Source organism: Zea mays, chromosome 9, assembly GCF_902167145.1.
Source record: "Zea mays cultivar B73 chromosome 9, Zm-B73-REFERENCE-NAM-5.0, whole genome shotgun sequence".
Taxonomy (NCBI): Eukaryota; Viridiplantae; Streptophyta; class Magnoliopsida; order Poales; family Poaceae; genus Zea; species Zea mays.
The window spans coordinates 132,252,808-132,324,422 of record NC_050104.1 but is presented as its reverse complement, the minus strand read 5'-3'; the positions used below and the strand labels follow the sequence as shown (position 1 = coordinate 132,324,422).

General features: G+C 50.0%; 2 protein-coding genes, 1 long non-coding RNA gene and 1 other non-coding gene across 5 annotated transcripts in view; 3 read left to right on the top strand and 1 right to left on the bottom strand.

Moving 5' to 3' along the window:
• Positions 1 to 8,256, top strand: part of LOC100286194 (uncharacterized) — a 14,763-nt gene extending 6,507 nt beyond the window's left edge. The window contains exons 6-11 of one of the 2 annotated variants that reach the window (XM_008660521.4): positions 6,134 to 6,244; positions 6,356 to 6,489; positions 6,594 to 6,633; positions 7,011 to 7,073; positions 7,165 to 7,340; positions 7,468 to 8,256. In XM_008660521.4, coding sequence (XP_008658743.1) covers positions 6,134 to 6,244; positions 6,356 to 6,489; positions 6,594 to 6,633; positions 7,011 to 7,073; positions 7,165 to 7,340; positions 7,468 to 7,960 — 1,017 coding nt within the window. In that variant the 3' untranslated portion in view covers positions 7,961 to 8,256. 2 annotated transcript variants of the gene reach the window in all.
• Positions 8,257 to 32,888: 24,632 nt separating this feature from the next.
• On the bottom strand, positions 32,889 to 33,049 carry LOC111590227 (U1 spliceosomal RNA). Its single transcript, XR_004852936.1, has one exon. It is a non-coding gene; the product is annotated as a U1 spliceosomal RNA (small nuclear RNA).
• A 170-nt stretch (positions 33,050 to 33,219) lies between these two features.
• On the top strand, positions 33,220 to 39,551 carry LOC118473395 (E3 ubiquitin-protein ligase RFWD3-like). The gene is made up of 7 exons (XM_035962671.1): positions 33,220 to 33,660; positions 35,447 to 35,525; positions 35,610 to 35,699; positions 35,772 to 35,816; positions 35,943 to 35,978; positions 36,163 to 36,216; positions 36,301 to 39,551. The coding sequence occupies exons 1-7, from the start codon at positions 33,380 to 33,382 to the stop codon at positions 36,436 to 36,438; spliced, it is 723 nt and encodes a 240-aa protein (XP_035818564.1). The 5' UTR covers positions 33,220 to 33,379; the 3' UTR covers positions 36,439 to 39,551.
• A 3,536-nt stretch (positions 39,552 to 43,087) lies between these two features.
• On the top strand, positions 43,088 to 46,293 carry LOC118473396 (uncharacterized). The gene is made up of 3 exons (XR_004852789.1): positions 43,088 to 45,702; positions 45,780 to 45,907; positions 45,999 to 46,293. It is a non-coding gene; the product is annotated as an uncharacterized lncRNA (long non-coding RNA).
• Positions 46,294 to 71,615: the final 25,322 nt, after the last annotated feature.

Genomic DNA, 71,615 nt, shown 5'->3' with positions numbered 1-71,615 from the left:
CTTGGCCCAGTTACTCTCTCTATTTAATATCACTCCCAACCCCTGATTAGGGTATGGGTTCCTATTCTAACATGGTATCTTCAGTCTAGGTTAGCTCTCTGTTTCCTGCCAGCCGCCAGGGGCCTCCTATCCCCTGCGCAGCCGCCAGGGGGCCTCTTCCCCCTGCAGCCGCCGCCGGTACCCAGCCGCCGGTCTCCCCTCTCCCACTCCTCTCTCTCCCAGGCGCCGGCCTCCCACCGCGCCGCCCGTCCCCACGCTCGCCGTTCGTCGCGCCGCCAGGGGCTGCTGCCGAGCCGGCGCCGTTCTCTGCCCCTCGACCAGGCGCGCCTTGGACGGCCGCCACTGGTCGCGACCCCGGCCACACACTCGCGCCAGGGAGCCGCGCCGCCCAGGCGCCGTCCCCGCCGCCCCTCTGCGCCAGGCCGCCTCGCGCCCTGGTCCGCACCGCGCCCGGACGCCGGCCCACCGACCGCGCGCACTGCATTGTGCCGCGACACCCGCGCCCGACGCCCGTTCCCCTGCTGCGTACACGCCCGATGGACGCACCTACTGCCCCCTCGGCCGGATTCCACGTCGGGGACATCACCGTCCCTGGCACCCACCCCCCCATCGCCCCTGCTGCACCCAGCAGCGCGCTCACCCACGGGGGCCCCCCCCTACATCGCCGGCCTTGGGCCGATCCCCGCCGCCTCCCCGCTGCCCCTGCGTCGCAGCTCCCCTCCGGGCTTTCCCGCCTTCGCTCCACCAACCTGGAGTCACCGAGTCGCGCCCTCCACCGACTCCCCGCTCGTCGGCACCCTCGCCACGATCCAGGCCGCTGTGACGGCCTCGCGGGAGCGCGCGCACTGCTGCCTCCCTCGCCCTGGAGCGTGAGCGTGCCCTGGACGCCGCTCTGACCACCCAGATGGCCACCACGCAGCGCCTCCTCGGCCGTCCGACTCTCGCCGATGCGGAGCCCCCAGCGGACCCCCCCGCCTCCGACCTCGACGCCGACCTCATCGCTGCTCTCCACGCTCAAGCCGCTGGTCTTCACAACATCCGGGCCCTCGTGTCCGTGGTGTTGGATCCGGCGTCTTCCCACTACCCCCGCTGGCGAGGCCAGGTCCTCCTCACGCTGCGGCGGTTCGTCCTCGACGATCACGTCCTTGTCGACCACGACGCTCCACCGCCTCGCTCCTGGTGCCTCATGGACAGCGTTGTCCTCTCGTGGCTCCACGGCACCATCACCGTTGAGCTGCAGGACATCATCCGCGATCAGGCGGACACTGCTCGCCAGGCGTGGCTCGCTCTCGAGGACCAGATTCCTCGGGAATCGGGATGCGCGGGCGCTCCACCTCGACGCCCAGTTCCACCTGTTCTCTCAGGGGGACCTCTCCGTGGGAGAATACTGCCGCCAGATGAAGGGCCTGGCTGACTCTCTCCGCGATCTCGGCGAGCCAGTTGCCGATCGTACCCTGGTGCTGAACCTCCTGCGTGGCCTCAGCCCCCGCTACGGCCACCTGAAGGCTCTCATCAAGAGGAGCGTGCCCTTCCCCACCTTCCACGCCGTGCGGAACGAGCTTCTCCTCGAGGAGCTCACCATGGCGAATGAGGCACCCACTCCTGCCTCGGCCCTCTACAGCGCTCCTACCAGTGGTCAGCCGCCTTCAGGGGGCCAGGCCACCCGTCCTCCTTCGACTGGGGCTCCCACCCGCCCTCCACCTGCCGTTCCCGACGGCCCCTCGTCCGACTTCCACGACCGACGGGGGTCGTCGCTCCCGCAAGGGCGGACTCCTCTCGTGGTGGTCCCTCCTGGCCGGGGTGGTGGCCACGCGTGGCCGTCATTCTACAACCCCTGGACCGGGACCATCGCCATGTGGCCGGGCCAGGCACCGAGTACCCCCCGTCCTCCGACGCCAGCCCTCCGTGACTACTCCTCACTACGGCGCACCTCCCTATGGTGTTCCCGTCGTGCCCCAGGCTCCGCCCGCGCTCCTGCCCCCGGGGACCCACACCTCGCCGCCTTGGTCCCCGCCGGCCGGTGGTTGGGACAGCACCTCCCTCGCTGCTGCATTCAGCACCATGGCGATGACCCCGCCCCCCTCCGACTGGGTGATCGACTCCGGCGCCTCGTACCACACCACTCCCACGGCAGGCACGCTCTCTCGCTCTCATCCCCCCCTCCCCTCTCACCCTTCCTCGATCGTCGTTGGAAACGGTTCCACTCTGCCAGTCACCTCAGTAGGTGCCTCGGTTCTCCCTGGGCCGTTTTACCTCAACGATGTTCTCGTAGCTCCCCACATCACTCACAACCTTCTTTCTAGTTCGTCGATTCACCACTGACAACTCCTGTTCTATTGAGTTTGACCCCTCTGGTTTTTCTGCTGAAGGATCTGGCCACCAGGACCCTTCTTGCCCGCTGTGACAGCTCGGGGCCTCTCTACACGCTCTAGCCCTCCACCGCCGGCGTGTCTCCACCTCCTGCCCTGGTCTCCACCACCTCCTCCACCACATGGCATCGACGTCTCGGCCATCCTGGACCCGACGTCATGACCAAGATTACCAGCAGTCTAGATCTTTCATGTAGTAGGGGACATTTTGAGGGTCTCTGTCATGCTTGTCAGTTAGGCCGACATACTCGTCTCCCATTTACTACCTCTTCTTCTCGGGCTGAGCAGGCTTTTGACCTGGTTCATTGTGATCTTTGGACCTCCCCTGTACTCAGTCTTTCTGGCTATAAATATTATTTGGTGATTTTGGATGATTTTTCCCATTTTCTCTGGACCTTCCCGATTCGGTTGAAGTCGGACACCTTCACCACCCTCACACACTTCTTCACCTGGGTATCCACTCAATTTCGTCGCCCGGTCCGTGCTCTGCAGTGTGACAATGGCCGCGAGTTTGATAACCACGCCTCTCGCTCCTTCTTCCTTACTCATGGCGTCCAGCTGCGTCTCTCGTGCCCCTACACTTCTGCTCAGAACGGCAGAGCCGAACGCATGATCCGCACCACCACTAATATGCTCCGCTGCCTCCTCTTCCAGGCGTCTCTCCTTGCCAGCTACTGGGCAGAGGCCCTGCACACTGCCACCCACCTCCTCAACCGTCTTCCCTCGAAGGCGGTTCGCCACCCTACCCCCCACTTCGCCCTATACGGCACATCCCCTTCCTATGACCACCTTCGCGTGTTCGGCTGTGCCTGCTACCCTAACACTTCCGCTACCGCTCCACATAAGCTTTCTCCTCGCTCCACCCGCTGTCTATTCCTTGGCTACTCCCCTGACCACAAGGGATACCGATGTCTGGACCTCACCTCCCATCGCATCATCATCTCTCGTCATGTCATCTTTGACGAAGATGTGTTTCCCCTTGCTGGCTCCACCCACCCACCGATTTTGACTCCTTCCTCGAGTCCGATCCAATTCCTCCCCCACCTTCGGCTCCCCGTCTTGCGCCGTTACCTACTCCTCGTGCGGCCCCCACGACCTCTTCCGCGACACGCGCGGCCCCGTCGACCCCGCCTGCGCCACGCGTGGCCCCGTCGACCACGCCTGCGCCACGCGCGGCCCCGTCGGTCCTGTCTGCGCCACGCGCGGCCCCGTCGACCCCGCCTGCGCCACGCGCGGCCCCGCCGACCCCGCCTGCGCCACGCGCGGCCCCGTCGACTCCGGCTCGATTCGCCAACCCCGCCCTCGTCTACCATCGCCGCGGCCACGCCACTACCTCGGCGCCCCCCGACTCGGGCCCGTCGACGAGCGCGGCCCGATTCGCCGACCCCGCCGTCGTCTATCACCGCCGTGAGCCGGCCCCACCAGTCGCTCCCGACGTTCCGGCGGCTCACTCCGAGTCGTCCGTATACCACCCGGTCGCCATCCACCGCGACCCCGGGCACGTCCACCCGATGGTGACTCGGCGCGCCGCTGGCGTTCTCCGCCCCGTTGACCGGCTCATCCTGGCAGCCGCTACGACCAGCACTCCACCCGACGCTTCCCCGGTACCCTCCTCCGTTCGCACTGCCCTCGCCGACCCACATTGGCGTCGCGCTATGGAGGAGGAGTACGCGGCCATCTTGGCCAACCACATCTGGGACCTGGTGCCGCGTCCACCAGGCACCAACGTGGTCACCGGCAAGTGGCTATTTCGCCACAAGCTGACCTCGGACGGCTCCCTCGACCGCTACAAGGCCCGTTGGGTCCTTCGGGGCTTCACCCAGCGCCCCGGAGTGGACTACGACGAGACCTTCAGCCCTGTCGTCAAGTTCGCCACTGTTCGCGTCGTCCTCTCCCTCGCCCTCTCCCGCGACTGGGCGATCCATCAGCTCGATGTCAAAAATGCCTTCCTCCACGGCACTCTGACGGAGACTGTCTACTGCAGCCAGCCCACCGGCTTCGTCGACACTGACCATCCGGACCTGGTTTGCCGGCTGAACCGGTCCCTGTACGGCCTCAAGCAGGCGCCACGGGCTTGGTACAGTCGCTTCGCCTCCTACCTGGCCTCCGTCGGCTTCGTCGAGGCCAAGTCGGACACGTCCCTGTTCATCTACCGGCGCGGCGACGACACCGTCTACCTCCTGCTCTACGTCGACGACATTGTGCTCACGGCATCCACCGCCGACCTCCTTCACCGCACGATCGTCGCCCTTCAGCGGGAGTTCGCGATGAAGGACCTGGGGCCCCTCCACCACTTCCTCGGCATCACCGCCGAACGTCGGCCCCAGGGTCTCTTCCTCCACTAGCGCCAGTACGCCATCGACATTCTGGAGCGGGCTGGCATGTCTGACTGCAAGCCCTGCTCCACGCCTGTCGACACTCAGGCGAAGCTCTCTGAGGACGACGGGCCTCCGGTCGCCGACGCGACGTCCTACCGGAGCCTCACCGGCGCGCTCCAGTACCTCACGTTCTCCAGGCCCGACATCGCTTACGCCGTCCAGCAGGTGTGCCTGCATATGCACACTCCGCGGGAGCCCCATCTCACTGCGCTCAAGCGGATTCTACGCTACCTCCGCGGCTCCCTCGACTACGACCTCCTACTCCGCCCATCCCCGACGTCGGAGCTCGTGGTCTACACCGACGCTGACTGGGCTGGCTGTCCCGACACGCGCCGGTCCACCTCCGGCTACGCCGTCTTCCTGGGCGCCAACCTCGTCTCTTGGGCCGCCAAGAGGCAGCCCGTCGTCTCTCGCTCCAGCGCTGAGGCCGAGTACCGTGCCGTGGCCAACGGCGTGGCCGAGGCCTCCTGGCTGCGCCAGCTCCTCCACGAGCTCCACAGTCCCCTCCAGCGCGCCACCCTCGTCTACTGCGACAACGTCAGCGCGGTCTACCTCTCCACCAACCCCGTGCAGCATCAGCGCACGAAGCATGTGGAGATCGACCTGCACTTCGTCCGCGAGCGTGTCGCTGCCGGTGACGTCCGCGTTCTCAGCGTCCCCACCACGCTTCAGTTCGCCGACATTTTCACCAAGGGGTTACCGTCGAGTGTCTTTTTAGACTTCCGATCCAGTCTCAACATCTGTACAGGATAGAGTTGTGACTGCGGGGGGGTGTTAGACTACCCGTCTAGGGTTTGTGTTATTCCCCGTGTAATGACCGTTATACCCCTGTGTAATGGGCCTTGGCCCAGTTACTCTCTCTATTTAATATCACTCCCAACCCCTGATTAGGGTATGGGTTCCTATTCTAACAGCATATGAAAAGGAAACTAATCTTAACCAATCTCTCCTATGATTAAGGCATGCAAAAGGGAAACTAATCCTTATCTTTCTAAACTTAGCCACTGATTGTGGCGCCTGCCTTGGTTGCGCGATCTGCAGCCCTCCTGGCGTCACGACGGAGCCTGTAAGTGCGGCCGTACATGACAGCACCCTAATGTTACTATAGCTGTTCAGTCTTCAGTGTTTACTACTCTTTTCATTCCAAGTTCTAGGTTGTTTTGTTTTTTCTAGATACATAGCTTTTACTATGTATCTAGAAATAATGCATATCTAGGCATGTAGCAAAAGATGCGTACCGATTTTGAACAGATGGAGTACTACTTATGAAGCATGTGCCTCTTATCATGCCAACTTCAATCATACAGTTAGTGGAACAGCAGCATCACTATAGCAGTAGAGTTAACTTCATCATTCACCGACTCACAATTGCAGCATGTTTTGTAGAATGAGTTTTTGGTCGATGGAGCTCGGGTCATGGGTATAGATGCATCCAGTCAAATTATATTGACTTCGGGAAGGGCACATGGAGTTAGTGCTGAACACATACTTACAAAGGTACAAGTCTTAAGAGAAGGTTTTGCTTAATGACTTAAGGTGAGTAACAATTTTTACAGCAAACTTTTGTTGATTAATCACCTTTCGCAAATCAATTCTTAATTTCAACAGGTTAGCATGTTTCATGGACATGGAATGGAGAAAATCCACCTTCCTCCTGATACTAAAGCTATTAGGGATATCTGTGTACTGCCCGGGGGCCATGTTGTTTTTGCATCACTGGGCAGGAAGTTGTCTATTTTCAGGTCTGTAAAGAAAGTGTGCAAGTTTTATTCTTCACTGGTTTCTTGGCTACATTTACTCCGATATCTGACCTTTGTTCGTATGTTTTATATCCCATATATCCCAGCATGGCTACCAACAATGTTGTCCTTCAATATGATCTGCCGGTAATTCTTTGACCTTGCAATTTCACAAAACTTGCAACTGTTTTAACGCTCTTCATGCTACCAAAAGTAAACATTGCTTTTTCTAGAACTAGGTATGAATAGGCCTGTTCCATTTCTATTTGTTCTCATGTAGTAGTTCTAACTCTTGGATACTGAAAAACGATCACTATACACTCACTACATTATGTATTTTAATTTTAAGAAGACCAACAAGTGCTTGGTAATCAGGGCACTTGTTATTTACAGAGACATGCATACTTTTTCCTTAATTTGATTTTAAGGTGCTGAATAGCTAGCAGTTGCTTAAGTAGGAGCGAGTGAACCAGTCAGAGTGATTATGCTGTCCTGCTAATCTTCTGTATTGTGATGTCTTGCAGGCTCCTGGTTGGTCCTGTTCAGGGGATTATACTACTTCAAGTCATATTTATGCTGGGTTACAGGTGTACTTTTTGGAATGCCTTGTGATTCTTCTAAAGCTTTTGACGCTCTTTGAAGTGTTCAATAGAAGTTATTTTTGTCTGAAATTTTCAGAACGGCATGCTATTAGTCTTTGATATCCGTCAAACTTCTGCACCTTTGCATTCTAGCATGGGTCTATCAACACACCCAGTTCATACAATACACTGCGCTGTAGATGGCAGTGGTTCCAGGAAGGTTTTTTCTGCTTCTTCTATAGGACCCTGCGTTTGGGATGCCAGCGAAAACAGGTATGCTGTAGTCTGAAAAGTCTGTACCCAATTCAGCAGTTCCTATTGATGTGCTTCTCGTGGTCTTTAAGTTTAGGGTTTGGTTATTTGTAGTTCCCATTCCCATGAGTTTGGGCTCTTTTTTCAGGCCGAGTTTGGTAAGTGGGATGGAAAACCAAGGGGTCTGCATATCTCTTGCGTGCAGCTCTCCATCAAGTGATGTCCTGGTGGCTTCATATCGCCCGAGAGTTGAGCTGCCAGACGCTATCGCCACATCTCAAGCGTCTACACCACAATCACCGGCACCCACCGGTTCAGGAAAACTAGGATGCCACACACTCCTTAGGAGAACCACCGCCACATCCTTTGCCAGGGACCATATCTGCAGTGGTAGCGTAAGTGAGTTGCGAATGTCGAAGTCTGCAATAATACCCTGCAGAGACAATCAGCATCTATTTGCCTATGGAGATGAATCGTTGTACGGAGTCCGGACTTGGCGGCTGCCTTCGTTTCAGCGGTACACCGATCTCAAGCCCCACAGGCAACCGGTCCTTGATCTAAGGTATGCTGAAAGTTCAACTGGGGAGAGGTACCTTGGTTGCTTAAGTGCCGAAAAGCTACAGGTTTTCACAATTAGGTAGCTTGACAGAGGCATTAGCTTGGTTTCTGGAATTCTGGTAGTTGTGCTTGTGCATGCTAACATTTGTTTCTTCAGCAGCTTTGCTGTATAAGTAAAGGCCATTGTCCATCCGTACAGTCTTCACTTAAAACAGCGTGTAAAACCATGCTGTACATTTCAAACAATCTGTTGTAACTTGTAAGAGGCTCCAGCATACAATACACCAGCGGGTGAAGGATTGCATATGCTGTAGTGTTGTACTGATGCAGCATTGCATTTTGTCATGAATCAAGGAAACAAATGGGTAGCAATCTGTCACACCTTTGAAGCTTCCTGCTGTGCTCACTCGCTGATGTTTTCAGTTTGTAATCGTCATTGTACTTCACTACAAAACGTAACGTAACATCAGGCATGCACTTCTTCGTGTACCTTATATTCTTCTTTCTATGAAATTGTACTTTCATTTTTCATAACATAACTTGATAATGATAATTCTGCCAGATTGGACTGTTTTTCTTCTTCCAAGTTTATTATATTGAAATGCGCGTTTGGGTTGTGAGTTGCTTGCAATTTCATATAGCTGCGACCCTACGACTACGAAGATACATTGGGCCATTGGCACATCTGGCTTGCCTACGAAGATATTAAACACAAAAGGAAGAGATCATGCCCAAACAGAAAAACATTAAAAAAGATAAGGAAAAAGAAATAGAGAATACACCCGATTCAATCAATCATGTTGATACAACCGTGCAATCAAGTGATCTGGGTTTGATCAAAATCTAATGATGACCGCTATTTTACATTGATCCCTTTTCGTCTGAAATCTAGTAACTATTTTATATTTAACCTCTTTTACATAAAATATCAAATCATAATTGGATTTTTATAGCGTGTAATCAAGCGATCTAGTACATTTGATCAAAATCTTACGATAATTTCTATATCTACACTATACCTAAAGCACCAGTTTCAACGGTCATCGTGCGTCATTTTTTTGCAAAAAAAACACTTATACCTCTTTCAAATTAACCCGCCGAGCATCTCAACAGTCGCCGCACAAATCCGAGCCCGCGGCATCCGCGTCCGGCTGTTGCGGGCGGCGCCGTCCCCGCGCCATCCCGTCCCCGCCGATCTCGCGCAACAGCCGCCACACATGCCAGCCCCGGCCTCGCGCCCACGGCATCCGCGCCCAGCTGTTGCGGGCAGCGCCGTACTAGCCGACCCCTCAGATATAAAGGCCCCCTCTGAATCTCCCCCCATCTCCCTCAGATTGTTGAGTTGTTGACTGGTTTCGAATCTCAACAGCCGAGCATCTCAACAGGCATCGATTCATTCTGCTTATTTGGTTTTGGATTTTGGATGTTCATCGACGCAAACCAGTTCTCTGCTGTTCTTCAAGGATTGGGTTGCTCCGGTTCAGTTAGCCGAAAAGTTTGGATATAACTATGCTGTTCTTCAAGGATTTGTTGCGGGATTCAGTGCGATCTTTGATTTGGTCAGATGCTTCGCCAGGTACTGTTCAGACCCATCGCCAGGTAAGTAATGACTCTATTGATGAATTAGTTTGACATTTTATCCTTATCAGCATTCTCTCTCTCGTTAGACATTGATTAGTGTATTGCCCTAATTCTCCAATTAATTTGTTATTTATTATGTCATGATTCATTATAACCTTACTGAGTATATCGGTATCTACAATTTATAGATTCCACAAAACGCTTTATTCAGTTTTACTGAAGTTACCAGGAACAATATATTCAGTTCCTATTAGCAACCAAATACGGGTGCATGGGTGATTACATATTCTAGACAACATAGACAGGATATTGATACAAACAGAGCTCACGGTCATTGCTGGTGACCACGAGTCATACAGAATATCTACAAACAAGAGTAACAACAGGAATTTGTTAATCACAAACCATACAATAAACTGTATTCCACGGCCATCAAGGCTCCACAAAAATTGTTTACCTTCCATTTAGTATCTCAGAAAACTCATGATATAAGTGGACAATGGATTAATGGAAAACAGAAGAGAGTAAATTCTCTATATGCAAATGTAAAGGGTATAAATACTTTCATGTAGGCTTTAGCTATTATATAGTACCAACATGGGGATTGTAGACCATGGTTGACGGGGCTCCAAGGTCATTATTTTCATCTCATTGTCCATAGCTTTTAAGTATTCTTCTGATGTAATTCCAAAGCACCCTTTGCTGAGTTTGAATCCCCATTGGCCATACCATGAATGACCAGTAGTGATGGCATGTAAGATCCGGTAATCTATTCCATACTTCTTAGAGACATCCATCAAGGAGACCTTTCTGAAATTAAGCTTTTCATGTCAGTTCTGCACTTCCTAGAGACTGTTGCAGGTGAATTTGACTTCACAAATTACAATTTGTATTGTAAATAGCTTCGTGAGATATGCATAAAACAATTCATACTTCATCCAGAGTTCTATTCAGATGTACAACAAGTTGCAAACTACTTCTGTTCTGTTGTCATAGTTCATTGGAACTGCTAAAGTGGTCATCTGAGAATGTATTCAAGATTGTTTTCTAATGCCCACAACTCCATTATTTATATCTTAGGGAACTGCTAAAGTGGTCATCTCAAAATGTATTCAAGATTGTTTTCTAATGCCCACAACTCCATTATTTATATCTTAGAAACAACATTTTCCTGATGTTCTTATATATCAAACTACAATGTGCTGGGTTGTATTACTATTATACTTTTATGTTCAGTTCAGTTAAATACTACAGTTGGTTTAAGAAAACAGCCAAGAATGTACAAGTTTTGATGTCATAGTTTGTTTCGTGGTTATGTCAAGCACAAAGTCCAACCTATTATATTCCACAATATTTTTGTCATGGTCAAGAAGAGAGCACACTGGACAGTCTTCTATTTCTGCCAGTGTCCATCCATTTCATAGCTTGAATATAATTGGAAAAGCAAATTGATTTTTGATTCATGCACGCAGTGCATAATCATAAGTATGGCTCATGTGAACTCATAAACTGCTAACCCCGTTGTCACCTTGTGGTCAGAAATAAAGGAAATCGGTTTTACCTGACTCTAAGGTATCTGTAGAGCCAATCCCAGAAACCCATCAGTTGAATCATCTATTGGCTACATCAACATAAAACAAGGTCAAGTCCAACAGGGTAAATGTTCAAAATGTGAATGCAAATATCTATATGCTTCCTTTCACACTCAGTACAAATTTTCTAATATAGAATAGTAAGGTGATAATTGGTGTCGCTACGCTGCTTTTTGAACCAGTTTCAGCCACATAAATTTTAGATTCATTGGCTACATCAACATAAAACAATGTCAAGTCCAGCAGGGTAAATGATCAAAATGTGAATGCAAATATCTATATGCTTCCTTTCACACTTAGTACAGATTTTCTAATGTAAAATAGTAAGATGATAATTGGTGCCGCTACGTTGCTTTTTGAACCATTTTCAGCTACATAAATTTCAGATCCATTGGCTACATCAACATAAAACAAGGTCTGAATTTTCTGGTACAACCAGTATTCTGGAACACTGAATATTCTAGAACATTTCTGTGTATATTGATTAGTGATTAATCTGTTTCCATATAAATATGACCATTATATCACTATATCTTACTAACATGACAATAAACAGTCCATATCCAATTATGGTCAAGACTCTCGCCTTCCTGCAAAGCTAGATACCAATGTATTGGCTCACAACAATTCTGATTTACTGAATTTAATGTTGTCATATACCGAATGTACATACTTCAAGTGTAATATGTTGCTACTTAAAAACTCCCTCAAACTGTCATTTAGGACTTCTATCATTTAAGCTTGTTTAACTTTGATCATTCATATTCTACTTATCTATATTTTTTGACTTATCGTGCTGTAGGTTCTCCTCTTGCTTGATTTACTCTTGTATGATTTACTGAAGCATTTGGAGCTGCATTTTCTAGAACAACATTTTTTCTTCCGATCAGTGAGGTCAGTCATCCTCTATTGTTATATATTATTACATGTGGTTTATTAATCCGTCATAATTAAATATATTTGACTAGATTATTCTGCTAATAAAGATTTAACATGCCTTGTTATGTCATGAATTCATATCACATCACAATTTGACATATGCTTCGATTGTCATATACCGAATGTACATACTTCAAGTGTAATATGTTGCTACTTAAAAACTCCCTCAAACTGTCATTTAGGACTTCTATCATTTAAGCTTGTTTAACTTTGGTCATTCATATTCTACTTATCTATATTTTTTTGACTTATCGTGCTGTAGGTTCTCCTCTTGCTTGATTTACTCTTGTATGATTTACTGAAGCATTTGGAGCTACATTTTCTAGAACAACATTTTTTTCTTCCGATCAGTGAGGTCAGTCATCCTCTATTGTTATATATTATTACATGTGGTTTATTAATCCGTCATAATTAAATATATTTGACTAGATTGTTCTGCTAATAAAGATTTAACACGCCTTGTTATGTCATGAATTCATATCACATCACAATTTGACATATGCTTCGATTAGTGGATGTTTAGGGTTTATGATTAAATGGTTGATAAGTAAGCACATGAATTATATTGAATTACAATTAAAATTTATATATGCAACATATTAAGTAATATATAATAATGCCAAACTGATGTGTGGTGGGGGTTTGGATTGGGTATAAAGTTTATACGCATGCGGCCGGTATATAGAGGTCGATGCTTTTTTAGATAAAATGGTAGATGGAAGGCTGCTTTTTTGTACAGAGCACCTGCATCTGTCTAGAATCCTCTCTCACCCCCTTCTCTTCATTCTTCTATTCTGGATCTACCAATCATGATAAAGCTATTTATTCAAATGAGTACTAAACTAAACCTGAACACCTCTTTTACTAAACTGAATTGAAAATGCAAGTTTATCTAACATATTTTCCATAAAAAAGGTTTTGATGGAACCGACTGTATTGAACCGTGAAAGAAATGTAGCGGACCGCCGAAAAAGGATGCCTATGTAAGTTATATAAGAATAGTTACATAGAATAAAGCCTATCAAAGTTGTGACGATTATTCATTTGCGTGTTTAATATAGTTTTAGGTTGTTCGACGACTATCGCGATGAAGATTACTATGTGCTACCATGGAAGTTCAATATTGTCGCTCGAGTAGAAGTTAAATTCCCAATTGAACCACATTATCGTGACAAACAACATTTCATTTTGTCTGACATCAATGTAAGATAACATTCACATAAGTTCCATTTCAAAATTTAAAAAAATTATATAATCTACATAACATTCTGCTGGAATAATATTAGGGAGCCAAGATCGAGGCAATGACAAGTTCGTATGAGACAGTCAAGCACTTCAACAATTTGCTATATGAAAAGCATGTTTTCAAGATGCACAATGTAGATTTCAGTATTAGTATGAGTGAACATCAGTTTCGATATATAAGTGGTCCCATGGAATTGTATCTCACCAGACAAACTGTCGTGGAGCCATACACAGTTCCATTTCAAATGTCGCCATTCCTAAAACATATAATCTTGAGTCTTGAAGATATTGCCGAACTACCAAACAGGACTTTAGTTGGTAAGAACATGAAAATCTTCTAATATTTTTTAGATACCTTCTACACAAAAATTAGTATTAATCCATTTTTCGTCATGCTTTTGTAGACATTATGGCTATTGTAGTCCACTTAGATACAATTCATCGCACATTGTGGGGTCCATTCAGGAAGATTGTTGTCATGGATGCTAGGTATATCACGTTAATTATCGATAATATGTAAAACATGAAATATTCAAAATAGTACTAATTTATTCGTCTCAACATCGATATCCTAGGTGGTCTCTACATGTCATTAAAGTTTGGGGTGACTTGCTAAACAAAAATGCACTTCGCTGGGTGTTGGCTAAGGAGAATTGTATCATAATAATTGGGACTATGTTTCGACGATTTAGAAGGCAAGGTAATAAAAATATATGTACCTGTCGTCTTTCAAACACATCTATCATTATTTTCTTCTTAAAATGATTGGTAACGGATATTTAAATGTGCAATTCTAGAGTGCCTCGAGTCATCTGATTATACAACAATACACTTCAATCCTTTCCATCACAATAACCATCACTTTGAATGTAAGTATTTCAAAAATTACCTGCATTGAAATTGTTGTTCACATCATATAGTGGATTACATATATAGATGTAATCAAATGTAGCATTCATTGCAGCAATTCAGAAAGCTTTGATGGCGTGGAATGATCGTCAATTTGATGTTAGATTTCTTGAAGAACAAAGGCGTAGATAGATGGTGATGATTTCAATACATCTGTATTTATGAGAGAATACATATTTATGAGAGAATACATGTCCTGGTGCTATCGACCAAACCTTACATGTGCCAATATTTGTAAAAGCAATTTGTTCTATTCAGGATTGAATTAATAAGTAGATAATTAAACCTTGTATTATTTTATTTCTGAAAATAATCAATCCCTTGTGTTTTATTTCAAATGACTCAAATGTTTGGTCTGCCAAATGATTCGAACCGGGAATAGCGAGCAAAACAACCATATTCTTTTCAACATCAAATCATCGATCTTAATCAGCTCTCACGTATCAATCCTCCTCGCTTTCACTAGCACCCTAATGCTTCGGTCTTTATTTAATTCTTTTAGGGTCAAGTTCATCGATTTATCACCAAATGTCGGAGTGTCCAAATAACTCTATGGATAAAGGAAAATCAGGTTGACCCTTGATAATCTTATTTTTTGTAAACTAAGTGTAAAATATTAATTTTAAATACAACTATTTTTTACAAACTCATCTAATTCTTGGTTGTATCTTAGTTGCTACATCATCTCAAAATAGAAAGAGACGAACCTCTGACTATTGCACAAATGGTCCTTCTAAAATTATTATCAGAGAAATATCACGCCCACTCCTAGAAAGTTGTTACACATCTTCGTCTGATGATGATGAGCCCCATCATCGTGTGGAACCCTTTCCACTATCGACACAAAGTACCGTGACATGTTCAAATTTACTACAAGGACATACATCCAATGGTTAGTTTTACGATAAATATATTAAGGCAATAGTGTCAACCATAATAATTATTATTATTTATATGAAACTTATTTTTATAGTTGCTACTGATGGTACGAATAACACAAGTGCATCATCGACTGCCATATCAAATTTACTACAAGGACATACATCCAAATGTTAGTTTAACGATAAATATGTTAAAACATAGTGCCAAGCATAAATATTATTATTTATTACTAAATTACTAATTTGAAACTTATATTTTTTATAGTTGATGATGATGGTACGAACATTAACACATGTGCATCATCGACTACCATATCACCCATTCTCTTGCAAACATACTTTAATGAAGTACCAGATGATCGCGCGAAAGTGCGTCGACAGCGAGATCGAGCCAGACGTGCGAGCATGACTTCTGACCAAATTGAAAGTAGACGAGCCCGTGCTAGAGAACGGTATGCGAATATGACGCCAGAACAAAGGAGACGTAAAAGAGACCAACCGTTAGGCGATACACCACCTCATGGCGAACCAAACAATGGTAAATCTTATCAGATTACACTTGTATACAAGGTTCAAGCATAACTTACATTCAATTGATTTAATAATAATTTGACTTGGTATTATTACTAGATGTTAGTGCAACCAACAATAGTTGCTTACTTGAACCTTCACACTTTGCTCCAACATATCTCGTCCAAGCAAACATAACTGGTATGCCATATTATATGTTACTTACCATTCCTTTCTTAATGATTCCCATACCAATTAAAATGATTATTAATGCATCAGTAGACCGTGCAGAAGCATGTCGACAACAATATCGAGTAAGACGTGTGAGTATGACAGCTGAACAACTCAAGAATACACGTGCACGCGCTCGAGAGTGATATGCCAGAAGAAGAGATCAATGTAACCTTGATAATCTTGAGGGAGTAAACATTACCTATCAGAATTCGGTCGTGGCCTCAGATGATTTTGGTAGCATCGATGTTGTATATAGAAACCTACCTGGCGCCACACAAATGTTGCAATCTCAGTCAGATTGTCCACATTGTGGAGCAAAAAGGTTCCAGTACGAGTCTCCTGGTTTCTGTTGCAAACAGGGAAAGGTCAAACTTGTGATGCCACAGCCACCCGAAGAGCTTCACTTGTTGTACACAACTAGGGACGCTGATTCACAACATTTTTTGGATAACACTAGGTTTTTTAATGGTCACTTTTCATTCACCACATTCAACTGCGAGTATGACCAAAATCTTGCAAGTTCAAGAGATGGTGTTTATACATTCAAACCACATGGTCAGGTATATCACCAGATACACTCTTTTGGTCATCAAGAAAGTGGTCCAAAACACCTGGAGTTGTACTTCTACGATGATGATCCTCTTTTATCACATTGAATGCGTCTTGCGCGTGATGAAGTCTTCAAAGCTAAAGATCAGAATGTGATGACCAAATTAGCAAACTTGCTAAGGGAAAATCCTTATGCAGAGACATTCAGAAGTATTGGCCAATATGGAAATATTGATGAATACCGTATTGACCTTAACACAGACTACAAGCTTGACCAAAGAATGTTTAATACACCTACCTCATCGGAAGTGGCGGCTGTTTGGGTCGAGGGGACTGAGTTACACCGTCAATTCGAACGCGGAGTTACCCTATACGGAAATGACAATGAATTTTATTCGATAAAACCTCACCATGGGTGCTATGATCCATTGGCTTATCCTCTTTTCTTCCCAAGAGGGGAGCTCGGTTGGCATTCAGGCATACCCAAGGTCAGTGTCAACACTGCTAGAATTGATGGACGACAATCCACAGATTCCGACAACCTAGGTTAGTTGCCCATGTTCAATACCTTTTACTAAGGTGTTGCTTTGGCCATAATGTTCTTTAATGTCTTCTCTAAAATTATATTTTTATTGTATAATAGATTTGAATGGCCAACTCTATGTTATGATGCGTGAGTACTACTGCTACAAATTCCAGGTGCGTCATGAAATTTTCAACACAGTGTTGCATGGTCAGCGTCTGTTCCAGCAGTTCACAGTAGACACGTACATCAAGCTAGAGACTACACGACTGAACTACATACTGTTTAACCAATCAAGAATGAGGGCTGATCTTTATCAAGGCCTGATGGATAGCGTGTATGCTGGGGAGCATCGAGCAAGTGCATTGGGTAAATTGTGGGTTCTACCGGCTTCCTTCATCGGTGGACCGAGAGACATGAGACGACGATACATGGATGCCTTTGCTCTCATGCAAAAGTACGGTAAGCCGGACATATTTCTTACCATGACATGTAATCCAAATTGGGAGGAGATAATCAGCAAGCTAGAACCAGGTCAAAAATCACAAGACCGTTTTGATCTTGTGGTGCGAGTTTTTAAGCTAAACTAGACAATATGAAGCATCAACTCTTCAAAAAGCACATACTTGGTGTCGTGGCAGCACATGCCTATGTGATTGAGTTCCAAAAAAGAGGTCTACCACATGCACACTTCCTTCTTATCATGTAGACAGGCAATAAGCTAACTGTTCCAGACCAGTATGACGCTGTTATATCGGCAGAACTTCCAGATAAGAACAGATTCCTAGAACTTTTTGATATGGTAGTCAAACACATGATGCATGGCCCATGCGGACATCTCAACATGCAAAATAAATGTATGAAGAATGGTAGTTGCAAGTGCCACTATCCACGACTATTTGGTGAGACAACGCTTCAGGGCAAAGACTCGTACCCCATTTACAGAAGAAGAGATGACAGACAAAAAGTACGAGTAAGGGGGCATGACTTGGACAACCGTTGGGTTGTTCCTTATAATCCTACTTTATTGAGGATGTATGACTGCCACATTAATGGAGGTTTGCTCAAGCACTAAGGCTGTGAAGTATATATACAAGTACATTCATAAGGGTCATGATAGGGCATTTGTCACTGTGATCGACGTTGATGGTGGTCAAAGAATTAACGAGATTGATAACTTCAGAGATGCCAGATGGGTATCGCCACAAGAGGCTTTATGGAGAATATATAGTTTCGATCTGCATGGTATATCTCCCCTTGGTGTATCTTGCCTTGATTACAACTCACTTGAGAACAAGAATGAGGAAGGAAGAAAGCGATCCAAGCAACAAGAGCGCAAGGAACACGAACAAAACTCTCTCTCAAGTCACTAAGTGGTTGGAGTGGATTTGACACTTGGAGAGGCTTTGATTCTTTTGATTTGTGTCTAAGTGAGAGCACCTAGAGGGGGGTGAATAGGTGATCCTGTAAAAATCAAAAACTAATAGCCACAAAGCTTAGTTGTTAAAGTTAGAATGGCTAAGTAGCTTGAAACGAGCTCTTGTGAACATAGACAATCAAAAAGAAAGCACACAAGAGACACGCGATTTTTATCCCGTGGTTCGGCCAAGTAACACTTGCCTACTTCCACGTTGTGGCGTCCCAATGGACGAGGGTTGCACTCAACCCCTTTCAAGTGATCCAATGATCAACTTGAATACCACGACTTTTCTTCCTTATCTCTTTTTCCCGTTTGCGAGGAATCTCCACAAGTTGGAGTCTCGCGCCCTTACACAAAGATCACAATGAAAAGCACAAGAGTAAGGTTGGGGAGCAACACACACAAATCCGCAGCACACACACGCACACAAGCCAAGACTTGAGCTCAAAATGAAGCACACGAGTTCACAACTAGAACGGAGCTCAAATCATTAACACAATCGATCAAGTGCGCGGAGACGGAGTGTGGGAGACTTAGAATGCTTAGTGAATGCTTGGGTGACTTCTCCATGCGCCTAGGGGTCCCTTTTATAGCCCCAAGGCAACTAGGAGCCGTTAGAGACCAACAAGGAAGGCTAAGATTGCCTCTGTCGAGTGGTGCACCAGACAGTCCGGTGCGCCACCGGACAGTCACTGTAGACGGTCCGGTGCAGATCTCCTTCTTATTCTGGCGCAGACGACCACTGCAAATTCATGGCAGTTGGCGCACCGGACAGTCCGGTGCCCCCTGCCGACCATTGGCGCCCCACGCGTCGCGCGAAGATTGCGCGGCCGACCATTGACACAGTCAACTGTTGGCTCACCGGACAGTCCAGTGCTCCACCGGACAGTCCGGTGAATTTTAGCCGTACACCGTTGATCCTCTTCCCGAGAGCGATGAGTTCGTCGCGGACGACTCAACGGACAGTCCGGTGCACCACTGGATAGTCCGGTGAATTATAGTCGTACGCCACCGTCGAGTCTCGAGAACGTCCTGTTCACCAGAGTTCAGCCTGGCGCGCCGGACATTTTCCGATGCACCACCGGACAGTCCGGTGTGCCAGACCGAGCTGGACTTTGCTATACCAAGCCAAGTCTTTTGCATTTCTTTTCTTCTCTTCTTTTCTCTGTTTCTAGCACTTAGACAATATATGTTAGTACTCAAAACAATGTACTAAGTCTAGAAACGTACCTTGCTACATGATTTTCACTTCTTGCTTGTTTGGCACATAAACAACTCACTTAACATGTGTTGGACACTTAATCACCAAAACATTATAGAAATGGCCCAAAGGCACATTTCCCTTTCAGTCTCCCCCTTTTTGATGATTTATGCCAACACATCAAAAAGCAACACAAATAAGTGCAACATCGATGTAAATAAAGACCAAATTGTTTTTTACTCTAATTTGGCATATTTGGATCATTCTTTGCCACCACTTGGTTTGTTTTTGCAAATCAAATTTATTTTCCTATCTCTAATTCAAACTCACTTGTTTGGGCATCAAGAGAGATAATCCAAGAGTGAAAATGATCAAGAGCCAAAAACTCCCCCTTTTTCCCATAATCAAACTTCTCCCCCATAAGAGACCAAATTTTGCAATAAGAGTATTTTGGACAAATAAAAAATTCTAACTCTACTATTTTCAAAATTCTCAAGTGGTAGCTGATCCATTTGCTTTGGCCTTACTTTCTCCCCCTTTGGCACTAAGCACCAAAACGGGATCACTTTTGGCCCTTTAACCTCATTGTCTCACCAAAAATTGTCAATTAAGAGCAAAAGGCAATAGGAGCATAAAGATGAACTTGGAACGAAATACACCAATACCAGAGTGCAGTGGAACTCTTTGCAACGTTCAAGTCCATTTCCCTTTCAATGCACCTTTGAGACTACATTAAGGATACTCAAACACAAGGTTAGTCTCAAAGGGTCAAGTTGTAGCACTTCTCCCCCTAAATATGTGCATCATTCACACATGGACTTGTGAGGTCCGGGGATCCCTTGCACAACTTGAGCACCATAAATAAGCAACTAATTACATAAATGCATAAAGTAACATGATCAAAGGCATAGAACACATGTATGCTATAGATCAATCCAAGTTATGCGAATCTAAGACATTTAGCTCACTACGCAACCTGCAAAACCTTTTCTCATCTAAAGGCTTGGTGAAGATATCAGCTAGCTGGTTCTCGGTGTTAATATGGTACACCTCGATATCTCCCTTTTGCTGGTGGTCTCTCAGGAATTGATGTCGGATGTCTATGTGCTTAGTGCGGTTGTGTTCAACAGGATTATCCGCCATGCGGATTGCACTCTCATTGTCACATAGGAGTGGGACTTTGCTCAGATTGTAGCCAAAGTCCTGGAGGGTTTGCCTCATCCAAAGTAGTTGCGCGCAACACTGTCCTGCGGCAACATACTCGGCTTCAACGGTGGATATGGCAACAAATGTTTGTTTCTTTGAACTCCAAGACACCAGGGACCTTCCTAGGAATTGGCACGTCCCTGATGTACTCTTCCTATCAACCTTGCACCCGGCATAATCGGAGTCTGAATATCCAATCAAGTCAAATGTAGACCCCTTTGGATACCAGATCCCGAAGTAAGGCGTAGCAACTAAATACCTAAGAATTCGCTTAATGGCCATAAGGTGACATTCCTTGGGGTCGGATTGAAATCTAGCACACATGCATACACTAAGCATAATGTCCGGTCTACTAGCACATAAATAAAGCAAGGAACCTATCATAGACCGGTATGCCTTTTGATCAACATACTTACCTCCTTTGTTGAGGTTGACATGCCCGTCGGTTCCCATCGGTGTCTTCGCGGGCTTGGCGTCCTTCATCCCAAACCTCTTAAGAAGATCTTGAGTGTACTTCGTTTGGGAGATGAAGGTGCCGTCCTTGAGTTGTCTCACTTGGAACCAAAGGAAGTAGTTCAACTCGCCCATCATCGACATCTCAAACTTTTGAGTCATCAGCCTGCTAAACTCCTCACAAGACTTTTGGTTAGTAGAACCAAATATTATGTCATCGACATAAATTTGGCACACAAAAAGGTCACTGTCACAAGTCTTAGTGAAAAGAGTGGGATTAGCTTTCCCAACCTTGAAAGCATTAGCAATTAAGAAATCTCTAAGACATTCATACCATGCTCTTGGGGCTTGCTTAAGTCCATAGAGCGCCTTAGAGAGCTTAAAAACATGGTCGGGATACCTGTCATCCTCAAAGCCAGGGGGTTGTTCCACATACACCTCCTCCTTGATTGGCCTGTTGAGGAAAGCGCTCTTCACATCCATTTGAAACAACTTGAAAGAGTGATGAGCGGCATAGGCTAACAAAATTCGAATAGACTCTAGCCTAGTCACAGGAGCAAAAGTCTCCTCAAAATCCAAACATGCGACTTGGGCATAATCTTTTGCCACAAGTTGAGCCTTGTTTTGTGTCACCACCCCGTGCTCGTCTTGCTTGTTGCGGAACACCCACTTGGTTCCCACAACATTTTGCTTGGGACGTGGCACCAGGCTCCAAACTTCATTCCTCTTGAAGTTATTGAGCTCTTCCTGCATGGCCAACACTCAGTTCGGATCCTGCAAGGCCTCTTCTACCCTGAAAGGCTCAATAGAAGAGACAAACGAGTAATGCTCACAAAAATTAGCTAAACGTGAGCGAGTTGTTACTCCCTTGCTTATGTCACCCAGTATCTGATCGACGGGGTGATGTCGTTGGATCATCGCTCGGACTTGAGTTGGAGGGGCTTGTGGTGCTTCTTCCTCCATAGCTGGTTCTTTTTGTGCTCCCCCTTGATCACGCGCCTCTTCTTGAGGAACATGTTCATCATCTTGAGTTGGGGGATGCACCATCGTTGAGGAAGAAGGTTGATCTTGCTCTTGTTTTTCCTGTGGTCGCACATCTCTAATCGCCATGGTGCGTATTACGGTCGTCGGAACATCATCTTCATCTATATCATCAAGATCAACTTGCTCTCTTGGAGAGCCATTAGTCTCATCAAATACAATGTCGCTAGAGACTATAACAAAACCCGATGATTTGTTGAAGACTCAATACGCCCTTGTATTTGAGTCATACCCTAGTAAAAACCCTTATACTGCATTGGGAGCAAATTTAGAATTTCTACCTTTCTTCACTAGAATGTAACATTTGCTCCCAAATACACGAAAGTATGAGACGTTGGGTTTGTTACCGGTAAGAAGTTCATACGAGGTCTTCTTGAGGAGGCGATGAAGGTAGACCCGGTTTATGGCATGGCAAGCTGTGTTCATAGCTTCCGACCAAAACCGCTCAGGCGTCTTGAACTCTCCAAGCATTATCCTCGCCATATCGATGAGCGTCCTGTTCTTCCTCTCTACCACACCATTTTGCTGTGGTGCGTAGGGAGCGGAGAACTCGTGCTTGATGCCTTCCTACTCAAGATACTCCTCCACTTGCAGATTCTTGAACTCGGACCCGTTGTCGCTTCTTATCTTTTTCACCTTGAGCTCAAATTCGTTTTGAGCCCTCCTTAGAAAGCGCTTGAGGGTCCCTTGGGTTTCTGATTTATCCTGCAAAAAGAATACCCAAGTGAAGCGGGAAAAATCATCAACAATAACAAGACCATACTTACTTCCCCCGATGCTAAGGTAGGCAACGGGTCTGAAGAGGTCCATATGTAGTAGCTCTAGTGGTCTTGATGTTGTCATCACATTCTTGTTGTGATGAGTGCTCCCCACTTGTTTCCCTGCCTGACAAGCTGCACAAGGTCTATTTTTTCGAAGCAGACATTGGTTAGTCCTAACACATGTTCTCCCTTTAGAAGTTTGTGAAGGTTCTTCATCCCAACATGTGCTAGACGGCGATGCCACAGCCAGCCCATACTAGTCTTAGCTATTAAGCATGCATCTAGATCGGCCTCCTCTTTCGAAAAATCAACTAAGTAGAGTTTGCCGTCTAATACACCCCTAAATGCTAATGAACCATCACTCCTTCTAAAGACAGGAACATCAACATTTGTAAACAAACAATTGTAGCCCATGTGGCACAATTGACTTACAGACAGGAGATTATATCCAAGCGACTCTACTAGAAATACGTTTGAAATGGAGTGCTCGTTGGTGATGGCTATCTTGCCCAAGCCTTTGACCTTGCCTTGGTTCCCATCTCCAAAGATGATCGTATCCTGGGAATCCTTGTTCTTGACGTAGGAGGTGAACATCTTCTTCTCCCCCGTCATGTGGTTTGTGCATCCGCTGTCGATAATCCAGCTTGAGCCCCCGGATGCATAAACCTGCAAAGCAATTTACATTTGGATTTTAGGTACCAAACTCTTGTTGGGTCCTACAAGGTTAATCACGATAGCCTTTGGGACTCAGATACAAGTCTTGTCTCCCTTGCATTTGGATCCCAACTTTCTAGCAACTACTTTTTCATTCTTACATAAAAGAGCAAATGAAGTATTTCAAGCATGGTAAATGGTAGAAGGTTTATTGCACATTCTCCTAGGCACATGAGGTACAACAGTACTTCTCCTAGGCCTACTTCTACCATGCACAAAAGTAGAGCTAGAGGCAAACATAGCATGTGAATCATTATAATCAACATAACTCCTACTATAATGAGCATTCCTAGAAAATTTTCTATCATAAATGAAAGCATGATTCCTTTGAGTACTATTAGCCATAGGGGCCTTTCCTTTCTCCTTGTTGGGAATGGGAGCCCTTTGGCTTGTTAAGTTCTTGGCTTCCTTTCGAAAGCCAAGTCCATCCTTAATTGAGGGGTGTCTACCAACGGTGTAGGCATCCCTAGCAAATTTTAATTTTTCAAAATCAACCTTGCAAGTCTTAAGTTGAGCATTAAGACTTGCCACCTCATCATTTAATTTGGTAATAGACGCAAGATGTTTATCACAAGCATCAATATCAAAATCCTTGCATCTATTGCAAATTACAACATGTTCTACACATGAACTAGATTTATTAGCTACCTCTAGCTTAGCATTTAAATCATCATTCAAAATCTTTAAACTAGAGATTGATTCATGGCACACAGATAATTCAGAGAATAACATTTCATTTCTTTTAGTTTCTAAAGCAAGAGACTTTTGTACACTAACAAATTTGTCATGCTCTTCATACAAAATATCTTCTTGCTTCTCTAGCAATCTATCTTTTTCATTTAAAGCATCAATTAACTCATTGATTTTATCTACCTTAGTTCTATCTAAACCCTTAAATAAATCAGTATAATCTACTTCATCATCACTAGAACAATCATCGCTTGAAGTAGTATACTTAGGGGTTTCTCGAACATTTACCTTCTTTTCCTTGGCCATGAGGCAAGTGTGGCATTTGTTGGGGAAGAGAGAAGACTTGTTGAAGGCCGAGGCTGCCAGTCCTTCATCGTTGGAGTCGGATGAAGAGCAGTCCGAGTCCCATTCTTTCCCAAGGTGCGCCTCGCCCTTTGCCTTCCTGTAGCTCTTTTTCTTCTCCTTCTTCCCGCTCTTTTCTTGTTCCTGGTCATTAGCATTATCGGGACAATTTGCTATAAAGTGACCAGTCTTACCGCATTTGAAGCAGGAGCGCTTCCCCATTGTTTTGTTCTGGTTGGGATGCTCCTTGCGTCCTTTTAGAGCGGTCTTGAAGCGTTTAATGATTAGGGCCATCTCTTCTTCGTTTAGCCCGGCAGCTTCAACTTGTGCCACCTTGCTTGGTAGCGCCTCCCTGCTGCTTGTTGCTTTGAGGGCAATAGTTTGAGGCTCGTGGACGGGTAGTGGACCGTTTAGAGCATCGTCCACATATCGGACCTCCTTCACCATCATGTGCCCGCTCACAAACTTCCCAAGAATCTCCTCGGGCATCATCTTGGTGTACCTAGGATTCTCACGAATAAGGTTAACAAGATGGGGGTCAATTACCGTGAATGACCTTAGCATAAGTCGGACGACATCGTGGTCCGTCCATCTTATGCTTCCATAGCTTCTAATCTTGTTGACCAGGATCTTGAGCCTGTTGTATGTTTGTGTTAGCTCCTCTCCCCTGATCATCGCGAACCTTCCTAGCTCGCCTTCCACCAACTCCATTTTGGTGATCATGGTGGCGTCGTTTCCCTCATGTGATATCTTGAGGGTATCCCAAATTTGCTTGGCGTTGTCCAAGCTGCTCACCTTGTTGTATTCATCCCTGCATAAAGATGCTAGCAACACAGTGGTAGCTTGTGCATTCTTATGAATTTGCTCATTAATAAACACAGGGTTATCGGTACTGTCGAAATGCATTCCATTTTCAACTATCTCCCAAATACTAGGATGGAGAGAAAATAAGTGACTACGCATTTTGTGACTCCAAAAAGAGTAGTCCTCTCTGTCGGAGAGGAAATTCTCCGGCCGGGTGGCGGAGTGCACCCGCCCTAATTCCTAAGATGTGGAGGGGGCTTAAGCGTTTTGCCTGTTGCGAGATGCAGGAATGAACACAAGAACACGCAAGGGTTTAGAGTGGTTCGGGCCGCCAGAGCGTAATAGCCTACTCCACTGTGCGTTGTATTGTTTGAGAGCTTGAGTTGAGTGTAAGCCTGGATGACTTGCGTCTAAGTCCCCTCACGTTGCATGCCTCTTCTTTTATAGTTCAAGGGGGCATGTACAAGGGTTCTGAGCCCTGACACGTGGGCCCAGGGACAAATGGAAGGATGGAACTACTGCTTGCCACGCCCGTGTAATCTCCGTGCGCCATAATATCCGTAGTGCGTACAATATTGATATCTTGCTGCAGCGCCCTCGGTAACGCGCGAGCCATGATGGGTGCGGCACACGCCATGACCTATGTGTACTGTTGGCCAACGGGAATAGTCAGACACGCCGCCTACAGGATGGCTTGGGCGCCGCCTGCCAGTTGAGTGGACAGGGCACATTAAATGCTGAAGGGGCACATCGCCTATCAGTGGGGTAGTCAGGCGGCGCGTCTTCTCCGCAATAAATGCAAGGGCAGCATGGCCCAGTGGTCTTACGTCAGGCCCATCCCGCAAGTTCATGTCATGCACAGTAGGCCGCTTGGCTGCACCAGGTTTCCGCCTCGCCAGGGAATAGGAACGTTGCGTGGACAGGTTCACACCAAGCTGAGTCTGGACACATGTTGCCCCCGGACCCCTGCCTGAGCGGGGTTCGGGTTTTCTCTGCCCCAGAATCCCGGGGTCCGGTGGTGAGTAGTCCAGACCCCACTGAGAGGGGTACGGGACCCATCTCGGAGGTCCGTTCATTACGTACGGGGGTCCGGTGCTTTCCTCGCAGTAGGTCCGGACCCAATGCGTGCATCCTAGAGCACGTCCCTTTCCCTGGCCATGTGGCGACCCTGGGGCGGTCGATGTGGCGCGGCGGAGAACTTTTCTCCGTACAACCAAAGACCTCTCCGCCGGCGTAGTGCCTTCATATTGTGGCAAGGGGTACCCCTGTTTCAGGGTACCGACAGTGGCCCCCGGGCCCACCTCAGAGGAGGGTGCGAGCCTGCAGGTGGGGCCAAAACATGTATCTTGTGTAAGCACAGCATGGCCGGCGACCGGGGCATCTCCTTAGCGCGCGCTGTATTAACCCATCGCACACATGCTGTCAGACTGCCATTGGTCAAACCAATCGTCGTGCCCGCCATCTCGGCTGACTGGTGCGTGGCCCCCACGCATGGCGGTTTGGCCGTGCCCCGCGTGCGTGGGGCGCCTTGCTGGTGCCGCCTATGTTAAAAATATCCTCCCGCAGCGGCCCTAAGGCGGCGTGGGAGCGTGCGCGGTGGTTCGGTGCACACGCGGTGGTTTGTTCCTTCCGCGCATGGAAACCAGTGTCCCAGCTCCATGACTTGTGGGCCTGGGCCCCCATGTCAGTGACTGAGTTGTTCGGGCGCTAGGTGTGCGTTAGGCGGATTTTTCCAGGGTGCGAGGGGGCCCGTCCTTAAAAAAGGGGTTCCCCCCGCGCGCAGCGGTTTTGCTTTTGCATTTTCCCCAACTGCTTCGTCCTTTCGCCTCCGAGTCCTCCACGCCCCTTCGCGTTCGCGCTCCTCAGTTTTCCGCCGCCGCGGTCGCCATGGCCATGCTGGTTCGTCCCGATCATTTCCAGACCGAGGAGGCGCTTGACACGGTGCGCCGCCTGCTCGGATGGGGTACGCCGGTGTTCGCCGGGAGGATCCGGGCCGGCACTACTCCCCTCGGCGATCTTGCCGCTGGGGAGTTTGTGCTCTTCGTCTCCTATCTCTTCTGCGGGTTGGCGCTGCCAATTTCGCCGCTCTTCCTGCTGCTGCTGGAGGAGTTCGGACTCCAACTCCAGCACCTCACGCCCCACTCCATTCTCCAGGTGGCCATCTTTGTCCACTTCTGTGAGATGTTCGTGGGGGCGGTAGCCTGCACTTCCCTCTTTCGTCAGTTTTTTGTGCTGGTGAGGTCTGGGAAGGGCAAAGACCACCTTGGGGCCTACTACTTCCAAACGAGGTCAGATCTGACAGTGACCTACATCGCCACCCTTGGCGGCACAAGGTGGGAGAACTGGCGTAGTGACTGGGTGATCGCCAGCGCCGAGGCCAACGACCGCCTTGCCCTCCCGAGCAACGGGCCCAGACTCGACCGGAACCAATGGAGGGTAAAACTGTGCCTCATGCCAGAGTTTGGGCCTGTACTGGATAGGATTAAGGAACTGGCGGTTGGTGGTCTGACCTCGATGCACGTACTCGGTGATTTCCTGAAGTGCTGGGTCATGCCACTGTAGGGGAGGCCGCGTCTGTGTTGCTGGTTTACCGGCCCTAGCGACATTGGTAGGATCCAGCGCGGGCTTGGGACTGACCTGTCCTGGGAGCAATTGGAAATTTTGGTGAGGGGGATCACTGGTGAGGCTTTTATCCCCGAAACTTTGATACCTCCCCAGGGCATTTCACCGCTCTGCGACAATCCAGGGTTGCGGTCGGTGGTGCTGGCCCGACTGCCGACCCTCGATGAGAGTGGTGTGGCGATCCGTCAGACCGGCGGCCAGGACCCTCACCGGGGGATCCATATTCCCGGTGTACCGGTTGGGGGTTCCCAGCCCGCCGATGTGGGCTCCAGAGCTTCTCCTGCAGCCTCCAGTTCCTCAAACAAGGGCAAGGGGCCTACGAGTGGCTCCTCCGCTCCGGGTGTCGCCGGGAGTTCAGAGGGAGTAAGGCGACACCGGCTGCGCCGCGACGATGGGTCTTTTGTCTCGGATCCGCCCCTTGATTCGGACTCCCCCCAGAAGCGTCAGAAGACAGCTGGTGGGACTAGGGAGGCCGAACCTCAGGTCCAGGACGGGCAGAGGGACGTGAGCCCTCTGCCACCACCGCCTTCGGATCTGACACCACCGCCACCGCCACCAGCATCAGACCGACCGTCGTCACCGCAGGGGCAGCGGTAGCAACAACAGCAGGAGCGGCAACAGCAACAACGACAGCGGGCGCCCCGCTTCCAGGGTCACTGGAAGGTTCAGGGCCCCAAGTAAGTTTAGACTCTTCCAATGTTCTTACGAGTGTTATTTTTATGCTGACAGGTCTTGACCCGTCCTTTGCCCGTCAGGGCCTCCTCTTCTGCTTTCAAGGACGCTCCTCCGTCGATCGCTATGCCCAACGGTGGGTCTGGTTCTCAGTAGCACACATCTGCTGGGAATGTCGCTAGCGATCCGTCAGCGGCTACCGCAGCCTCACCAGCGTCGGCATCAAGTATACCACCGGCAGCGGCCGAAGAGGCTCCTGCTGCGTTTGCCCCCACCATGTGGGGTGGCGCGGGTGCTGAGGTGGCGTCGTCGAGCCCCCAGGATCCTCCTGCCACCGTCAAGGCAATGCCTTCGGGTTCCCAAGTTCCAACTGGGGGTCTAGAGGTGGCAGTGCCACCGACAGCTACTGCAGGTCCAACGGCGGCGATACCGTCGAATACACCATCGGCGTTAGCCGTGGGGGGTGCGTCCAGCTCCATCCCGCCTCCAACTCCGGAGGAACCGAAGGTTATTCTTGGGCGACCGCTCTGGTCTGGCATCGAGCCAGAAGCAACGCCGACTCCCCTCCCTCAGGTGCTGTCCCGTGCTCATCAAGCTCTCCAGGAAACCGAGGCGGTGATCCTGCGGGAGTGGGAGACGCTCGAGACCGAGCACCAGCGCCTTAGCGACTGGTGCACCCAACTGGAGGAGCGCACTAAGACGGCATCCCGCCAATTCGCCTCAGAGCGGATCGAGCTTGAGCGAGAGCGCGAGACCTTCAAGGAGGACCTCTGAAAGGTGTCTGACCGAGAGCAGGAGGTGACCCGGAAGGTGAAAGGGCTGATCAAGAAGAAGGAGCACTTGGACCAAAGGGAGGAGGTCATCTCGGCGTTCCATAATAAGCTAAATAATATGATGCTGGAGAAATAGTGGGACGAGCAGGCTGCGGCTGAGGCGAAGCTGCAGCAGGAACTTGACGACAAGGCTAGCAACATTGCCCGCACCAAGGAAAGCCTCAAGGCAAAGGATACCTCCCTGGAGAAACGAGCGACTGATCTCGCCCGGCAGGAGAAGGACCTCGCCTTCTGGGAGGAGATGTGGGAAAGGCGAAACAAGTTGCTAGTCGAGTTTGAGCTCGAGGTAGAGGAGAAAGAGAAGCGATTGGAGGGGAAAGAGCGGGCACTGGAGGAGCAGGTCCGCCGGTTTCGGGTGGCGTAGGCTGCTCAGGCGACGCAGGCGGCCCCGGGCCCCTAGGCGGTGGAGGTGATGAGGAAGAACTCAACGACCTCCGGGCTGAGCAACGCGCCGGGGCCCAGCGCATCGCCACCTGGGTTGGCGAGGCAAGTACAACACTGGTGCCCTTGGGGGTGAGTCCCATCCCAGCGTTGGTGTAGCCGGCGTCCATCTCCGATGCGCTCCCGGTACTGGATTCCGCTGCTGACCGCCTCCGACGTCTGGATCAGATTCTTGGCGCCCGCCTGGAGGCCGAGGGCAGCAGACTCTGCCGGTCGACGATAGAGTACGTCTTGACATGCTTCCGGAGCCACGACCCGGCTGTCTCCTTGGGGCCAGTGATCGCAGGCCCGGTGGCCGATACTGAAGACGCCGCCTAGGAGGGCGTACATGATGTTGTGGACGTGGTGGTCGGGCGCTTCCAGCGGGATCCCGCTGACGATGAGTAGCCGAGCCTGTGTGGAGAAAACGAGGGTTTCGCTGGGGAGCGGGTTGTAATATATCTTGATTTATAGTCTGATGAATTATAGTCGTACGCCACCGTCGAGTCTCGAGAACGACCTGTTCACCAGAGTTTAGCCTGGCGCGCCGGACACTGTCCGGTGCACCACCGGACAGTCCGGTGTGCCAGACCGAGCTGGACTTGGCTGTACCAAGCCAAGTCTTTTGCATTTCTTTTCTTCTCTTTTTTTCTCTGTTTCTAGCACTTAGACAATATATGTTAGTACTCAAAACAATGTACTAAGTCTAGAAACGTACCTTGCTACATGATTTTCACTTCTTGCTTGTTTGGCACATAAACAACTCACTTAACATATGTTGGACACTTAATCACCAAAACATTATAGAAATGGCCCAAAGATACATTTCCCTTTCACTAAGAGTGAATGCACTAGCTATTGTATTGAATGTGAAGTGCTGGAAACTTGGATGCTTGGAGTGGAGGTGGTTGGGGGGTATTTATAGCCCTCAACCACCAAATGACCGTTGGGGCAAACTGCTGTCGATGGGCACATCGGACAGTCAGGTGCGTCAGCGGACAGTGTCCGATGCGCCAGACATGTCAACCAACCGTTAGGGTTCGGGAGCTTCTGACTGTTGGAGGCTTTGTCTTCTAGTGGCACCGGACAGTCCGATGCCGCACCGGACAGACTCTAGTTTCCATTTTTTGTGAGACAAGTGTCAAGAGCTCTATTGTGGACATATTGAGCCGGCAAACCGTGGATCTAAGGCCCTATTTGGGACTGCTTTGACTTCATGTAACCCATAGTAGATATTTAGATGAAGCGGGTCATTAGAAACTTTAAATTAGCACGTTTACAGAGAGAAGAGAGTGTCCTTGATGCAGTTGTCTTGCATGCATTGACATGACTGTTGATGCACGAGACATATGCCCCAAACACGAGGCTTGTCCTCATATGCTGCAATTTTCAACCAAACACCAAAGGGTCTAGTATGTACTGAATGTCACTCGCTGCATAGGTCACGTAGAGAGAAATAACAATTGAGTTTTTTAGGTCTAACGAGCATCGTACGTGTCTGGTGGTGGTATCAGATGCTACACAAGCTAGCGAACTCAGAAAACATATAAATTGATACTTAGCTCTAACAAGCAGTTGCTATATCTGGCGCCATATTCGGCGTGAGCATGACAAGCAACACGATGGATTTTGTGTAGTTGAAAACTACCCGATGGGGACACTAGTGCCTTTGCAACCAACCACCTCTCACCAAAATGGTAAGATATAGATTTTTTTTGGAAATTATAAATAGACCTTGTGGTCAGTTGTGGTTATATTCTTGGCACTCCATACACTTGTGCACACATGTTTAGGGCAAAGAAATAAACTCTACTCACTTGCATAATTCAGATCATCATTTGGTCAAGGTTAAAAGTTTCTAATGCATTTCATTTTTTACATCTTGTGGCACTAGTCGAGCGATCTTTGACTGGTTATTCTCTTGTTTCGTTTAGTGATTGTCGTCATCTAGCATTTATAGTATTGTTGAGTGACTATTGGAGATTATTGTTGATTGGAAGGACTCTCCATTCTCTAATAAAGTTAGAAGGATTGTAGGTTATTTAGGACGGAGTACATTAAGGCCACGTTTACGAGAGCTTCAACTTTCTTGAATCACATGTTTTCAGCGTGGATCTAAGATTTCACCTTTAGTGAGACAAGTGTAGGTTTCCATTTTTTGTGAGACAAGTGTCAAGAGCTCTATTGTGGACATATTGAGCCGGCAAACCGTGGATCTAAGGCCCTATTTGGGACTGCTTTTGACTTCATGTAACCCAGAGTAGACATTTAGATGAAGCAGGTAATTAGAAACTTTAAAAAATCATGTAAGTTGAAGTTGCAAACTTTTAGAAGACATTTAGATAATTTATTTTATTTTTTATTCAGATTAAAAATATTTTTAAATCATTTAAATTTATATTATACACCACAGTTTAAGCTAGAACCAAAGTAGTGTCAAACACCCCCTAAGATTCCACTTTTACGGGCGTGTCTAATTTCTTTGACTAAAGTTTAGTTCGTATCACATCGAATATTTGAATATCTATTATAATTATTAAATAAACAGAACTAATTAGGTTTAATAAATTTACGTAATTAGCTTTATAATTAAAATATATTTATTTGATAGTCAGCTACAGAATTACGGTGCACCAATAGTTTCCCTCGACGGTCTATGTTGCTCTCGCTTCTTGTGACGTGGACCAGACTGCAGCGGCCCCTACTGGCAGGGGCCGAGCAGGCGAAGGCAGCCAGACTTCATAGATCAGGAACCCAGATATGTAAAAAAAAATTTCAGAATTACATGAAATTTGTACCAAAGTTTCGAATTTATGGATCAGAAACCCTGATCTAGATCAAGAAAAAACTTCAAAATTACTTAGAATTGGCAGGGGCCGCGCGAACGCGTACCCCCTCTACCACAAATTATGACGTCCACTCTCCCACTTGGGGAGATGGTAAGCCAACGCACCCACCAAGTGCAATGTGGGCCATTGACCTAGGCCACGGGCCTTCTTGATAGCCCGTCGACCCCGTCCAGGTAAGTATGTTGTAAAGTAGGCAGGGGCGCTGCTTATGTAGCCTCCTCACGTGTCGCACCCAGCTTCAGGCGGCGAGGTGGGACTAACCGAAACGCGCCTCACCCAGTCACCCTGTCGCTCGAGCGCTGGAAGTGGGCGAGCGCTCGTTATTTTGCAGAGCCCATAAACGAAAGCCCATGAAATCTTCCGACTCGTGCGCGCCAACCTTTTCGTTGCTCGCTCACCGACCGGCGCCATCACTCGCTGAAATTTCTTTTCCCAATCCAGTTCATTCTGCCGCTCTCCAATAGTCCAATCCGGTCGCGGCGAAGCTCGGCCAGACGGCCACCCCACCCCAATGCCGTCACGGTCGGGCTCCCGGGGCAGGCGGCCGCGGCCGGCCCCAGAGGTGGCTGCTCCCACGGCTGTACAAGTGAGCTCGTCCGGCTCGAGTGAGGAAGGGAGCGATGAGGAGGAGGAGGAGGGGAGCGAGGGATCCGGTGACGGTGCGAGGAGCCCGGGCGGCTCTGCCAGCAAGTATAAGGCGGCGGAGAGTGAAGCCGAGGCGGAGGACCCATGCCTTCCCAGCTGCCCCATTTGTATGGTCGCGTGGACCGCTGATGGTTCGCATCGCGTGAGGTGAGGAGGAATTGTATATTTCTGTGATTTTGTGGGTTTGCGGACCAACTTGTTGTCTCGCGTGGTTCACAACTTCTAATGATCAGCTGATCTAGTACCTGTGCGGCTATGCCGGTTGGCTGAAACCACGAATTTCGAAATCAGCGTACTGTGTTTTCTAACCAGTCGCTATTTATGTTTTTAGATGGTGACTCTTGTGGTCCATGAGCACTGTAATTGGGTGTAGTGGGAGTTCATCTCTAGGAGTGCACAATTGCTATGCGTTTACAAGCCTCTGGATCTGGATATAACTGCGCTAATTCGCTGGAGATTAGAGCAACTCCAACAGCCTAGATAAAATCCTAGCTAAATTTAGAGTTTACTGGTGCCGTGGTGCGCGTACTAGACGTTGGGATCGCAGGGCTATCTCCACGCCGCCATCGCGGGACGGCAGACCATTCCCTGCCGCCGTCGTATGCGAGTCCTCATGCCGCCGTCGCGGACGAGTCCCCACGCGTTGATGAATCTATGTGATAGGGAACCTCATTGAACTTATCACAATTAAACTGACCATTACGAATAGTCTGAAAATTGCAGCACAAGTCTGTTTCAGTTTGCACTTACAGATTACAATATTGCTGATCTGTTTCAGTTTCTTGATAATTTACATTAACACAAAAGAGTAGCACATGCATTCTTCGGCTGATGTTTTAACTCCTACAGAAAAATCATGTGCTACTGTCCACGCAGAAGTGTATGCACAAATAGGCCTGCAAGGAAAAAAACAAATCCAACTAGGAGTGTCGTGTGCAGACCTTTTGTCAGTATCGGGTTTGGTTCCAGACCTTTGCTTTCAAACCTTTGATTTCAGTCACACATAAAAAGTAGGCACAAATTCACCTTTGGTTTAAGAAACACACAAAAAAGTAGGCACAAATGCCACCGTTTTTGCCTTATGAAACTAGAGAAAGCATAGACAGACAACAAAGATGAATCCAATAATTTATTGATGAACTTTTGAAGTGCATTCATGAGCAACATACTGACCTTGCAACCGCTACAAGATGTTGGGCGAGCTTGCGGCGGCCTGAACATGAGTAGAATGTGGGCGCGATGGCAGCGACTGTGCACAGGCCCCTAGCATGAGCAGACGAACGCGCGAGGACTGGAGGACGCCGAAGCGGCGGGAGGCTGGGAGAGCGGGCGGGAAAGCGCGGGAATGGAAGGCGGCGGGAGGGCGAGAGGGGGATATGGCGAGTCCTACAGCCTCGGCAAATGTACCGAGCGAAGGGCAGGCGATGGCGAGCGGGATGAAGAGGCGAGGAAGAAGGCGAGTCTGTTGGAATGGGTTTCTATGAGATTTTTTTTCTTTTTTTACCAAGTACGTTGTTTTAAATAGGCTGTTGGGGTTGCTCTTACTTGACCATGTCACTTTCATAAAACGTTACAGATTGTGTGAAAAGAGAAATAGCTTGTCTTTACCTGTATTTTTTCTAGCCTGATTTGTACTTGTATTGCTATGCTAGAAAAATGGGTTATCATCTGACTAGTGTGCAAAGCGAATGGTCCTGGTTCCTATACGGTGACAATGGGCTCTAAATTTTACACTATAAAATTTAAAAAACGGATCGGATTAGGATGGGGTCCATTCCTATTCATTTATGAACTAAAATATTTTTAGGACCCTACCGAATTGTGAATAAACATTTGCACCACGATCCATTACCACCCCTACCTATACCTGCTTATATTCATACCATTGCGAGAGGAGGATCTTAATTTGCTAACTGTGATATTCCACGTCTAGTTGCATCCCCTGTGGACATGTCTACGGCAGACATTGCTTAGAGATGTGGTTACTGCAGTACGGCAAGAAAAAGGCACCGGTATGATGGCTATTGAGCTCAGAATAATAGTGTTGTTTTGGGGATCCTTCTGATTGATCAGATTCATTGTTTATACTTACTCAGTGTCCTCAATGTGGCAAGAGATATACACAGAACAACATCATCAACCTCTATGTACCAGAGATTGTTGTTCCCAATAATGATCTTGAAAAGGTTAGTCACTTACTTTCCTTGGTGGTATTAGTGAGCTGTGGTCATCTAGTGACGCATGTTTGATTTGTGCAGCAAGTATTGTCCTTGAGAGAGAGAAATGAATATCTTGAGAAGCAAGTAAGCTCTCTCTTTCGTACAGTCTTTGTTCCTACTTTAACATTATGGTCATTCCGTCCAGGAGCAATTAATACAACTTGCATATCCTATTCCCAAAGCTTATGCTTTCTTTATGTTTCCATGCAGCAAGCAAAATTACTTGAGGAGATAAAAGAGCATAAGGTACCACACAAATGAAATATTGTCTCAGTAACCGAATTGACCAATTTCTCTGAGGAAACATGGGTGACTCCTTCTGATGTACTCTATTACAAATTAAATTGAGCAATACTTTCTGTGCATAAACCCTTACACGCTCAGTAGAGGGTCATGTTCAGTCCTTTATGTTTCCTAATATCACCTGCAGAGGCAGATTATGTTGCAACAAAATATAATATATGAATCAAACAAAAAGAGACAGGTAAGCACTAGTATCACTTGATTTTAACGATTGATCGTTGTAATAGATGCTTTATTGTTAACATTTTTACAATCAACTGTGAAGAGAGTGACAGAGCAGTCATCAGATGGAATACTAGGGGCAGAGCTAATTGCCTCGCATACAAAGGACATTGACCACAACAATCTGTCAAGTTTTGCTCTCCAGGTCCGTTTTCAGTGTTGTCTGATTCCCTCTTTCTAGCCCCATTTGATTATGCACCTGTCAAGCGCCTCGACGCCCAACGTCGCTGGACCGCGGCTATGCAGTTCGTAGTCGCGCTCCAGACCTTCACCGTGAGGGGTTCCTCACCGGTGGCTTGAGAGAGGCAAGGGAGAAGAGCAGTTTTGGATAATTGATCTTGCTTGATTATTTCCCAGTCTATTACACGACATATATAGCCTTTGGTTCAACCAATCTCTCCTATGATTAAGGCATATGAAAAGGAAACTAATCTTAACCAATCTCTCCTATGATTAAGGCATATGAAAAGGAAACTAATATTAACCAATCCCTCCTATGATTAAGGCATGCAAAAGGGAAACTAATCCTTATCTTTCTAAACTTAGCCACTGATTGTGGCGCCTGCCTTGGCTGCGCGATTTGCAGCCCTCTTGGCGTCACGACGGCGCCTGTAAGTGCGGTCGTACATGATATCTCTCCCCCCTCGACGATCAGCTCGTCCTCGAGCTGAAAGTGGGGAAATTTGTCGCGGAAGTCGGCGACATCTTCCCATGTAGCATCAGTAGTGGCCTGCCCTTTCCAGCGGATGAGCACCTACTGAATACCCCTAGCCAACCTGTATCGAACAGCCTGCTCCGGTTCTGGGATCACCGCCCCATTGTGAGTGGGTGGATGAGGAGGTGGTGTAGCTGGTGGGGCGCCGACGAACTTCTTGAGAAGGCCGACGTGGAAGACATCGTGCAACTTGGCACGCAGAGGTAGCGCTAGGCGAACTGCCACCGGATTGATGAGCTCTGTGACTTGATACGGCCCGACGAAGCGCGGCTTCAGCTTGCCCTTGGGCGCGTGGGGAAGGGAGGAGGCTGCCCGATGACGCAGGCGCAGCAGCACCCAGTCGCCCACGGTATAGGAGACCGGTCGGTGCAGGCGGTCGTAGAACTTCTTCTGGACGGCCTGGGCTTGTTCCAGGCGGTAGTGAACATCCGCTAGGAGCTCCTCGCGTTCGGCCATTGTCTTGGCCACCGCCGCCACCCGGGTATCGCCAGGCTCATAAGAGCGGATGGAGGGAGGATCCCTGTCGTAAACCACCTTGAAAGGAGTGTCCCTGAGTGATGATTGGTACGCCGTGTTGTAGACGTACTCCGCCCATGGTAGCCAACGTAGCCACTGGCGGGGCTGGTCCCCAGTGAAGCACCAGAGGTACATGATGATGACTTTGTTGGCCGCCTCCGTCTGGCCATCGGACTGCGGGTGGAAGGCGGACGTCATGTGCAGCTTGGTGCCTGTGAGGCGCATTAACTCCTTCCAGAACGCCGAGGTGAACACGGAGTCCCGGTCCGACACCATGGACTGAGGAATCCCATGGAGGCGAACGATCTCGCCGAAGAACGCCCGGGCCACAGACTCAGCACTGTAGGGGTGAGCCAGAGGAATAAAATGACAATATTTGCTGAACCTGTCGACCACGGTGAGGATCACTGATTTGCCCCCAACGCGGGGCAGCGCCTCGATGAAATCCAAGCCGATGTCGGACCACGCGGCCTGGGGAACGGGCAGGGGCAGCAGCAGGCCCGCCGGGTGTAGGTGCTCAGACTTGTTGCGCTGGCACGTAGCGCAAGCGCGGACGAAGTCTTGGACCACACGACGCATGGCGGGGAAGAAGAAATCGAGGCGGAGGCGATGTAGAGTGCGCTGCACCCCTTCATGACTGTCGTCGTGCGTAGCGGCCACCACCTCTAGCAACAGCGGGGAGTCCGGCGGGATGTACAGCCGGTCTGCGTATGCCACCATGCCGTCGAACAGCGACCATGGTGCGCCCCTCGTGCCGTCCGCGAGTTCATCCCGGATGGCGACCAGGGCCGGATCATGAAGTTGAGCCTGACGGAGACGGTCGACGAAGTCGAAGCGGGGCGCGGACAGCACCAAGACCGAGCCTTCCGCGTCGGTGTCGCGCCGAGACAGCGCGTCGGCAACGGTGTTCGTGGCGCCCGACTTGTACTCCACCGAGAAGTCGAAGCCGAGGAGCTTGCCCACCCAATGGTGCTGCGGGATTGTCGAAAGGCGCTGGTCGAGGAGGAACTTGAGGATGTAGTGGTCGGTGCGGACGAGGAACACGCGCCCCCACAGGTACGGCCGCCAGTGTCGCACGGCGTGCACCAGCCCGATGAGCTTCCGCTCATAAGCTGCCAGCGCGCGGTGACGGGGGGGTGATTGGCCTGCTGAAGTAGGCGATCGGATGATGTTCTTGCAGTAAGACCGCCCCGAAGCCGTGTGTGGATGCGTCACACTCGACGATGAAGACCTTGGTGAAGTCCGGCAGCGCCAAAACCGGAGTCAAGGTCACGACCATCTTGAGGTCCTGGAAGGCTGCCTGGGCCTCGTTGCTCCAGGAGAAGCCCTCCTTCTTCATCAGCGCGGTGAGGGGTGCTGCAATCTTGCCGTAGTCGTGGACGAACTTGCGGTAGTACCCGGCGCGACGTCCTCCAGATTATAAGAGGCCATCCACACGCGTTCCTCCCCCATGGTGCGCTGTTGGCGAAAATAGGATTCGCATTTGTTGATGAAGAGCATCGGGTCGGTGGTGCCATCGAACCGGGGAAAGTTGAGCTTCTGGAACCTGGGGGGCCGATCCAAACGAGGGGGATCCTCGCGCTCGCCGCCGCCGTCGGTGGACGACGAGGACGACTTGTCCTTCATGGTGGCTTTCACGGCAGCCAACTCGGTCTGGAAAGACTGCATCAGCTCCATGAGGTCCTTGATGGTGGGCTCAGCCATGGTGATGGAGTGGTCGGTGGAGGCGGTGGGCGTGGAAGGGGATGGTGGAGGGCAAGAGCGGGTGGGTGAGGATCGACGTGACGCTGATACCAGGTTGTCAAGCGCCTCGACGCCCAACGTCGCTGGACCGCGGCTACGCAGTTCGTAGTCGCGCTCCAGACCTTCACCGTGAGGGGTTCCTCACCGGTGGCTTGAGAGAGGCAAGGGAGAAGAGCAGTTTTGGATAATTGATCTTGCTTGGTTATTTCCCAGTCTATTACACGGCATATATAGCCTCTGGTTCAACCAATCTCTCCTATGATTAAGGCCTATGAAAAGGAAACTAATCTTAACCAATCTCTCCTATGATTAAGGCATATGTTAGACTACCCGTCTAGGGTTTGTGTTATTCCCCGTGTAATGACCGTTATACCCCTGTGTAATGGGCCTTGGCCCAGTTACTCTCTCTATTTAATATCACTCCCAACCCCTGATTAGGGTATGGGTTCCTATTCTAACATGGTATCTTCAGTATAGGTTAGCTCTCTGTTTCCTGCCAGCCGCCAGGGGCCTCCTCTCCCCTGCGCAGCCGCCAGGGGGCCTCTTCCCCCTGCAGCCGCCGCCGGTACCCAGCCGCCGGTCTCCCCTCTCCCACTCCTCTCTCTCCCAGGCGCCGGCCTCCCACCGCGCCGCCCGTCCCCACGCTCGCCGTTCGTCGCGCCGCCAGGGGCTGCTGCCGAGCCGGCGCCGTTCTCTGCCCCTCGACCAGGCGCGCCTTGGACGGCCGCCGCTGGTCGCGACCCCGGCCACACACTCGCGCCAGGGAGCCGCGCCGCCCAGGCGCCGTCCCCGCCGCCCCTCTGCGCCAGGCCGCCTCGCGCCCTGGTCCGCACCGCGCCCGGACGCCGGCCCCACCGACCGCGCGCACTGCATTGTGCCGCGACACCCGCGCCCGACGCCCGTTCCCCTGCTGCGTACACGCCCGATGGACGCACCTACTGCCCCCTCGGCCGGATTCCACGTCGGGGACATCACCGTCCCTGGCACCCACCCCCCCATCGCCCCTGCTGCACCCAGCAGCGCGCTCACCCACGGGGCCCCCCCCTACATCGCCGGCCTTGGGCCGATCCCCGCCGCCTCCCCGCTGCCCCTGCGTCGCAGCTCCCCTCCGGGCTTTCCCGCCTTCGCTCCACCAACCTGGAGTCACCGAGTCGCGCCCTCCACCGACTCCCCGCTCGTCGGCACCCTCGCCACGATCCAGGCCGCTGTGACGGCCTCGCGGGAGCGCGCGCACGCTGCCTCCCTCGCCCTGGAGCGTGAGCGTGCCCTGGACGCCGCTCTGACCACCCAGATGGCCACCACGCAGCGCCTCCTCGGCCGTCCGACTCTCGCCGATGCGGAGCCCCCAGCGGACCCCCCCGCCTCCGACCTCGACGCCGACCTCATCGCTGCTCTCCACGCTCAAGCCGCTGGTCTTCACAACATCCGGGCCCTCGTGTCCGTGGTGTTGGATCCGGCGTCTTCCCACTACCCCCGCTGGCGAGGCCAGGTCCTCCTCACGCTGCGGCGGTTCGTCCTCGACGATCACGTCCTTGTCGACCACGACGCTCCACCGCCTCGCTCCTGGTGCCTCATGGACAGCGTTGTCCTCTCGTGGCTCCACGGCACCATCACCGTTGAGCTGCAGGACATCATCCGCGATCAGGCGGACACTGCTCGCCAGGCGTGGCTCGCTCTCGAGGACCAGATCCTCGGGAATCGGGATGCGCGGGCGCTCCACCTCGACGCCCAGTTCCACCTGTTCTCTCAGGGGGACCTCTCCGTGGGAGAATACTGCCGCCAGATGAAGGGCCTGGCTGACTCTCTCCGCGATCTCGGCGAGCCAGTTGCCGATCGTACCCTGGTGCTGAACCTCCTGCGTGGCCTCAGCCCCCGCTACGGCCACCTGAAGGCTCTCATCAAGAGGAGCGTGCCCTTCCCCACCTTCCACGCCGTGCGGAACGAGCTTCTCCTCGAGGAGCTCACCATGGCGAATGAGGCACCCACTCCTGCCTCGGCCCTCTACAGCGCTCCTACCAGTGGTCAGCCGCCTTCAGGGGGCCAGGCCACCCGTCCTCCTTCGACTGGGGCTCCCACCCGCCCTCCACCTGCCGTCCCGACGGCCCCTCGTCCGACTTCCACGACCGACGGGGGTCGTCGCTCCCGCAAGGGCGACTCCTCTCGTGGTGGTCCCTCCAGCCGGGGTGGCGGCCACGCGTGGCCGTCATTCTACAACCCCTGGACCGGGACCATCGCCATGTGGCCGGGCCAGGCACCGAGTACCCCCCGTCCTCCGACGCCAGCCCTCCTGACTACTCCTCACTACGGCGCACCTCCCTATGGTGTTCCCGTCGTGCCCCAGGCTCCGCCCGCGCTCCTGCCCCCGGGGACCCACACCTCGCCGCCTTGGTCCCCGCCGGCCGGTGGTTGGGACAGCACCTCCCTCGCTGCTGCATTCAGCACCATGGCGATGACCCCGCCCCCCTCCGACTGGGTGATCGACTCCGGCGCCTCGTACCACACCACTCCCACGGCAGGCACGCTCTCTCGCTCTCATCCCCCCCTCCCCTCTCACCCTTCCTCGATCGTCGTTGGAAACGGTTCCACTCTGCCAGTCACCTCAGTAGGTGCCTCGGTTCTCCCTGGGCCGTTTTACCTCAACGATGTTCTCGTAGCTCCCCACATCACTCACAACCTTCTTTCTATTCGTCGATTCACCACTGACAACTCCTGTTCTATTGAGTTTGACCCCTCTGGTTTTTCTGCGAAGGATCTGGCCACCAGGACCCTTCTTGCCCGCTGTGACAGCTCGGGGCCTCTCTACACGCTCTAGCCCTCCACCGCCGGCGTGTCTCCACCTCCTGCCCTGGTCTCCACCACCTCCTCCACCACATGGCATCGACGTCTCGGCCATCCTGGACCCGACGTCATGACCAAGATTACCAGCAGTCTAGATCTTTCATGTAGTAGGGGACATTTTGAGGGTCTCTGTCATGCTTGTCAGTTAGGCCGACATACTCGTCTCCCATTTACTACCTCTTCTTCTCGGGCTGAGCAGGCTTTTGACCTGGTTCATTGTGATCTTTGGACCTCCCCTGTACTCAGTCTTTCTGGCTATAAATATTATTTGGTGATTTGGATGATTTTTCCCATTTTCTCTGGACCTTCCCGATTCGGTTGAAGTCGGACACCTTCACCACCCTCACACACTTCTTCACCTGGGTATCCACTCAATTTCGTCGCCGGTCCGTGCTCTGCAGTGTGACAATGGCCGCGAGTTTGATAACCACGCCTCTCGCTCCTTCTTCCTTACTCATGGCGTCCAGCTGCGTCTCTCGTGCCCCTACACTTCTGCTCAGAACGGCAGAGCCGAACGCATGATCCGCACCACCACTAATATGCTCCGCTGCCTCCTCTTCCAGGCGTCTCTCCTTGCCAGCTACTGGGCAGAGGCCCTGCACACTGCCACCCACCTCCTCAACCGTCTTCCCTCGAAGGCGGTTCGCCACCCTACCCCCCACTTCGCCCTATACGGCACATCCCCTTCCTATGACCACCTTCGCGTGTTCGGCTGTGCCTGCTACCCTAACACTTCCGCTACCGCTCCACATAAGCTTTCTCCTCGCTCCACCCGCTGTCTATTCCTTGGCTACTCCCCTGACCACAAGGGATACCGATGTCTGGACCTCACCTCCCATCGCATCATCATCTCTCGTCATGTCATCTTTGACGAAGATGTGTTTCCCCTTGCTGGCTCCACCCCACCCACCGATCTTGACTCCCTCCTCGAGTCCGATCCAATTCCTCCCCCACCTTCGGCTCCCCGTCTTGCGCCGTTACCTACTCCTCGTGCGGCCCCCACGACCTCTGCCACAGAAGTAAACACATCCCCTCGCAGCAATTCAGCACGCATGAATCCCATTGTCGATGACGCGCAGGACCACCCATTGCCCAATCGTTCTTTCCATGCACCGCGGATGCCCCGCCCATATCCCTCTCGCCCCAAATGCAATCCACGCCTCGCCACCATGGAAGGAATCGCAACCTAATCCCCTCATCGCCATCCAGCGCACAGGACCACCATCGGCCCGCATCCCATCGCAAGTGTAGGACCACCCCGCCTGGATCTTTTGATGCTCGAGTACTTCCCATTCTACGCGCCAGCCCTGCCCAGATCTTGCGATGCTCGAGTATGAGATGGAAGACACCTCTTTAAGCGCTCAAATCTGAACATCACACCTCTCTTCACAAACATTAATATGATATACAGTATGCTGTCCAAAGTGTTGTCTAAAAATATATCTACCTGACCTCAATATTCATGGTTACCCTTTATATGAAACTGTAATTCCTGACAGATCACGACATTTATATGAAATTGTAGACTTATCCAAATTTTTTGATGGTTCAAATTATGTATTATATATCTCTACTACTCTATAAGAACCTAACGTAGACCGCGGTGCACGGTTCTGCCTTCTCACGGCGCATACGACCCACATGTTAGTGTCTCCCTTCTTCCCCGTGCGCGCCCTCTCTCCCTCTACCCCTGCATCCGCATGGTATCGCCGCAATCCCCTCACCGATTAATGCCTCAGCCATGGAAGGAAAAATCATGTCACTACCACAGAAGTAAACACATCCCCTTGCCGCTATCCACGCCTCGCAGCAATCCAACACGTAGGAATCCCATTGCCGGTGACGCGCAGGACCACCCATTGCCTAATCATTCTTTCCATGCACCGTGGATGCCCCGCCCATATCCTTCTCGCCCCAAACGCAATCCACGCCTCGCCACCATGGAAGGAATCGCAACCCAATCCCCTCATCGCCATCCAGCGCACAGGACCACCGTCGGCCCGCATCCCATCGCAAGTGCAGGACCACCCCGCCATCTCATTCTTTCCATTCTACGCGTCAGCCCCGTCTGGATCTTCCGATGCTCGAGTACTTCCCATTCTACGCGCCAGCCCCGCCCAGATCTTGCGATGCTCGAGTATGAGATGGAAGACACCTCTCTGAGCGCTCAAATCTGAACACCACACCTTTCTTCACAAACATTAATATGGTATGCAGTATGCTATCCAAAGTTTTGTCTAAAAATATATCTACCTGACCTCAATATTCATGGTTTCCCTTTATATGAAACTGTAGTTCCTGACAGATCACGACATTTATATGAAACAGTAGACTTATCCAAATTTTTTGATGGTTCAAACTATGTCCTATATATCTCTACTACTCTATAAGAACCTAACGTAGACCGTGGTGCACGGTTCTGCTTTCTCACGACGCATACAACCCACATGCTAGTGTCTCCCTTCTTCCCCGTGCGCGCCCTCTCCCCTCTACCCCTGCATCCGCATGGTATCGCCGCAATCCCCTCACCGATTAATGCCTCAGCCATGGAAGGAAAAATCCCGTCACTGCCACAGAAGGAAACACATCCCCTCGCCGCTATCCACGCCTCGCAGCAATCCAGCACGCAGGAATCCCATTGTCGGTGACGCGTAGGACCACCCATTGCCCAATCGTTCTTTCCATGCATCGCGGATGCCCTGCCCATATCCTTCTCGTCCCAAACGCAATCCATGCCTCGCCACCATGGAAGGAATCGCAACCCAAACCCCTCATCGCCATCCAGTGCACAGGACCACCATCGGCCCGCATCCCATCGCAAGTGCAGGACCACCCCGCCATCTCATTCTTCCCATTCTACGCGCCAGCCCCGCCTGGATCTTCCGATGCTCGAGTACTTCCCATTCTACGCGCCAGCCCCACCCATATCTTGCGATGCTCGAGTATGAGATGGAAGACACCTCTCTGAGCGCTCAAATCTGAACACCACACATCTCTTCACAAACATTAATATGATATGCAGTATGCTATCCAAAGTTTTGTCTAAAAATATATCTATCTGGCCTCAATATTCATGGTTTCCCTTTATCACGACATTTATATGAAACTGTAGACTTATCCAAAAATTTTGATGGTTCAAAATATGTCCTATATACCAGTTTAATATGTTCAACGTGTTGCAGTTCTTGTCAGATCACGAATATTAATCCGTTCAAGGTGATCCAATCCCCTTAGCCCTATCCTTTGTCTTATTAGTCCATACTTCTATACACTGTGTTGTTTCAGTTCGGTGTCTCTATCCTGAACTTCTGTGTCTGTGGTAAAGTACCCCATCTAATGACATTCTTAGTCGCGGTAAATTGTTGAATTAAGAAGAAAATGTGTTGCGACACAGTTGTCTATCTTTACACTTTTGTGAATTGATTTAAGGGTGTCACTGTTTTTTTCCCAATTCATCTATCAGTCTGCTACACAAATTCGTGATCTCCCTTTATTTTAATTGTGAGCCAACTATGTCTATCTTCACACTTTTGTGAATTGATTTAAGGGTGTCACTATTTTTTCCAATTCATCTATCAGGCTGCTACACAAATTCTTGACCGCTCTTTATTTTAATTGTGGATTGATTTAAGGGTAAGTTGCATTCCTCATTCTTTTTTTAACATAATTCTCTCAGTCACCTTGTTGATTTTTCCTGCTACTTTCCTTAGATTTTGCTCGACCTTTCACTTCCCAGTATGAAGCAAAGATCTTGCCTGGCTTGATCTATCGAATGAAGCAGCCAAAAATCGTGCTGCTGATTTTTGTTTCCGGCAAGATTGTTCTGACAAGAGCTAAGGTTAGCAGTCGTTTCTTGAGTCCATTATCATTAGAGTACATCTCGGCTTTTTTTATCGTGTTAGAGTATATCCAACCTTTTCTCTTTTCAGGTGAGAGATGAGACATTGCTTTTGAAATTATCTATCCAGTCCTCGTAAAGTCATAAAAGTCCGGCAATGCTAAGTACATGGTAATTGCTAATGGGCAAGAATAATTAGGGTACGTTGTTCAAGTATGTGCCCAGTTGTTGTTGTTCTCCCACCTTTTATCGTTTTGTTTCCTGATTTCGACGATACCATTACCTGGGGCGCTCACGAGACTTATATAATATACTATCCTTCTATGGAATCAATGTGTTGATTAATATCCGCTACATATTTATCATTGTTTATTTTTTATCAATGACAAAACACATGTACAATCTTATATATCTTTTAAGATATGTAAATGTCCACGATGCTAATAAAAGTATAGAATAACATATAATCTTTTTGCATATTAATGTATTTTATCACTATTTGAATTGCGCACAAATTTCATGTCATTAGTGTTAATTTGTGAGATATGTGGTTGATGATATATATGTTGTTCGTTTTCATGTAATCATTGTGCACTAATATTGTCGGCGTTTCGGACCAGCGAGGACCGTCAACCGACCAGTGAATTTGTCGCTGCGTGTCCCTGCCCAGATGGGTTGATGCAGGATGGAACACAAGCGGGAGGATGAGGCTTATATTATCTTGCATCGGGGTTCTCGTAGTAGGGGTTACAAGCGTTGCGAGAGAGCGAGAGAGAGAGAGAGAGAGGGTTTGGCCTTGAGGTGAGCTGTCTTAGTTTGCCTCCACCGCGTCTCTCCTACTCTGCCTGCCTCTGCTCGCCTGCCTTCGTCCCCTCCCTTAGGAAGGCCCTGGATATCCCCTTTTATAGATACAAGGAGATGACCCAGCTGTACAATGGGGGTGTAGCTATGTGCTAACGTGGCTGGCGAAGAAGTGCCTTGAGCCCTGTACATGTGCTAACGTGGCTAGGCCTGGGCAAAAAGAACCGGAACCGAGGAACCGAACCGAAATAACCGAGAACCGGAACCAAACTAACCGAACCGAAGGAACCGTTATGAAATTCGGTTCTGGTTTTTTGAGAACCGAAATAAATGAGATATTTTCGGTTCTGCACTCCAAAGAACCGAAAGAACCGAAAGAACCGAAAACCCCAAAAGTATTAGATTCAATTTGTTACATGTGTTTGTAACTTCGGATGTTGTGTTATCGACTTATGTTGAACCTCTAATCATCCATGTATTATCTATGAAATTATGGTCATTGTGCACTTGTCGTTGTTTGTGGGGAGATGTTGCTGAAATTTCTCACAAAAGTTGTCGTTATTCAGAATTTTAGAGTGGCTGTTACAGTTCGGTTAGAACCGAGGAACCGAACCGAAGAACCGAGAACCGAACTAGTCGGTTCTGGTTTCTTTATCTTGCTATTTCGGTTCTAGTTTTTGAAGAACTGAATTTCTACAAGAACCGAGGAACCGAACCGAACCGAAGAACCGAATGCCCAGTCCTAAACGTGGCCATCGGGGAAGTGCCTTGAGCCTTGTAGAAGCATAGCTGGTGGTGCGACATGGATCCTACTGACGTTTCCTTGCTTCCGTAGGGGGTTGAGAGCAACCGACGTCATGGGCGCACGCGGGGAACCATCATTACCTGTTACCGGAGTAATTTAGATGGGACACCGGTCTTGTTCCTTCATAGCCTGAGGCAACTAGCTAGGGGTAGGGTAATGATGTATCCCCTGTAGCGTAGTCGGTCCGAGGCCGAGGTCGGGCGAGGCGGAGACTTCTCCCGAGGCTGAGGTCGAGCGAGGTTGTGACTCCTACCGAGGCCGAGGCTGAGGCCGAGGCCCAGGGTCGGGCGAGGCGGAGACCTTCTGTTGCGCCCGAGGCTAACTCGGGGGAGGTCGTGACTCAGATTTTCCCTGGTGGTTGGCATAGTAGTCGGAACAGGGTGAGTAGTGCTGTTTTCCTGTCAGAACGGTCAGTAAAGGGGCGAAGTGACTGCGGTCACTTTGACCTTGCCGACTGAGGCGTGCTTGTCAGGATAAGGTGTCAGGCAATCCCCGCATTAAATGCGCATGCGATACGGTCGGTTGGTAAGGCGATTTGGCTGAGGTCGCTGCACGACAAAGTCTGCCCGAGTCGGGCTTCGGGCGAGCCAAGGGTGCGCCCACTGCCTGAGGAGGCCCTCGGGCGAGGCGTGAATCCGTCCGGGACTACTGTTCCCGTCCAAGGCCGGGCTCGGGTGAGGCGAGATCGCGTCCCTTGGTAGACGAGGCCTTGACTTGAACCGTGCTTATCAGTCTTTGCAGTTTGTTCTGAAGATGTTTTCCGGTCAGGTTAAGGAGCATTGGGGGTACCCCTAATTACGGTCCCTGACAGTAGCCCTCGAGCCTCGAAGGGAGTGTAGGTACTCGCTTGGAGGTTCTGCCGGAGTTTTTGCAAGGGGACCAGCCCTTCTTGGTCATGTTCCATTCCGATGGGTGCGCGCGAGCGCACCCGTCGGGTGTAGCCCCCGAGGCCTCGGAGGAGTGGTTTGACTCCTCTGAGGTCTTAATTCTTTCTGTGATGCCTCGGTCAGCCTTGTTGTTCCCTCATGCGGCCTGGCCGTAGCCCGGGTGCACGGTCAGGCTCCAAGTTTTTTTAAGCTGGTTTGTTGACGTGGTCAACAGTTTGGCCGTAGCCTGGTGTGAGAGCAGCCCTTGAGCCTCTGCACGGAGCGAGAGGACGATTAAAGATCGTCCCAACTTTTATTGTATGCCCCTTCGTCGCCTCTCCGCAAGGAGGAAGGGGGGAAAGCGCCATGTTACCCTCGGAGGGCACCGAACATGGTGTTTCCAGTGAGTTGCTAACTGGTGATCCGAGTGGACGCACAAGCCCCGTTCGATAAGGGTCGGCTAGTGGCCCAGAGGCGCGCTCCAAAAGTACATGCAAGTGATTTGCTGGACCCGGACCCATTCGATAGGGTCCGAGGGCTCGATGCCTCCCTCCGGTGGGATTCCATTACAAATCGTTCCTGCTGGTCTCGGAAATGTCCTAGGGTACCTCGGGAGCGTAGCCCGAGCCTCGGCCATGTAACGGGCGTACTCAGGGTCATCCTGACTCTGCGTGCTCTAGGGCGGCTGTCGAACCCTTCCGAGGGCCAGCCTTCGAACCCCTGATCAGTAAAGGGCTCGGAGCCCGAGTGCTCTGGGCGGTTGCTGAACCCCGCTGGGCGCAATCTTCGAACCCCTGATCAGTAGGAGGGCTCGGGGCCCGTTTCCTTCACTGAGAAGGATCCTTTTTCGAAATATCCCCTTTCCCGATCCCTGTGACAAGAGAGAGAGAGATAGAGGAAAAGAAAAAGGATATTTATTTAAATAATGTGGCGCACCTTTTTTGACGCGGCCAATCATGACGGATGTGAAACGGTGCCCGCTTCGCCTGCTGGAGGTGTCGCTTGCCCTGCCAAGGAGTTAATGCGACGGGACGGGCGATTCGCGGGGCGTCTATTGCGCGTGCGCGAGTCATTCGAGGAACAGAAAAACCGTTTCACCTCTGAGTTTGAATTTCGCGACGGGTTCGGGCGAAGTTTTGGGTGGATTTCGCCCGGGCCTTTATATACCCGGAAGAGGGGCCGACGGTGGTTCTTTACCCTGCCATTTGTGCTTGCCTTCTGCTTTGGTTTCCGCAACCTAAGAGAATAGCTAGATAAGAGAAAACCGTGCACCTCATCCCCTTCGCCTCCACCGCTTCTGTTCGGCGATGGCTGACAAGGTGACCGTCATTCCACCGCGCGACCCATGGCCTTTCTCCACCGTTGTTATGGAGGATCTGGAGGCCCTTGTTGCCGACGGTTTGCTCTGTCCTCTCTCCGGCGAGCCGCAGCCTGAGTGGATGGCCCCCGGGAGCGAGGCCGACCCGACTCCGCCGCCGGGGTACGTGGTCAGTTTCATCCCCTTCCATGAGTGGGGGTTTGGAGTGCCAGTGAGCCGCTTCATGCGGGCGCTCCTGCACCACTACGGGGTGGAGCTGCATAACTTCAACCCCAACTCTATTGCACAAGCGGCCATCTTTGCGGCGGTTTGCGAGGGTTTTTTGGGGATTGACCCTCACTGGGACCTGTGGACCCATCTCTTCTCCGTGGAGTTCTTCGCCACGATGACGGACGTGAAGAAGGTCCGTATGGCGGTGCGGGCCGGTGGCTGCACCCTCCAGCTGAGGCCGGGGGGCGCGCAACAGTACATCCCTGCCTCCCTTGTGTCTTCGAACAAGGGGTGGCAGAACCGGTGGTTTTATCTCCGGAACGACGGCGGGATGCTTCCGCCGATTTCTCAACGAGTGGTGACCGCCGCCGGCAATGACTGGCGATGGGGGGCCACGCGCGAGAACCAGGAGAAGCTCCAGCCTATTCTACAGGCCTTGCAGAAGTTACGAGATGAGGGCTTTACCGCTGCGGGGGTCGTCGTCGCTATCCATCGCCGGAGGGTGCTTCCTTTGGCAGAGCGACGGTTGCGGCTTTCGGAGATGAAGCCGGGGGTTGATTCGGATGGCTCGCAGATGTCTTCGACCTCCCTCTCCGCCGACGACCTCCTCAAGCGGGTAGCGGGTACGGTAGGGAGGCTGGATGCTGGCGCCCTTAGCCAGCCCGCGATGCGCCCCGACCGTGGGTATGTGTCCCTGGTAAGCGCCCAGTCCTTCTCCTATTTTGCGCCGAGTTTTCTACGCCTTTGATTCTTACCGTTGGGATTTTTGTTCGTCCCCAGGGGTTGAGGATTTATAAACCCGCCCGGCCACCGGTCCTGGAGGACGCGGCGGACCGAGCCACGCGAAGGCTTGCCGTGGAGAAGGAGAAAGAGAAGAAGGACGCGGAAAAGGCCCGAGCTCGCGAGAGGATGCGAGCTCGGGAAGCCTTGGAGAAGCGTCGTCGGAGGCAAGCAAGGGATGGGCTCCCGTTGGAGTCGTCGCCGGAGACGCCTGACGACGACGACGACGATGATAATGATGATGACGACGAAGACGACGACATGGTAGCCCGACTCGGCCTCAGCCCGGACCCGAGGCTGGGCTAGGGGTCGCCGAGCCAGCCTCCAATTGGGCTGGCACCATCAGTGCCTGGGGCTGGGACACCAAGGTCCCAATTCGAGGAGCGGAGGCAGGCCGAGGGGGTACTTGACCCCTTGGCCAAGATAATTGGGGTGACTCCGGGGAGTCAGGCCAATCCGCATGTCCCCCAAGAACAAGCGCCCGTGCCGGCTGTACAGGAGGTTGGTCCCCCGGCCGTTGTGTCGACGCCTGGGAGGGCCGCCCCTTTGGCGCCTCGGGCGCCCGAGGTGGAAGCGGCACCGAAGCTGGCAGCGGGGCAACCTTCGGCAGCGCCTGCGGAGACCGGGGCCCAAGGGGCCTCCCCGCAGGCACGATTGGCCTTGCCCCGAAGCGGGTAAGCATCTAGGGATACCTCTGTTCTGGTTTTTTCACTGTGTGTCTTGAACTTGCCGTCTCTCTCTTTCAGCAAGCGAAGGCAGGGCTTGGCTGGTCTGGCCCCCACGAAGGCCCTTAAGACGAAGCCGGCTTCGGTGGCCGGTGCTGTGGCGCGCCATGCCGGTTGGTTGGCCTCCGCGCAAGGCGCCCTCCGACGGGGGGCTTAGGCGGCATGAGTTGCCATGGGGCAAGCTTCCCCGGCTGACCCGCCTGTTGGGGCGGCCATCATGCCGGGGGAGGCTGTTGACGTGGCCGCGGCCCCGAGCCCGCCTGACTTGTTGTCGGTGCCGGCATCGACTCCTGTCGGGGCCATCGCTGATTCGCCCGTGGAGCCGCCCGTCGCCGCCGATGTCGGGATGGTTGAGGCGCCGCCGCCCGTGGTCATCCCTGACCTCCCCGTTCTCGGCCATGAGGAGAGGGCGGTCGTCGTTGCCGAGGTCGATGATCGGAGGCCTGCCACCTTAGCCAAGGGGAGGCCCAGTACGTCGACTGCGACGGCACCTGATGCATCGGCTGCATGGGACCCGACGCCTTAGTCGAGGGGCACGTAGAGTCGTGGCCCGTCTTGGGGAGCAGCGGCCTTATCCCCGCGCAGCTCAACCCCAATGAGTGGGGTGGGCAGCCGCTCCTGTTCTGGAGCCGCACCACCTCGGATTCAGAACCCCTCCTCTCCCTCAATGATGAGCCGGAGGAGAGGTCTCGGGATAATTTCCGTGAGTATACCGAGGCGGCGATGAGGTCGCTTCGGTCGACCATGGAGATCCTTTCCAGGGACGTTCCTAGGATCTTCCAAGTAAGGATTTAGATGTACACCTTGCGTGACCAGGGCATTCTTTGTAATATCCTGTTTTCCTTCCTTAGGAACTTGCGGACGTGAGCACCGCCAAGTCGCTGTTCATCCGCCGCGAGAGCGACATCTGGGATTCGCTGCGGTCCCAGCGGGCCGCGCTTACCGAGGCCAATGAGCGCCTCGCCCAACGGAGCGCCGAGGTGGCGGACCTTCGGCTGCTCTGCGATGAGCTGAAGTCGGAGGCAGCGGCGACGCGGAGAGAGGTGGCGTCGGCACGAGCGGAGGCTTCGTCGGCCCGGGAGCAGGTGGCTTCCGAGGCCGAGGAGATGCAGCAGCGGCAGCTGGAGCTTGGCCAGGTCACCAGCGAGCGGGACCAATCCCGGAGCCAAGCTGCCAAGGCCCTTAAGGGTCAGCTGGATGAGGCTACGGAGAGGCTAGCCGAGGCGTCCGCTCGGGCCGGGACCCTTATGGAGAGCCTGGCCGTGGCCGTCGGGACTGCTCAGTCCGCCCAAGCTGTGGCCGCACAGCAGCGTGCCCAGGTCGAAGGTCTGTTTTGTCCGTGTCGTGGCTTTGTTTTTTGTCTTCATTCTTCTCTTTGTGTCTGAAGAACATTGTCCAGCTGTCTGCAGGGTTCGAGACGGCTCTTCACGAGTCCGTCAAGAACTACAAGGCGCTTGCCCAGGCGGCTGAGCAGAAGGAGGCCGACCGCGTGGCCATGTCCGAGGCCATCTCGGCCTTTTGTCGGGCCTTCGGCCTCGACGACGTCCCGTCGAGTAGCTCCCCCTAGAGTCACCTGCGGGCCTTGGGCGGCCATGTGCGCAGCAGACTCCGCGGGGCGCTGCACCACGGCGTTAGGCGGGCCTTCGCCGTGCTCGCTTCCCACTACGACGTGGATCTGGAGCGGGTCTACGAGGGGTACTGCTTACCCGACGAAGAGGAGGCCGCCTTAGCCGAGGTCCAGAGGCTTGACGCGGCCGTCGAGGGCCCAAGCGCGGCGCTGGCTTCCTCCTTTGAGGTGGAGATCCTTCCGCCCGTGTCGCCATCTGAGGTCGGGCCAGATTCTGCCAAGGGTGGGAACGACGTCGAGGGTGTTGCTCCTCCCCCTGCTGATGTCTGAGCCTGCATGAACAGTTTGTTTTAAGTATGCGTATGTATTTTGCGGTCGCGGAGGCCTAAACATTTTTATTGTTGGATTATAAAGCTACGTTTTCTTTCCTCTTGTTTCGTGCGTTAGGACTTGTTCGGTAGCAGAATCGCTTATTCAAGCGCGAGTTACTTTTCGCGGAAGGTGATGAGTGAGGTATCCGTATCCCGGAGGCGTAGGAGTCCCTCGGCTCGGTCGGCCTTGCTGGGAAGTGAAAGGGAATTAGGCTTACACCTAGTTCCTAAATAATTTTGGTGGTTGAATTGCCCAACACAAATAATTGGACTAACTAGTTTGCTCTAGTATCTAAGTTATACAAGTGCCAAAGGTTCACAACAAGCCAATTAAAAAGACCAATGTTGGGTTCAAAATAGAGGGCTAAAGACATCCCGAAAGGCTCCCTGGTCTGGCGCACCAGACTGTCCGGTGTGCCACCAGACAGTGTTCGGTGCACCAGGGGACTCCGCGCTGAACTCCTCAGCCTCGGGAATTTTCAGAGCCGACGCGCTATAATTCACCGGATTGTCCGGTGTGCACCGGACAGTGTCCGGTGCTCCAAGAGGACGCGGCTCTGGAACTTGGCAGCCTCGGGAATTCGCAAAGGCTGCTCCGCTATAATTCACCGGACATGTCCGGTGTACACCGGACTGTCCGGTGTAACTGTGGGGCAACGGCTACTTCGCGCCAACGGTCACCTGCAACAGCAATTAATGCGCACCAGAGCGCACAGAAGTCAGGCACGCGCGTAGTGGCGCACCGGACACTCTACAGTACCTGTCCGGTGCGCCACCGGACATCCAGGCGGGCCCAGAAGACAGAGCTCCAACGGTCAGAACCCAACGGCTTTGGTGACGTGGCTGGCGCACCGGACATGTCCGGTGTGCACCGGACTGTCCGGTGTGCACCGGACTGTCCGGTGCACCATTCGACAGTCAGCCCCACCAAACGGCTAGTTTGGTGGTTGGGGCTATAAATACCCCCAACCACCCACCATTCATTGCATCCAAGTTTTCCACTTCTCAACCACTTACAAGAGCTAGGCATTCAATTCTAGACACACAAAGAGATCAAATCCTCTCCAATTCCACACAAGGCTTTAGTGATTAGCGAGAGAGATTTGCCGTGTTCTTTTGAGCTCTTGCGCTTGGATTGCTTCTTTTCTTTCTCACTTGTTCTTGTGATCAAAACTCCATTGTAATCAAGGCAAGAGGCACCAATTGTGTGGTGGCCCTTGCGGGGAAGTTTTGTTCCCGGTTTTGATTTGAGAAGAGAAGCTCACTCGGTCGGAAGGACCGTTTGAGAGAGGGAAAGGGTTGAAAGAGACCCGGTCTTTGTGACCACCTCAACGGGGAGTAGGTTTGCAAGAACCGAACCTCGGTAAAACAAATCCGCGTGTCACACCTCTTATTTGCTTGCGATTTGTTTTGCACCCTCTCTCCTGGACTCGATTATATTACTTACGCTAACCCGGCTTGTAGTTGTGTTTATATTTGTAAATTTCAGTTTCGCCCTATTCACCCCCCCCCCTCTCTAAGGCGACTATCAATTGGTATCAGAGCACGGTGCTTCATTAGAGCCTAACCGCTCGAAGTGATGTCGGGGGATCACGCCAAGAAGGAGATGGAGACCGGCGAAAAGCCCACTACAAGCCACGGGAGCACTTCATCGGAAGAGTCCCGCACCAAGAGGAAGGAGAAGAAGAAGTACTCCTCCAAAGGGAAGGAGAAGAGATCTTCTTCACACCACAAAGAGAAGAAGGAGAAATCCTCTTCCCACAAGCCGCATCGGAGTGGGGACAAAAAGAAAAGGATGAGGAAGGTGGTCTACTACGAGACCGATTCTTCATCGGCATCCACCTCCGGCTCCGACGCGGCGTCCGTCACTTCTAAGCGCCAAGAGCGTAAGAAGTATAGTAAGATTCCCCTATGCTACCCTCGCATTTCTAAACATACACCTTTACTTTCCGTCCCATTAGGCAAACCACCAAATTTTGATGGTGAAGATTACGCTAGGTGGAGTGATTTAATGCGATTTCATCTAACCTCGCTCCACAAAAGTATATGGGATGTTGTTGAGTTTGGTGCGCAGGTACCATCTGTAGGGGATGAAGACTATGATGAGGATGAGGTGGCCCAAATCGAGCACTTCAACTCCCAAGCCACAACCATACTCCTTGCCTCTCTAAGTAGAGAGGAATATAACAAGGTGCAAGGGTTGAAGAGTGCGAAGGAGATTTGGGACTTACTCAAGACCGTGCACGAGGGTGATGAACTCACCAAGATCACCAAGCGGGAAACGATCGAGGGGGTGAGAGCACCTAGAGGGGGGGGTGAATAGGTGATCCTGTAAAAACTTAACTTATAGCCACAAAAACTTGTTAGGGGTTAGCACAATAATTGCCAAGTGGCTAAAGAGGAGATTTTGCACAATACGACAATCACAGAGAATTCAACACAGAGGAGACACGGTGATTTATCCCGTGGTTCGGCCAAGTACAAAACTTGCCTACTCCATGTTGTGGCGTCCCAACGGACGAGGGTTGCAATCAACCCCTCTCAAGCAGTCCAAAGACCCACTTGAATACCACGGTGTTTTTGCCTTGCTTATCTTTATCCCACTCGCGAGGAATCTCCACAGATTGGAGTCTCTCGCCCTTACACTTAAGATTCACAAAGAAGCACGGAGTAAGGGAGGGAAGCAACACACACAAATCCACAGCGAAACGCGCACACACGCGGCCAAGATTCGAGCTCAAAGACTATCACCCAGTTTCTCACAAGAACAGAGCTCGAATCACTTAGAACAACAAACGGATGCGCAAAGACTTAGTGTGGATGATCAAGAATGCTCAAAGGTTGCTTGGTTCTCTCCTCCATGCGCCTAGGGGTCCCTTTTATAGCCCCAAGGCAGCTAGGAGCCGTTGAGAGCAATTCCAGAAGGCCAAACTTGCCTTCTGTCGTCGGGTGCACCGGACAGTCCGGTGCCCGATTTCCTTCCTTAAACAGCGCAGTCGACCGTTGCAGATGCGGGAGCCGTTGGCGCACCGGACATGTCCGGTGCACACCGGACAGTCCGGTGCCCCTTCCCGACCGTTGGCTCGGCCACGTGTCCCGCGCAGATCGCGCGGCCGACCGTTGGCTCACCGGACAGTCCGGTGCACACCGGACAGTCCGGTGAATTTTAGCCGTACGCCGTCGGCGAATTCCCGAGAGCGGCCTCTTCGGGCGGGGCAGCCTGGCGCACCGGACACTGTCCGGTGCACCACCGGACAGTCCGGTGCCCCAGACCGAAACAGCCTCTTGGCTGTACACAGCCAAGTCTTCTCTTCTCTTCTTCTTTCTGTTTCTAACACTTAGACAAATATATTAGTACACAAAACCAATGTACTAAGACTTAGAAACATACCTTTGCTCTAGATTTTCACTTTGTTCATCCATGGGCATTGATTCACATTTAAGCACTTGTGTTGACACTCAATCACCAAAATACTTAGAAATGGCCCAAGGGCACATTTCCCTTTCAATCTCCCCCTTTTTGGTGATTTATGCCAACACAACATAAAGTAACTAGAACAAGTGCAAAATCACTTCAAATAAAACTCAAATTGATTTTGATTCAATTTTGGCATATATGGATCATCCTTTGCCACCACTTGGTTTGTTTTTGCAAATCAAACTCAAATCTCTATCTCTATGTCAAACACACATATTGAGGCATAAAGAGAGTCATTCCAAAAGAGATTGATCAAAGATTTCAAAAACTCCCCCTATTTCCCATAATCAACATTTCTCCCCACACGAAGCCAACTTTTGACAAGAGAGACAATAAAAGAGTTTAACAAAACAAAAACTCTATTCTACTATTTTCAAAATCTCTCAAGTGGTATTTAAAAATCTCTCAAGTGGTATTTAAAAATCTCTCAAGTGGTAGCTGATCCATTTATCACTTTGGCCTTTATTTTCTCCCCCTTTGGCATCAAGCACCAAAACGGGATCAATCTTGGCCCATTAACCCCATTGCCTCACCAAAATCTTCAATAAGAATACAAAGGCAATAAGAGTCTAAAGATGAACTTGGAATAAGTTTACCCTCTCATCGGAGTGCAGTGGAAGTCTTTCATGATCCAAGTCCACCTTTTCCCTTTCAATTCTCCTTCGAGACTAAATCATCAAACTCAAGCACATGGTTAGTCTCGAAAGGGTCAAGTTGTAACACATCTCCCCCTAAACATGTGCAGCACTTTGCAACGGACTTGTGAGGTCCAGGGAGTGTTTGTACAACTTGAGCACCACAATAAGCAACAAAATGCAGAATGAACCTGATCAAGGGCATAAACACATGTATGCTATAATTCAATCCAAGTTCCGCGAATCTAAGACATTTAGCTCACTACGCAACATGCAAAAGGTCTTCTCATCTAGAGGCTTAGTGAAGATATCGGCTAGCTGGTTCTCGGTGCTAACATGAAACACTTCGATATCTCCCTTTTGCTGGTGGTCTCTCAAAAAGTGATGCCGGATGTCTATGTGCTTTGTGCGGCTGTGCTCAACAGGATTTTCCGCCATGCGGATAGCACTCTCATTGTCACATAGGAGTGGGACTTTGCTCAGATTGTAGCCAAAGTCCCGGAGGGTTTGCCTCATCCAAAGTAGTTGCGCGCAACACTGACCTGCGGCAACGTACTCGGCCTCAGCAGTGGATAGGGCAACGGAGGTTTGTTTCTTAGAGTTCCATGACACCAGGGACCTTCCTAAGAATTGGCACGTCCCTGATGTACTCTTCCTATCGACCTTACATCCAGCATAGTCGGAGTCTGAGTATCCAACTAAGTCAAAGGTAGACCCCTTTGGATACCAGAGCCCGAGGCAAGGCGTAGCAACCAAATATCTAAGAATTCGCTTTACCGCCACTAAGTGACACTCCTTAGGATCGGATTGAAATCTAGCACACATGCATACGCTAAGCATAATATCCGGTCTACTAGCACATAAGTAAAGCAAAGAACCTATCGTTGACCGGTATGCTTTTTGATCAACGGACTTACCTCCTTTGTTGAGGTCGGTATGTCCGTCAGTCCCCATCGGAGTCTTTGCGGGCTTGGCGTCCTTCATCCCAAACCGCTTTAGCAGATCTTGCGTGTACTTCGTTTGGGAGATGAAGTTGCCGTCCTTGAGTTGCTTCACTTGGAACCCAAGGAAGTAGTTCAACTCGCCCATCATCGACATCTCGAATTTCTGCGTCATCACCCTGCTAAACTCTTCACAAGACTTTTGGTTAGTAGAACCAAATATTATGTCATCGACATAAATTTGGCACACAAACAAATCACCATCACATGTCTTAGTAAACAGAGTTGGATCGGCTTTCCCAACCTTGAAAGCATTAGCAATTAGAAAGTCTCTAAGGCATTCATACCATGCTCTTGGGGCTTGCTTAAGTCCATAGAGCGCCTTAGAGAGCTTACACACATGGTTGGGGTACCGTTCATCCTCGAAGCCAGGGGGTTGCTCCACGTACACCTCCTCCTTGATCGGCCCGTTGAGGAAAGCGCTCTTCACATCCATTTGGAACAGCCTGAAAGAATGGTGAGCGGCATATGCTAGCAGGATACGAATAGACTCTAGCCTAGCCACAGGAGCAAAAGTCTCCTCGAAATCCAAACCTGCGACTTGGGCATAACCTTTTGCCACAAGTCGAGCCTTGTTTCTCGTCACCACCCCGTGTTCGTCCTGTTTGTTGCGGAACACCCACTTGGTTCCCACAACATTTTGCTTCGGACGAGGCACCAGCGTACGTCCAAACTTCATTTCTCTTGAAGTTGTTGAGCTCCTCCTGCATGGCCAACACCCAGTCCGGATCTAGCAAGGCCTCCTCTACCCTGAAAGGCTCAATAGAAGAGACAAAGGAGTAATGCTCACAAAAATTAACTAATCGAGATCGAGTAGTTACTCCCTTGCTAATGTCACCCAGAATTTGGTCGACGGGATGATCCCTTTGAATCATCGCTCGAACTTGGGTTGGAGGTGCTGGTTGCGCATCTTCCTCCATCACACGATCATCTTGTGCTCCCCCTTGATCACACGCCTCCTGTTGATGAACCTGTTCATCGTCTTGAGTTGGGGGTAGCACCATAGTTGAGGAAGATGGTTGATCTCGTTCATCTTGTTCTTGTGGCCGTACTTCTCCAATCGCCATGGTTCGTATAGCGGCCGTCGGAACATCTTCTTCATCTATATCATCACAATCAACAACTTGCTCTCTTGGAGAGCCATTAGTCTCATCAAATACAACGTCGCTAGAGACTTCAACCAAACCCGATGATTTGTTGAAGACTCTATACGCCTTTGTATTTGAGTCATAACCTAACAAAAACCCTTCTACAGCTTTGGGAGCAAATTTTGAATTTCTACCCTTCTTCACTAGAATGTAGCACTTGCTCCCAAATACACGAAAGTACGATACATTGGGTTTGTTACCGGTTAGAAGCTCATATGACGTCTTCTTGAGGAGGCGGTGAAGGTAGACCCTGTTGATGGCGTGGCAAGCCGTGTTCACGGCTTCCGACCAAAAACGTTCGGGGGTCTTGAACTCTCCAAGCATAGTCCTCGCCATGTCGATTAGCATCCTGTTCTTCCTCTCTACCACACCGTTTTGCTGTGGTGTATAGGGAGCGGAGAACTCGTGCTTGATCCCTTCCTCCTCAAGGAACTCCTCTACTTGAAGGTTCTTGAACTCGGACCCGTTGTCGCTCCTTATCTTCTTCACCTTGAGCTCAAACTCATTTTGAGCTCTCCTGAGGAAGCGCTTGAGGGTCCCTTGGGTTTCAGACTTATCCTGCAAAAAGAACACCCAAGTGAAGCGGGAAAAGTCATCAACAATAACTAGACCATACTTACTCCCTCCTATGCTCAGATAGGCGACGGGTCCGAAGAGGTCCATATGCAGCAGCTCTAGAGGTCTTGAAGTGGTCATCACATTCTTGCTGTGATGTGCTCCTCCCACTTGTTTACCTGCTTGACAAGCTGCACAAGGTCTATCTTTTTCGAATTGCACGTTAGTCAAACCTATCACGTGTTCTCCCTTTAGAAGCTTGTGAAGGTTCTTCATTCCCACATGTGCTAAGCGGCGATGCCACAGCCAGCCCATGCTAGTCTTAGCTATTAAGCATGCATCTAGACTGGCCTCTTCCAAGTAAAGTTTGTCGTCTAATACACCCTTAAAAGCTAGTGAACCATCACTTCTTCTAAAGACAGACACATCTATATTTGTAAATAGACAGTTGTACCCCATGTTGCATAACTGACTAACAGATAGCAAATTATAACCTAGAGACTCTACTAAAAACACATTAGAGATAGAGTGCTCATTAGAAATTGCAATTTTACCTAACCCTTTTACCTTGCCTTGATTCCCATCACCGAATATGATTGAATCTTGGGAATCCTTATTCTTGACGTAGGAGGTGAACATCTTCTTCTCCCCCGTCATATGGTTTGTGCATTCGCTATCAATAATCCAGCTTGAACCCCCGGATGCATAAACCTGCAAGGCAAATTTAGGCTTGGGACTTAGGTACCCAACTCATGTTGGGTCCTATAAGGTTAGCACAAATATTCTTAGGGACCCAAATGCAAGTTTTATCTCCCTTGCATCTTGCCCCTAACTTCCTAGCAACAATTTTCTTATCCTTTCTACAAATAGCAAAGGAAGCATTTAGAGCACAATAAATTTCGGAAGGTTCATTCACTACTTTCCTAGGAGCATTATGAACTACATTTCTCCTAGGCATTTGGTGAACAACATTTCTTCTAAACACATTTCTACCATGCATAACATGAGAACTAGAAGCAGTCACAGCATAAGAGTCATAAGCATGTGAATCAAAAACATCATTACTTCTAAAGGCATTTCTAGAGTATTTCCTATCATAGTACATGAAAGCATGATTCTTCTTAACACTATTAGCCATAGGAGCCTTCCCTTTCTCCTTGGTGGAGATAGGAGTCTTATGGCTTGTTAAGTTCTTGGCTTCCCTCTTGAAGCCAAGCCCATCCTTAATTGAGGGGTGTCTACCAATAGTGTAGGCATCCCTTGCAAATTTTAGTTTTTCAAATTCACTCTTGCTAGTCTTAAGTTGGGCATTAAGACTAGCTAATTCATCATTCAATTTTGAAATGGAAACTAAGTGTTCACTACAAGCATTAATATCAACATCCTTACACCTAGTGCAAATTTCAACATGTTCAACACAAGAGTTGGATTTTTGTGCTTCTACTAGTTTAGCATTTAAGTCATCATTGATGCTCTTTAATTTAGAAATTGAATCATGGCATGTAGACAATTCACAAGCAAGCATTTCATTTCTCTTAATTTCTAATGCAAGGGATTTTTGAGCCTCTACAAACTTATCATGTTCTTCGTACAAGAGATCCTCTTGCTTTTCTAGTAGCCTATTCTTATCATTTAAAGCATCAACCAATTCATTAATTTTGTCAATCTTAGATCTATCTAATCCTTTAAATAAGCATGAATAGTCTATTTCATCATCACTAGACTCATCCTCACTAGAAGAAGCATAAGTAGAGTTTCGAGTACTTACTTTCTTCTCCTTAGCCATGAGGCACGTGTGATGCTCGTTGGGGAAGAGGGATGACTTGTTGAAGGCGGTGGCGGCGAGTCCTTCGTTGTCGGAGTCAGACGAGGAGCAATCCGAATCCCACTCCTTTCCAATATGAGCCTCGCCCTTTGCCTTCTTGTAATTCTTCTTCTTTTCCCATTTCCCACTCTTCTTTTCCTGGTCACTATCATTATCGGGACAATTAGCGATAAAGTGACCAATCTTACCACACTTGAAGCATGAGCGCTTCCCCTTCGTCTTGGTCTTGTTGGGATGCTCCTTGCGACCCCTTAACGCCGTCTTGAAGCGCTTAATGATGAGAGCCATTTCTTCATCATTAAGCCCGGCCGCCTCAATTTGCGCCACCTTGCTTGGTAGTGCCTCCTTGCTTCTCGATGCCTTGAGAGCAATGGGTTGAGGCTCGTGGATTGGACCGTTCAACGCGTCATCGACGTACCTCGCCTCCTTGATCATCATCCGCCCGCTTACAAATTTTCCAAGAATTTCTTCGGGCGACATTTTGGTGTACCTGGGATTCTCACGAATATTATTCACCAAATGAGGATCAAGAATGGTAAAGGACCTTAGCATTAGGCGGACGACGTCGTGGTCCGTCCATCGCGTGCTTCCATAGCTCCTTATCTTGTTGACAAGGGTTTTGAGCCGGTTGTATGTTTGGGTTGGCTCCTCCCCCCTTATCATAGCAAATCTTCCAAGTTCGCCCTCTACCAACTCCATCTTGGTGAGCATGGTGACGTCGTTGCCCTCGTGAGAGATCTTGAGGGTGTCCCATATCTGCTTGGCGTTGTCCAAGCCGCTCACCTTATTGTATTCTTCCCTGCACAAAGATGCTAAAAGAACAGTAGTAGCTTGTGCATTTCTATGGATTTGTTCATTTATAAGCATAGGACTATCCGAGCTATCAAATTTCATTCCATTCTCTACAATCTCACATATGCTTGGATGAAGAGAGAATAAGTGACTACGCATTTTGTGACTCCAAAATCCGTAGTCCTCCCCATCAAAGTGTGGAGGTTTGCCGAGAGGAATGGAAAGCAAATGCTAATTCGAACTATGTGGAATACGAGAATAATCAAATGAAAAGTTCGAATTGACCGTCTTCCTGTAGTCGTTGTCGTCGTCCTTTTGGGAAGAAGAGGATTCGTCGCTGTCGTAGTAGACGATCTCCTTGATGCGCCTTGTCTTCTTCTTCTTCCCATCTTTACGTCTGTGGCCCGAGCCAGAGTCGTTGGATTTATCATCTTTTGGCTCGTTGACGAAGGACTCCTTTTCCTTGTCGTTGATCACGATTCCCTTCCCCTTAGGATCCATCTCTTGGGCGGTTAGTCCCTTTCTTGAAGAGAATGGCTCTGATACCAATTGAGAGCACCTAGAGGGGGGGTGAATAGGTGATCCTGTAAAAACTTAACTTATAGCCACAAAAACTTGTTAGGGGTTAGCACAATAATTGCCAAGTGGCTAAAGAGGAGATTTTGCACAATACGACAATCACAGAGAATTCAACACAGAGGAGACACGGTGATTTATCCCGTGGTTCGGCCAAGTACAAAACTTGCCTGCTCCACATTGTGGCGTCCCAACGGACGAGGGTTGCAATCAACCCCTCTCAAGCGGTCCAAAGACCCACTTGAATACCACGGTGTTTTTGCCTTGCTTATCTTTATCCCACTCGCGAGGAATCTCCACAGATTGGAGTCTCTCGCCCTTACACTTAAGATTCACAAAGAAGCACGGAGTAAGGGAGGGAAGCAACACACACAAATCCACAGCGAAACGCGCACACACGCGGCCAAGATTCGAGCTCAAAGACTATCACCCAGTTTCTCACAAGAACAGAGCTCGAATCACTTAGAACAACAAACGGATGCGCAAAGACTTAGTGTGGATGATCAAGAATGCTCAAAGGTTGCTTGGTTCTCTCCTCCATGCGCCTAGGGGTCCCTTTTATAGCCCCAAGGCAGCTAGGAGCCGTTGAGAGCAATTCCAGAAGGCCAAACTTGCCTTCTGTCGTCGGGTGCACCGGACAGTCCGGTGCACACCGGACACTGTCCGGTGCCCGATTTCCTTCCTTAAACAGCGCAGTCGACCGTTGCAGATGCGGGAGCCGTTGGCGCACCGGACATGTCCGGTGCCCCTTCCCGACCGTTGGCTCGGCCACGTGTCCCGCGCAGATCGCGCGGCCGACCGTTGGCTCACCGGACAGTCCGGTGCACACCGGACAGTCCGGTGCACACCGGACAGTCCGGTGAATTTTAGCCGTACGCCGTCGGCGAATTCCCGAGAGCGGCCTCTTCGGCCGGGGCAGCCTGGCGCACCGGACACTGTCCGGTGCACCACCGGACAGTCCGGTGCCCCAGACCGAAACAGCCTCTTGGTTGTACACAGCCAAGTCTTCTCTTCTCTTCTTCTTTCTGTTTCTAACACTTAGACAAATATATTAGTACACAAAACCAATGTACTAAGACTTAGAAACATACCTTTGCTCTAGATTTTCACTTTGTTCATCCATGGGCATTGATTCACATTTAAGCACTTGTGTTGACACTCAATCACCAAAATACTTAGAAATGGCCCAAGGGCACATTTCCCTTTCAGGGGGAGCTCGGTCGCTTCCGTCTTCGCCAAGGGGAGGAGCCACAAGATATGTACAACCGGCTCAAAACCTTGGTGAACCAAGTGCGCAACCTCGGGAGCAAAAAGTGGGATGACCACGAGGTGGTTAAGGTTATTCTAAGATCTCTTATTTTCCTTAACCCAACTCAAGTTCAATTAATTCGTGGCAACCCAAGATATACACTAATGACTCCTGAGGAAGTAATTGGGAATTTTGTGAGCTTTGAGTATATGATCAAGGGCTCAAAGAAAATCAACGAGCTAGATGATCCCTCCACATCCGCGGCACAACCGATCGCATTTAAGGCGACAGAGGAGAAGAAGGAGGAGTCTACATCGAGTAGACAACCAATCGACGCCTCAAAGCTCGACAACGAGGAGATGGCGCTTGTCATCAAAAGCTTTCGGCAAATCCTCAAGCAAAGGAGGGGGAAGGATTACAAGCCCCGCTCCAAGAAGGTTTGCTACAAGTGTGGTAAGCCCGGTCACTTTATAGCTAAATGTCCAATTTCTAGTGACAGTGACAGGGGTGATGACAAGAAGGGAAGAAGAAAGGAGAAGAAGAGGTACTACAAGAAGAAGGGCGGCGATGCCCATGTTTGTCGGGAGTGGGACTCCGACGAAAGCTCTAGCGACTCCTCCGACGACGAGGACGCCGCCAACATCGCCGTCACCAAGGGCCTTCTCTTCCCCAACGTCGGCCACAAGTGCCTCATGACAAAGGACGGCAAAAAGAAGAAGGTTAAATCTAAATCCTCTACTAGATATGAGTCCTCTAGTGATGATAATGCTAGTGATGAGGAAGATAATTTGCGTACCCTTTTTGCCAACCTTAACATGGAACAAAAAGAAAAACTAAATGAGCTAATTAGTGCCATCCATGAGAAGGATGATCTCTTGGACTCCCAAGAGGACTTCCTAATCAAGGAAAATAAAAAGCATGTTAAGGTTAAGAATGCTTATGCTCTAGAGGTAGAAAAATGTGAGAAATTAACTAGTGAGCTAAGCACATGCCATGACACTATTGCCAACCTTAGAAATGAAAATGCCAATTTATTAGCTAAGGTTGATTCTCATGTTTGTAATGTTTCAACTTCCAGTTCTAGAGATGATAATGATGATTTACTTGCTAGGATTGAAGAATTGAACATTTCACTTGCTAGCCTTAGAAATGAAAATGAAAAATTGCTTGCTAAGGCTAAAGATTTTGATGTTTGCAATGCTACTATTTCCGACCTTAGAACTAAGAATGATATGTTACATGCTAAGGTTGTTGAATTAAAATCTTGCAAGCCCTCTACATCTATCGTTGAGCATGTATCTATTTGTACTAGGTGTAGAGATGTTGATATTAATGCTATTCATGATCACATGTCTTTAATTAAACAGCAAAATGATCATATAGCAAAATTAGATGCTAAAATTGCCGAGCATAACTTAGAAAATGAAAAATTTAAATTTGCTCGTAGTATGCTTTATAATGGGAGACGCCCTGGCATCAAGGATGGCATTGGCTTCCAAAGGGGAGACAATGTCAAACTTAATGCCCCTCCTAAAAGATTGTCTAATTTTGTCAAGGGCAAGGGTCCCATGCCTCAGGATAACGAGGGTTACATTTTGTACCCTACCGGTTATCCCGAGAGCAAAATTAGGAGGATTCACTCTAGGAAGTCTCACTCTGGTCCTAACCATGCTTTTATGTATAAGGGTGAGACATCTAGCACTAGGCAACCAACCCGTGCTAAGTTGCCTAAGAAGAAAACTCCTAGTGCATCAAATGAACATAGTCTTTCTTTTAAAACGTTTGATGCATCTTATGTTTTGACTAACAAATTCGGCAAAGTAGTTGCCAAATTTGTTGGGGGCAAACACAAGGGATCAAAGACTTGTGTTTGGGTACCCAAAGTTCTTGTTTCTAATGCCAAAGGACCCAAAACCGTTTGGGTACCTAAAGTCAAGAACTAAAATTGTTTTGTAGGTTTATGCATCCGGGGGCTCAAGTTGGATACTCGACAGCGGGTGCACAAACCATATGACAGGGGAGAAGAAGATGTTCTCCTCCTATGAGAAAAACCAAGATCCCCAACGAGCTATCACATTCGGGGATGGAAACCAAGGTTTGGTCAAGGGTTTGGGTAAAATTTCTATATCTCCTGACCATTCTATTTCCAATATTTTTCTTGTAGATTCATTAGATTACAATTTGCTTTCTGTATCTCAATTATGCAAAATGGGCTACAACTGTCTCTTTACTGATGTAGGTGTCAGTCTTTAGAAGAAGTGGTGATTCAATAGCATTTAAGGGTGTGATAGAGGGTCAGCTATACTTAGTAGATTTTGATAGAGCTGAACTCGACACATGCTTAATTGCTAAGACTAACATGGGCTGGCTCTGGCATCGCCGACTAGCACATGTTGGGATGAAGAATCTTCATAAGCTTCTAAAGGGACATCACATTTTAGGATTAACCAATGTTCATTTTGAGAAAGACAGGGTTTGTAGCGCATGCCAAGTAGGAAAGCAAGTCGGTGCCAATCATCCACACAAGAACATCATGACGACCGACAGGCCGCTTGAGCTACTCCACATGGATCTATTCGGCCCGATTGCTTACATAAGCATCGGCGGGAGTAAGTATTGTCTTGTAATAGTGGATGATTATTCTCGCTTCACTTGGGTGTTCTTTTTGCAGGAAAAATCTCAAACCCAAGAAACCTTAAAGGGATTCTTGAGACGAGCTCAAAACGAGTTCGGCTTAAGGATCAAGAAAATTAGAAGCGACAACGGGACGGAGTTCAAGAACTCTCAAATCGAAGGCTTCCTTGAGGAAGAGGGCATCAAGCATGAGTTATCTTCTCCCTACACGCCACAACAAAATGGTGTAGTGGAGAGGAAGAATCGAACTCTATTGGACATGGCAAGGACCATGCTTGATGAGTACAAGACTTCGGATCGGTTTTGGGCCGAGGCGGTCAACACCGCCTGCTATGCCATCAACCGGTTATATCTACACCGAATCCTCAAGAAGACATCCTATGAACTCCTAACCGGTAAAAAGCCCAACATTTCATATTTTAGAGTCTTTGGTAGCAAATGCTTTATTCTTGTTAAAAGAGGTAGAAAATCTAAATTTGCTCCTAAGACTGTAGAAGGCTTTTTACTAGGATATGCTTCAAACACAAGGGCATATAGAGTCTTTAACAAGTCCACTGGACAAGTTGAAGTTTCTTGTGACGTTGTGTTTGATGAGACTAACGGCTCTCAAGTAGAGCAAGTTGATCTTGATGAGATAGGTAATGAAGAGGCTCCATGCATCGCGCTAAGGAACATGTCCATTGGGGATGTATGTCCTAAGGAATCCGAAGAGCCTCCAAATGCACAAGATCAACCATCCTCCTCCACGCAAGCATCTCCACCAACTCAAAATGAGGATGAAGCTCAAGGTGATGAAGTAGAAGATCAAGCAAAAGAGCCACCTCAAGATGATGGCAATGATCAATGGGGGAGATACAAATAATCAAGACAAGGAGGATGAAGAGCAAAGGCCGCCACACCCAAGAGTCCACCAAGCAATCCAACGAGATCACCCCGTCGATACCATCCTCGGCGACATCCGTAAGGGGGTAACCACTAGATCTCGTGTTGCACATTTTTGTGAGCATTACTCTTTTGTTTCCTCTATTGAGCCACACAGGGTAGAGGAAGCACTCCAAGATTCGGATTGGGTGGTGGCAATGCAAGAGGAGCTCAACAACTTCACTAGGAATGAGGTATGGCATTTAGTTCCACGTCCTAATCAAAATGTTGTAGGAACCAAATGGGTCTTCCGCAACAAGCAAGATGAGCATGGTGTGGTGACAAGGAACAAAGCTCGACTTGTGGCCAAGGGATACTCCCAAGTCGAAGGTTTGGATTTCGGTGAAACCTATGCACCCGTAGCTAGGCTTGAGTCAATTCGTATATTATTGGCCTATGCTACTTACCATGGCTTTAAGCTTTATCAAATGGACGTGAAAAGTGCCTTCCTCAATGGACCAATCAAGGAAGAGGTCTATGTTGAGCAACCTCCCGACTTTGAAGATAGTGAGTATCCTCACCATGTCTATAAACTCTCTAAGGCGCTTTATGGGCTCAAGCAAGCCCCAAGAGCATGGTATGAATGCCTTAGAGATTTCCTTATCGCTAATGGCTTCAAAGTTGGAAAGGCCGATCCTACTCTATTCACTAAAACTCTTGAAAATGACTTGTTTGTATGCCAAATTTATGTTGATGATATTATATTTGGGTCTACTAACGAGTCTACTTGTGAAGAATTTAGTAGGATCATGACACAAAAATTCGAGATGTCGATGATGGGGGAGTTGAAGTACTTCTTGGGATTTCAAGTGAAGCAACTCCAAGAGGGCACCTTCATTAGCCAAACGAAGTATACTCAAGACATTCTAAACAAGTTTGGGATGAAGGATGCCAAGCCCATCAAGACACCCATGGGAACTAATGGGCATCTCGACCTCGACACGGGAGGTAAGTCCGTGGATCAAAAGGTATACCGGTCGATGATAGGTTCTTTGCTATATTTATGTGCATCTCGACCGGATATTATGCTTTCCGTATGCATGTGTGCAAGATTCCAAGCCGACCCTAAGGAAGCTCACCTTACGGCCGTAAAACGAATCTTGAGATATTTAGTTTACACTCCTAAGTTTGGGCTTTGGTATCCTAGGGGATCCACATTTGATTTGATTGGTTATTCGGATGCCGATTGGGCGGGGTGTAAAATCAATAAAAAGAGCACATCGGGGACTTGCCAGTTCTTAGGAAGATCCTTGGTGTCTTGGGCTTCAAAGAAGCAAAATTCGGTCGCTCTCTCTACCGCCGAAGCCGAGTATATTGTCGCAGGCCATTGTTGCGCGCAATTGCTTTGGATGAGGCAAACCCTGCGGGACTACGGTTACAAATTAACCAAAGTCCCTTTGCTATGTGATAATGAGAGTGCAATCAAGATGGCGGATAATCCCGTCGAGCATAGCCGCACTAAGCACATAGCCATTCGGTATCACTTTCTAAGGGATCACCAACAAAAGGGAGATATCGAGATTTCTTACATTAATACTAAAGATCAATTAGCCGATATCTTTACCAAGCCTCTTGATGAACAAACTTTTAACAAACTTAGGCATGAGCTCAATATTCTTGATTCGCGCAATTTCTTTTCCAAGCCGATATTCTTGATTCGCGCAACGGCTACTTCGCGCCAACGGTCACCAGCAATAGCAATTAATGCGCGCCAGAGCGCACAGAAGTCATGCACGCGCGTAGTGGCGCACCGGACACTCTACAGTACCTGTCCGGTGCGCCACCGGACATCTAGGCGGGCCCAGAAGACAGAGCTCCAACGGTCGGAACCTGTCGGGGACCATAATTAGTGGTACCCTCAAGACGCCTAATTCTCAGCTGGTAACCCCCATCAGCATAAAGCTGCAAGGCCTGATGGGTGCGATTAAGCCAGGAATCAGTCCGTTCGAGCGACTCGATCAGGCCTCGTCCGAGCCTAGCCTCGGACAAGGGCAGCCGACCCCGGAGGACTTCCGTCTCGCCCGAGGCCCCCCTCCAACGGCGGACACATCTCCAGCTCGCCCGAGGCCCTGCCTTCGCTAAGAAGCAACCCTGACTAAATCGCCGCACCGACCGACCAAATCGCAGGAGCATTTAACGCAAAGGTGGCCTGACACCTTTATCCTGACGCACGCCGCCCAGCAGAGCCGAAGTGACCGCCGTCACTTCGCCGCTTCACTGACCGGCCTGACAGAAGGACAGCGCCGCCTGCGCCACTCCGACTGCAGTGCCACTTGACAGAGTGAGACTGACAGGCGGTCAGGTCCTGCCAAAGGCACCATAGGAAGCTCCGCTTCGCCCGACCCCAGGGCTCGGACTCGGGCTAAGTCCCGGAAGACGGCGAACTCCGCACCGCCCGACCCCAGGGCTCGGACTTGGGCTAAGTCCCGGAAGACGGCGAACTCCGCTCCGCCCGACCCCAGGGCTCGGACTCGGGCTAAGTCCCGGAAGACGGCGAACTCCGCTCCGCCCGACCCCAGGGCTCGGACTCGGGCTAAGTCCCGGAAGACGGCGAACTCCGCTCCGCCCGACCCAGGGCTCGGACTCGGGCTCAGCCCCAGAAGACGGCGAACTCCGCTTCGCCCGACCCAGGGCTCAGACTCGGGCTCAGCCCCAGAAGACGACAAACTCCGCTTCGCCCGACCCCAGGGCTCGGACTCCGCTCTGGCCTCTGCCGAACGACCTCCGCCTCGCCCGACCCAGGGGCTCGGACTCGGCCTCGGCCATGGAAGACAAACTCGACCTCGGCTTTGGAGGAGCCTCCACGACGCCCAACCTAGGGCGCAGGCCAGCCACGTCAACAGGAAGCGCCATCATCACCCTACCCCGAGCTGACTCGGGCCGCAGAGAACAAGACCGGTGTCCCATCTGGCTAGCTCCGCCAGATAGGCAATGATGGCGCCCCGCAAGCTCTGTGACGACGGCGGCTCTCAGCTCTCTTACGGAAGCAGGAGGACGTCAGCAAGGACTCAACCGCTCCGACAGCTGTCCCTCCGCCAGGCTCCGTCGCTCCTCCGACGGCCACGACATCACACCAGCTGGGTGCCAAGATCTCTCCGGCTGCCACATCGGCGTGTACTTAGGGCGCTAGCTCTCCCCCGCTAGACACGTAGCACTCTGCTACACCCCCATTGTACACCTGGATCCACTCCTTACGCCTATAAAAGGAAGGACCAGGGCCCTCTTAGGGAAGGTTGGCCGCACGGGGACGAGGACGGGACAGGCACTCTCTTGGGGCCGCTCGCTTCCCTCACCCGCGTGGACGCTTGTAACCCCCTACTGCAAGCGCACCCGACCTAGGCGTGGGACGAACACGAAGGCCGCGGGATTTCCACCTCTCTCACGCCCGTCTCCGGCCACCTTCGCTTCCCCCCTTCGCGCTCGCCCACGCGCTCGACCCATCTGGGCTGGG

Excerpts from the sequence above, each read along its gene's own strand:
- LOC118473395 (XM_035962671.1), top strand. The coding sequence starts at position 33,380 with ATGCCGTCACGGTCGGGCTCCCGGGGCAGGCGGCCGCGGCCGGCCCCA. Across the intron at positions 33,661-35,446 it reads GATGGTTCGCATCGCGTGAG|TTGCATCCCCTGTGGACATG; the intron begins GTGAGGAGGAAT and ends TTCCACGTCTAG. Across the intron at positions 35,700-35,771 it reads CCAATAATGATCTTGAAAAG|CAAGTATTGTCCTTGAGAGA; the intron begins GTTAGTCACTTA and ends TGATTTGTGCAG.